This window comes from Sinocyclocheilus anshuiensis, unplaced genomic scaffold, assembly GCF_001515605.1.
Source record: "Sinocyclocheilus anshuiensis isolate Anshui unplaced genomic scaffold, SAMN03320099.WGS_v1.1 scaffold1082, whole genome shotgun sequence".
NCBI lineage: Eukaryota > Metazoa > Chordata > Actinopteri > Cypriniformes > Cyprinidae > Sinocyclocheilus > Sinocyclocheilus anshuiensis.
This window is the reverse complement of record NW_015542379.1, coordinates 1,902,599-1,957,446: the sequence shown is the minus strand read 5'-3', so window position 1 is coordinate 1,957,446 and position 54,848 is coordinate 1,902,599. Positions and strand designations below refer to the sequence as shown.

The 54,848-nt window shown below is 38.2% G+C and overlaps 1 protein-coding gene across 4 annotated transcripts; it reads right to left on the bottom strand.

The window, feature by feature from the left end:
• Window positions 1–7,850: 7,850 nt before the first annotated feature.
• Window positions 7,851–35,769, bottom strand: LOC107692485 (protein c-ets-1-B). 4 transcript variants are annotated; one of them, XM_016491558.1, is made up of 8 exons: window positions 35,240–35,769; window positions 23,055–23,174; window positions 22,195–22,395; window positions 20,443–20,520; window positions 18,687–18,932; window positions 16,099–16,359; window positions 11,136–11,254; window positions 7,851–10,007 (listed from the first exon to the last, which is right to left on the bottom strand). In XM_016491558.1, exons 1-8 carry the CDS (start codon window positions 35,295–35,297, stop codon window positions 9,792–9,794), a joined length of 1,299 nt encoding a protein of 432 aa, XP_016347044.1. In that variant the 5' UTR covers window positions 35,298–35,769; the 3' UTR covers window positions 7,851–9,791. The 4 variants fall into 4 exon arrangements, with proteins under 4 accessions (XP_016347044.1, XP_016347045.1, XP_016347043.1 ...); XM_016491559.1 differs by lacking the exon at window positions 35,240–35,769 and adding an exon at window positions 33,478–33,953 and having other exon boundaries at window positions 20,443–20,517; XM_016491557.1 differs by lacking the exon at window positions 35,240–35,769 and adding an exon at window positions 33,478–33,951.
• Window positions 35,770–54,848: the final 19,079 nt, after the last annotated feature.

Below are 54,848 nucleotides of genomic sequence, written 5' to 3'. Positions count from 1 at the left end.
CTATCTATCTATCTATCTGTCTGTCTGTCTGTCTGTCTGTCTGTCTGTCTGTCTGTCTGTCCGTCTGCCCGTCTGCCTGTCTATCATCCATCCATCCATCCATCCATCCATCTATCTATCTGTCTATCTGTCTATCTGTCTAATAATTAGACAATGGAGTGCATACTGTATAGATCATATTTTATGTAATATTATAGATAATTTAATGGCATTAAAATAAACTTTGTTTTCTTAAATCAATTTGTTTAACTTATAGAATAAGTAATAAAATCGATAGGTTCCATCTATTCCTTTAAATATATCATAATATATTATTGTTGAGAATATATAGAAATTAATTATTTTATTATGAATATTAAATTATGTAATAATTATATAATATTTGAATTTATTATAAAAGTATTATTTATTTATTTTTTATATAATTTAATTAAATATTTTTAATTATACCATGGACTGTCTGAATACTGGATTCTGATTGGCTGGCAGGTATGCATTAAAACCAGTCAGTTTAAAAAAAAAAAAGTCAGTTTGATCACCGTTCTATATTAATGGCTGCTTTAATTGAACAAACTTGTCAACACTTTTATTAATACAATAGCCAAGATACTAGATCACTACATTATATTTCTCAAAACGAAAAACTGGAAAAAATGGTTCCACTTTCTTTGTCCAATAATAATTTTCATTTATATGTCCTGTTTAATATGGCTTTGTCATTTATTTCGTTGTAATCTTCATACTGTTGAATCATTCATAAAGCCACTAAAACGTTTACATAGAGTTTCCCACCAAAAAGCTTTTTCCCACAGTATGTACCATATTCCTCCCCTCTCGGATGGAGCAAGTGTTTGAATCACTCCAGGCCAAGTGTTACGTTTATCCAGATGCGTTTTCTATAAAACCTCATATAGGGATGAGAATCTCTGTTCGAGTCAGGGCAGGACCGGAGTCCATTAGGAGAATCCCAAGAACCGTTCTCCAGCGGGGGCCCTTGAAAAGTGGGCTGCGGGGGGGCGTCTCTGGAGAAACTGTGATTGGAAGCAGATGTTGGCCCGAGAAAGCCATAGAGGAGGTGGGGAGGTTTCGGAAAATTCTCAGGCCTCAGTCTTCACTTTCTGGGCCCTGCCTCCGTCAACCAATCGCAGGACATAAGCGGCCCAGTTGAAGGGTGTCAGGAGCATCCCGATTGGCCGAGAGGCCGACCGTGGGCGCAGGGAGCAGATGTCCTGGGAAAGGCATGCTAACTCCCAAACGAAGCCCAGTAAACGAGAAGTGAAAACATTTGATCCAGAGCAGAGTTTGCATTCAGCCAGCTGCGCTTACATACGCACATGCACGCAGCGCACTTGTGCAAACATGTGCCTGGAATCGCACACTGCAGTTTATAAATCTACATGATGACGACTGCATAAGCACATTTTTCTTGTAAATACCAAATATTACATTATTGATGTAGATTTTGCAGGCGCAGCAAGAGACCGGCACTTGCCTTTTTATAACAATACGAGCATAATAAATGCAGTGCATCGCGAGCGCTGATATGCATCAAGCTTTTAGCGCTGGAGTGTCAGGTATTGAATGCGATGGAGATCTTCCGCTGACCCTCCATCTACCCTTTTTGGCTCTGGCCCAACAAACACTCTCACTTCTCATTGTACCTGTCTAGCAGTTTATAAAGCGTCATGCCTTCTGAAACAAAAATCAATCAGCATTCCTGATGAAAAGTCCACATTACCATCTGAAGACGTCTCCATTTACCGTCTCGAATGCCAGGTCCCCAGCTTTTGGCCCTTCATGAATACAGCGCGCCCCGGCGAGGATGCTCTCATCTGGGCAGGGGTCCGTGTGAGTCAGTAGCACATGACAGGAGACCCGGACAACGACAAGTGTAATAAAAATGCAAATCGCAGGCAAAGCTTGGGCGACCCGAGCCCCGACCCCCCTACACCCACATAATACACTTCCCACCTGTGGCTAAATCTGGGTCAGGACGTCTTCACTCAGACTGAGAAACACGAGAGAGAGAAAATCAAAGTGTCTGCGAGACGCTGAATGACTGAAATGAGATTTAGAGGCTCTTTGTTGTTTCCTCTTTAATCATATTTAAAAATAAATACAAATTGGTCTCACAATAGTACAAAATCATTTATTTACTGTGAACATAAATGAGTAGATTAACCCATTATTGTCTGAGAGTTTTTTGTTTTTGTTTTCTACCAGAAAATAAATGGAATAATTTGTAATAAATAAATATAGAATAATTTAGAAATATTTGCATTTGATTAAAATGGAAATGCAAATTGGCCTGACAACAGTATATCTAATATATGTATTGTGAAAGTAAATGAGTAGATTCATCCATTAATGCCCCGATGTTTGTTTCTTTCATCCATCCATCCATCCATAAATTATTACCAGAGATGTCTTAGTTATAATAATTTGTACTTTGTTAATAATGTGTAATAAATAAATACATAAATAAGCACAAAAAACAGTAAATATTAGGGTGTTTTTCACATCAGTTTAAATAAATAAATAAAGTAACACCCTCAATTAATGAAATTACATTCATAAGGTATTTATTATTTCCCATTTAAATATATTTACAGTAAATATAAATACCAATGGGACTCTATAACTAATATATTTATTGTGAACATAAATGAGTGGATTAACCCATTAATGTCCAAGGTCATTTATTTATTTATTTTAATTGATCTATTTTCTACCAACGTGTCTTAGTTAAATAATTTTCATATTTGTAACAAATTTTTATTTGCATTTGAACAGAATAGCTAATATGTTTATTGTGATAACTTAATAGATCAACCCATTAATGTGTTTATTTTTAAGAGATGTCATAATTAGAATAATTTTCCATTTAAATATTTGATATTAAAACAAACAAACTAACTAAAGCCGCCATGTACAATTCTGAGTAAACAAATATTTCTAGATGAAAAAAAAAAATAAAAAATAGCATTTGGCACATTTACCCAAAGGCTTACAGGCATTTGAACAGAATAGCTAATATGTTTATTGTGATAACTTAATAGATCAACCCATTAATGTGTTTATTTTTAAGAGATGTCATAATTAGAATAATTGTCCATTTAAATATTTGATATTAAAACAAACAAACTAACTAAAGCCGCCATGTACAATTCTGAGTAAACAAATATTTCTAGATGAAAAAATAAATAAAAAATAGCATTTGGCACATTTACCCAAAGGCTTACAGTAAATGAGTTCAAATAAAGATGATCATTTGTAAGCAGATCATGAGTCATCGCTGAAACCATGAGAATAGAGATAGATCAGACACTGATAGTTCAATAGGATCGGTTATGGGCCTGTAATGAAGTCCCCAGACAGTGTTACTGATCCCTGGTAATATTGACCCGAACCAGATTCGACCGTTCAGGACAATGAGCCCAGAATAGAAAATGCTGCTATGAAGAGGACATTGGGGAACCTGGAATGGGCTCGTATTTCACAAGCTCTGGCGTAATGGAACCAGTGAGAGGAGCTTAACATGCGTCATGAGGGCCATCTCTCTCCAGCTCCTCACGAGGATACATGGTGCATTTTGTGAGCTAATTTATCACAATAAGATTGGCTTTTGGAGCACAGATAGCCTCACATCTCCACTGACGGGACCAGGCAGTAGTGACATAAAAATCATGCAGATGTTCAGTCAGAAGTCATTAGATGTGTTTACATGCACTGAAAGATTCAGATTCAGTCGCCATGATCAGAACTGGAGAAACTTATTGTGAAATGGTTACTAGAGCCACTGTGAGTACATCACTTGCTCACCAAGGGATCCTCTGCAGTGAATGGGTGCCGTCAGAATGAGAGTCCAAACAGCTGATAAAAACACAATAATCCACAAGTAATCTACAGTCCATCAATTAATATCTTGTGAAGTGAAAAGCTGCGTGTTTCTAAGAAATGCATCCATCAAGATACGTCCAACCCACGGTTCTGTCCAAAATGCAACTCCATAATCCATAAACTGTTGTCTCTTACATCAAAATCCACCAACATATTTGTTGAGCACTGGTTTGGCTTATGTATTTGTTCCTTGGAGTGGTGCGGATTACTGTGATGTTTTTATCAGCTGTTTGGACTCTCATTCTGACGGCACCCATTCACTGCAGAGCATCCATTGGCGAGCGAGTAATGTAACACATTTTTTTTTTTTTTTCAAATCGGTTCCAATGAACAGATTGGGTGAATTATTCCTTTAATATATTATGTTTCAACCCAAACAAGGCAGCTGAAGAAGATTTTTATTATTACAGTTTTATAATTGCAGATAAAACGGTGTGCTTTTTTATTATTTCTTTCATTTTGATTATTTTTGACCATGCATGCACCTGTTCTAGTTATGTTTCTAGTTATGTGTGCCCACTACTTCGAACTGAAACTTTAAAAATAGTCATTATACTTGCAATTCTGTTTGCTGCTTAGGCTGCAGAAATCCACTCACCTTTATTTCGCATTTTTGGGACATTTCTCTGCTTGTACTCTTATGGTAGGATACAGGAGACAGCTGAGGCCAGCCATAGACTTTAGCATAAATATTTGTGCTCAGACTCCACACACTCCTCCATCTCCTGCATAGGACACTTGAAGCTGTGTGTGTGTGTGTGTGTGTGTGTGTGTGTGTGTGTGTACTAGAGAGAGACAGAGAAATTCTTCAACAGTCTGCAGGCGTAGGACATCACCTAACTTCACCACTTATGACACTTTTGCACTTGCAGAGAGGTTTTTTTTTTCTCTCTTTCTTTCTTTCTTTCTTTCTCTGCCTTTCTTTCGTTTTTTTCACTCAACCGTAATGGAAAATTACCTCAGTCAGATATGAAAATTACCCTTTTGAAATCCCCAACTGTAGGTGCCTTCAAACCCACAGATACACCGTGTTTGTGTAACCTGACAACCATTTTCAGCATTTTTTAACTGCATAGTGCTTCTCCAACACACTCAGAAAAATCTACTTCATGTTATATTTATAATTATTGAAGGTACCTTTCAAAGGCATTATTTTTAAGCAAGATCAGATTCTTTAGGAACAAGTGATGAGATGAAGAGCACTAGTGTGTGTGTGTGTGTGTGTGTGCGTGAAGCATGTGATGACTGTTGCATGCGGATCTAAAGCAGACAAAGGTGAAGGCAAGAGAGGAACCACCTGCAAACGTGAACCTGCTGAATGATGTCTAGAACACACAGGCCTTGAACATTGCGTGCATGTGTGTGGTCAGCAGTGGACATTAGGGTTTTTTTGGAGAATGAAACATTTAAGGCAAGACACTACAGCTGAAATCTTTCATGCACTGGTCAATTGCAGGCTATTTTGCTTCCGTAACGTCTTTCAATATGTTGAAAACTTAAATATGTTGAATCCCATTGTTAAAAACATTGAGCCTTGCTTAAGGTTTTTAGATTTCTGTTCTGAGAATAAATGAACATGAGTGCATATATAATTAGATAATCCCTCATTTGCATATTTACACATACAATTTCAGAACATGTGCAATCCAAAACAATTGTTGCAGTGTACTGCGATTAATCAGATGGGGAAAGTGTGGTGATATCTGTCATCTAACATGTTGACCCAGTTCAGATGTATAGTGTTTTGCCTTTAGCAAGTAATATATTGCTTATCTTTCATTGATCTCACTCAGACCAACATTATTTTGAGCCCCATGATTTAAAAAAAAAAATATATATATATATATATTCATATATAAAATATAGAATATGTATATGAGACCAAGTATTTTGTGCTGCCCAAAAAAAACCCCCAAAAAACATGTAATCGAATTGGACAGAATATCGTGGATGTTTTATGTGTAAATGTCAAAGACAGAAACGGCATCTACACAGAGCATACTGAAATACAATATGTGTCTAAATTGAAAATGCTTCTTGGCAGAATATCAGACCACTGTGACCGACTAACACTATTTATCAACTCAGAACACAGACCTAGTTACCAAAAGACAACAGTGTATGCAACTAGTGCACACAAAATAACATAGAAAAGTCTCTTTTTTTGAACTGTGCTCTGATTTTGCACAACCCACTGACTCTTTCTTTTTACGGAAGCGAGACCCGTATTTTCAGCTAAATTGTGAAATCTATCACTCGTACCTTGTGAATCCCCTGCAAGTTCAAATGCATCAGCGTAGGAACAATTAATGGACAACTTGAGGCACACATCTTTGAAAATTAAGAACATAAAGGGATAAATGTAGAAATTGCATTGCCCATCCTTACCTGCGATGTGTGTAAACACCCGACTCAAATGGCACACCAATAGTTTATATGTGCATATATCCATTTAATATCCATAACCTACTCGCAGATATGAGAAAAATGCTAATTATGTAACAGTTAACATGCATTTCAAAATGTCTTAGTGTTTGGTTTGTCTCTCTTTCTTTTTAGGAAGCAAGAACAACTGAACATCTGTATAAAGCAGTCACATGATGTACTCAAGTGCACTTATTTGATTAGTGACAGAAATATTTTCTTAATTTTGTGTCAAAGTATCTTTGTTTTACGTTGCTCAAAATCCTAAAACTCCCTGTTTATTGTTGCCTTTAAATTAAATTCTCAGGAAAAAAAAAAAAAAAGGTACAAAGCTTCTAAGTAGGGCAGGACTCTAAGGTACAAAAGTGCTAAAATAAGGTACATCTTTGTACCTTATGTACCCCTAAAATATACATATTAATACCTTAAAGCTACATTTTAGTACTTTAAAAGTACATATTAGTAAAGGACCCAGGGATAGCTTTTATACCTTTTATTCTGAGTGTGTCGCCTCATACTTTTGGACATGATTGTATGTGGGGTTTTTTTAATGCTTTGGCAGTATAAACCCATATTTGTATAGTCAAAAAAGAGTCTTTAGATCTTGACAGAAAGGACAGACCGTCCATAAAACGAATAGACGGCCCTTATCATTTGTAATTTATTGTACTGTGAGCTTACACTTATGAATGGACTCAGTGTGCCCGTTTTAGTTCTTACGTCAGGGGTCTTTATTTAGGGTCGTCGCTGCACAACATATTCCCGTCCCCTTCCTCAGAAGACCCTGTGGCGCGTGAAAAGCCCCGGCATACGACGGCCAGAGGTGCAGCACGCCAATCTCAAGTGTGAGAATCAAAGGCAGCAGCCTCTGTCTTTCCATGATGTGACGATGAAAAACTGCAGCTGTGGTATTTATGATGATTAGCAATGAAAGAAATGAGCTGCTCATTTAACCAAGACTCATAATAAACAAAACCACAAATCTGCCGCAAAGCCTGCAGCGCTGCAAGGTGATAACTGTGTGTGTTTGCAACTTCATACCTGTGTTTGTGCGAGTGTTGGGTTGCTATGGGTGTGTCTTCCTTCGTGCTACTTTGATTCGGTGTCATTGGCCAAAGATTAATTTTGAAATAACGAAGACGCACATGAATCATTTTCTCCACATATATTTTAATAACATAACAATTTAAAGTACAATAATAGAAGCTACTGTTTATAAAACTCTCCAGCGGAACATAATGATGGGCCAGCATCAGCCTTATATATACAGAACTGTATAAGCAGACAGATCTTTAAATTCCTTAAATTTGACTTTTTTCTTTCTTTTTTTTATTTCATTTCATATAAAAGAAAATTCGCTACATTTTGTCCTGCGCTACCTTATTTTAATTGTTTTATTTATTTATTTTTTCCCCCACGAAAGCACCAGCTGTCTGCATCTCATATTTCAAAGTTTATAAAATATAAATTATTGAAAAAATATCAAAATGTTTGTGAACTAAATACATTAAAATTCTCGTTTTAACAAAACAAATACAGAAATATAAAACATACAAAATAAGGCAAAATTGTGGGGAAATAAAAACAACACTCGTCAATATGAACATGCATGTATCTGTCAAAAGTTAATTTTCACACAAAATGCATCACTTTTACAATCAGGACAAAGACTGCATCATGATTTGGACCTTGTCAAATAAAAATACAAAATAAAAGTCATGTAACATGCCGTTGGCTTTCGGGTTGTGGTTTCGGTTTTTTTAACACTATAAACTGGGTGATGTAGCACGTCTGTTGTTGTTGTTCACGGCAGGACGGTTGCGACTGAAACCAGCTCATCTCTGAATTAAAGACATATTCTGAGCTCTCATGAATGTGTTCCCAGTTTATTGTTAAATCTAGCCGTTTTATGAAATGTTATCTGTAAAAATAGACAATTCCGAAGCTACACCAATCAGGATGGGTAGCGTTCTGCCACTGTAAACAATACGGTTTGTTTTCTTAGAAGAACGTTCTTTACTTTGGCTTTTCCCACAAGGTCTTGTGTACGAGACCCTTCCCACACAGTGAAACGCTGGGCTGAAGAACACACAAATTGAATCTGACCTCCATTCAGTCTACTCATTCAATGCAAAATACTGCATTTATCTGAGCCATTGTGAAACTTACTCCCATGTTGGATCTTGTGACGTTTGTTGGCCAGTCGTAGCACACGCCATCATCTTTAAAGCTGCCTAAGTCTCAGCATGATCTGGTCTTCCTCCTATCTTAACCTTACATTAACCATTAACAGTAATACTTTCGCAAACCATCTCGAACTTGAACGCAGCCCAACAGATCCTTGGTTTCTGCTGCGATATCCATCTCACGTTCTTTGCCAATCCAGATGCATGCTGAAGCGTGCACTTTTTTCAACATGGCTAACTTGGCCACGTCTTTCTCAAAGTTAAAAGGCCTCGCTTTATGGCTTTTGGTTCAGTCTAAACCGTTTGAGGCCCGGTTGAGTGACATTTCAGTTTCAGTCAACCTTGAGAAAACACAGCATGTTCATAAAGACGGTGTGCTATATTAAGGCAAAACTTTATGAAAAACCATTCACGTACAAACAAACCGAGACAAGAAGCGTCTGATGTCTTTTGTCTTAATACAAGTGATAAAACGACACCTCGTTTTCACCACAAGCGTGTCACCGTTGAGAAGCCAACGGCCGCTTTCATTTGCGTCTCTCACTCACACTCTCAGTTTGACTGAGTTACGTCTCTTTCAACTGAAAAGGGCGAGACTCTGGTATCTATTTTGATCTGGTGATCAAAAACTGCGTTTTCAGCTATGGACATTGAGGTAAGAGCAAGCCGTAACCAACCGTGATCTTGAAAGAAGCGGAGAGACTATCTAAGCACAGTTTGACTTCAATAAACCTTCATATGAAAACGTACAAAACGGCGCAATCTCTGTCCGGACAGCATCGCAATACGACAAATTAATACTGACACATATAGAAACTATCAAAAAAATAAAACACTTTTTGTTATTTTGGTCCGGCTGAGAACTCTTCCTCGTGGTTGGGTATGCGAGGAGACAGAAACTCAATCGTTAATATTTCTGCGATATTCCTCTTGTCTCTAATTTTGGCAACGTGTTTAATAACTGGAGCGTTCAGTCCAAGACATGTCCGTCTCATTGTCCTCTGTTCCTTCCCAGTGTTTGTGCTACTGGGTCGACCTGGACTTCGAGTTTTCGCTTCCTGCAGAGCTATAAACAATACAGACGCGCAAAGTCTACGGATTCTAAACTTTGGTGAACGTTTTGACGCTTCCTCTTTTTTTTGTCCCGTGTGAGCTCGAAACAAGGCTGGACCACGACTAAGTGTTAAGATGGAATGTGATTGGACCCAAAAATGGACGCCCCGTTTTCTTTCCAGGGTCTGTGAGGGACTTTTTTTTTTTATTATTTCCAAAGTCCGAAGTTTACTCATCCGTGTCGGGCTTCACGTCTAGCATGGTGTGCAGCTCTTCGGGAGTGTATCCCAGCAGGCTTTTCAAGTCACACACAAAGCGGTAGACGTAGCGCTTGCCGGACGTCTTGTGGATGATGTTTTTGTCGTAGTAGTAGCGCAAACCGCGACTCAACTTCTCGTAGTTCATCTTGGGCTTGTTTTTCCTCTTGCCCCATCTGCGTGCCACCTAGAAGTCAGAGAGACACAGGTCGGGATCATGAACACACACAATGTATAGCGATTGTATCAGATGCTACTAGAGAAAGACCGATCGCTGGTTTTCAGCTGATAAATGGCACCGTGTGGTTGATGTGTGAAGAACAGCAGCCAGCTACACACTCATTATTTAACATTTGCATTTACCCAACTAGTATACATATACATGTAACTCATATACAATACATATAACTCTTTTTTTTTTTTTCTAATGATTGTTTTAAATATACTTTTTAATAAATATTGGTAATATGGGCATTAAAAAAAATTTTATTGTCTGTTATTGTCATGGTATCAATTGTAAAAAATAAAAATAAATATTAAATATAAATGTAAAAAAACATATTGGTCAATCTGTTATACCACATGATTTCCAAATTGTGCCATGATATTTTAGTAAGTCCATGTTTTTCAAAGATATATTCAGTTATTACTATAGTGCCAGTGTTATTACAGTATCATTGAAATATTATCGTTTGTATTAATATTTTAAATTTAATTACATTTTTATATTTTCAGTATTTATTTGAATGTAAGTTTTTTTAGAAATGTTTTTGTCATTTTATACAATTAAAACAATGTCTATATAGTTTTTATTTCTTTTTTATTTCAGTTTTAGTTATATTAGCGCATAAAGTAAACTAAGTGAAAATGAGAAATGTTGGCTCAGTTTATTTAATCATTTATTTAATAATTTATATAAATAAAACAAGTTTATTTATTTATGTTTCTATTTTATTCAAGTTAATGTTTTATTTTAAGCAACTATTTGTAATGGTTTCAGTTAACAAAATAAATAAATAAATAAATAAATACAATTTCTCTCAGATAAAGAGTTTTGTTGTTGTTGTTGTGTTTGTGTGTTTTTATTTATTTTTATTTTATTTTATTTTTTATTTTATTTTAATTATTATATTATTTAATTTTTAATTTAATTTAATTTAATTAAAAAATATATTTTATTTTGTATTTTATTATTATTATTATTATTTTTATTTTTTTTTTATTTTTTTTTATTTGAGTACTTTCCCCCCCCCCTTTTTTGGAGTCTAACCCTCCCCAACTACACCGGCAGTATGTTTACTGTATAATCGCTCACCTCATCAGGGTCAGAAAGCTTGAACTCCCAGCCGTCTCCAGTCCAGCTGATGAAGGACTGGCAGGATTTGTCTGTCAAGAGCTCCAACAGAAACTGCCAGAGTTGGATGGGTCCGCTGCCTGAACAGAGACACAACACCACCACTTAATACAGTCCCACGGAGGATGTTCACAACGAAATCTCAATACCACATACATGAATCACATATCAAAGTAGCATGTTATTACCATTCTAGATTTTTCAGTTCTAGATTTCCTACTGTAATAGTGCATTAAGTTAGCATTTGTATCCCGGTCCAAACTGAGTTTCACATGCCATTAGCTTTATGTCACTCTGCATGAAAACAGAGATGGCTGAGACACAATGGAGTATTGACTGGCTACTGCTCAGACTGCATGTCCTACTTGAGCTTTGGACTCTTTATGTGAATTCCAAAGCACTGACATCATTTGGATTTTGCCCCAAGGCTAAATATCTGGCGGATAAATGTGTTTGATCACGCAGGCCATGATGTATATGTCTGCATGTCGCCCGGGTGTATCTGAAAGCACACATGTGTGTGTTGTCGACATGTGTGTGAACGGCTGTGTGGGTGTGAGAGAGAGAAGCCCTTGGCGGACATCTGCAAACCGAGAGGCTTTACTCACAGGCTCCAACATCGTATTCGCCCCTAACCGTGCCGGGGTCAACTTTAAAGACTTTAGCCTTTCTGCACGGTGACATATTTAAGGAGACATTTGAAATATTGCAAACATGCATCTTAATGCATTTGATTGTGAGAAGCGATTTAAGGACTAGCGCGAAGGGTTTATGCGGTCGTGTTGACCTACAGCGCGAGATCTATCCTGCAAGGGCTTCACAGCGTGTAGGCAGCAGCAGAGCAGCTCGTGCACCCGTCTAGATAAGCTTTGCTTTTTCTTCATCTTGTGGTTTGTGTGCATTAAAATGAACCGTCATTTCATATCACACCTGCTGCAAAACAAGAGCGAAGAGAAGAGAGACTCTCAGTTCCCTGCAGAAGTCCTGCTACTCTAGGGATGCACAATATATAGGTACCATATTGATTATCAATTGGCAATACTAAAGATTTTTTCATTTATCAGTGGGCTATCAATATTGGATAATTAATTGTGCATGCTCATTTCCTCTATTTTTACATTTAGATCATTTCAAAGCAAAATTTATATAAATCAATCAAATCAAATTGAAAAAAATAAATAAATAATAATTCTGTATATTTTAATGTTGTGATGCCTAAATTCAAGATTTTATTATTAATTTATTTAAACAAAGTAGTATGTAGAAATTGAATCTTATTAATGTCTGATTATCAGCAATAAAATAAAATATATTTTAAATATGTATTTGAGTATTTAAAGTATGCTTTAAGTATTTAAAATTATTTTATTTTTCATTTATTTAAACAGTAGTATAGAATTTTAATCACTTTCATTTTTCGGTCATCAGGATAAAATAAAATAAAATAAAATAAAATAATAAAATAAAATAATACAAAATAAAATGAGTGCAAATCGGGCAGAATTTTTATATTGGTGCTACCCTAATTTCTATGCTTTCAGGGCTTATTTTAGATTAGCGCATTATTCAGTAGACACATTATGTAACATTATGTCACATAATTACTTGAAGCATAGACTGTATGCTACATTTATTCAGTTACCTAATCTGCATTATTCCTTTGGTGCACTGGACGGGAAAGCAACGCACATGCAAAATACATGGCGATAACAGCAGGCACAATTCATTCTTAGTGAATTCCCCACTGCGTGTTACATCCAGCTAAAAATATCCTTGCCGATAATGCAATAAAACACTAATGCAATTCTGAAACAGATTATCTCATCAACAATTCAACAGTTCATTCTAACTCTCTCTCTCTCTGTCTGTCTGCCTCTCCTTGTCTCCATCTAAACATATGAATCACTAAAATCACTCAATCAATGTAGTAATCTGTTTATGTAGGTAAATGCATTAAAACACATTCCATAAGCTCGGCTACTGTAACACACCCTCATTACACTCAAACAGGCCGGGAACGCCTGAACCAAACCCTCAGACTGACAGACAAATCCACCGCCGACTTTCAGCAAAGTTTTAAAAGTACATTAAGGCCACTTTGCTTGAAGTGAGTGCATGATTACAAGGTGAGGATTTCTGAAAACTTGGATTGCTAACATTGAGCTTAAAAGGATAGTTCACCCTAAAATCAATATGTTTGTGTGAATTCGAATTAATACTCGCCCTCATGTCATTCCAGATCTGTATGATTTTTTTTTTCCATGAAACACAAAAGAAGATGTTTAGCAGAATGTTCACGCTGCACTTTTTCCACACAATGAAAGTAAATGGTGACCAATATCCAAAATACATAAAAGTAAATGTAACATTTATTAACATTAGTTAACATGAACTAACAATGAAAAATACTTGATTAATCTTAGTTCATGTTAATTTTGACATCTAATACATTATTAAAATGTAAAGGTTGTTATTAAATGGACCTGAACTAACAACGGACAGTTGTATTTGTATTAACTAACATTAACAAAGATTAATAAATGGTAGAAATATTGTAAATATTGCTCATTGTTAGTTAATACAGTACTACTGTAAAGTGCTAACAAAGTAGTTGTCAGTAATGCCAAATGTAATTGGTAATCAGACAAAGTTATCATAAGGTTTCAGAAGAATTGGACTGACATACACTGTCATATTAACTATTTTTATGCCACTTTTCTGGTGCTTTTTTGTCTTGACCACCCAGTCACTATTCACTTACACTAAAAACAAAAAACAAAACAGCATGGACATTCTTCTAAACGTCCTTTTGTGGTCTAAGAGTACGAGTTTTATTTTTCTGGGTGAACTGTCCCTTTAATGTGTGCGTGCGTCTTTATAAGGAAGCCGCCCTGTAAAGTTCCAAATCAGCCATCGCTGAAGAAAGTGTGTTGAGGTGCTGTGGTTGTGCTGCTCTCCTCACAGATCTGATGGATTCGTACGTGCGTATGTGATTAATGATGACAAACACGAAACCTCAGAGCTCTGCGAGCAAATAGATCTTTTTTGTCACTTGCTGGCTTTATCTACCTCAGCTCTGAACTCTGACGGTTGTTGTGTTGACACTGCGGTGACACTCGTAAAAACAGGTAGTTCTGTCCATTATAGAAATATGTTCTGCAGTATTCCTCATGCATGTGCACATATACAAAAACAAAGGCATTTTACCATCTCTTACGGGAAATATGACTATTACGTCTCGATTTTTGGGCTCGGATCTAGTGTGGAGAATTCCAGATGACATCCAACTCAGGTACAGGCAAAACGGTGCTTTATATGTTCAAAGAAACCTTAGCTTCCCAAAATAGAAATACACATAGTGAGTGCGGCCGGTGTAGGGAAGTGTTTTTCTGTTGCGTTTTCAGATATATGAGCAGGTAGGTTTGAGACGTATGGCACAAGGTTAAAAAAGGCCCTCGGAGATGGGCCGATAAAGGAGCTCTCAGCTTAAGTGCACAGGGCTGCTATCACTTTGTGCTGCACCCTCTGTTGCCAAGACGACCTGGGAAATGGGTTGAGATGTGGGCCGCAGATAAGGAGTACAAGATGAAAACAGCAGAGAAAGAAACGGAGAGCAGGAGGCAGTGATAGAAGTGGCGAGAACGAGACGGGGAGGGAGGGAACGTGTGTTTTGATGTGAAGAGGCCGGGGTGTGGCGTGTTTGCTGGTGCACGAGCCGCTCACAAAAACACTGCCATGACTTTCTTACAGTCGTGTAACAAATGTGGCTCTGCGGTTACCAAGGGCACCAATGCATTCAAAACTGGTGCACGACTCGTCTTCACCAATGAGACGAGACGTCTCCATTAGCAGGACTCATGCACAAACGTGTGAATCCAAATGCTTGCCGATTCCTTTTTTTTTTTCATCATCATCATAGATATTTCATTTGTCACAGTAGGTTTATGATATGGCATATGATATCATATATATGGAAAAACATCATATGATATGATGTTATTTGATATATGAAGTAACATCATATGCTTTTTGATATATGGAATATATCATATGGTATGCAATATGACACATAAATATGATTTATGATGTAAGGAATAACATATCATTTGCTTTTTGATATGATATGGTATGGTATATATATATTAACATGGTTTTTAATATGATATGGTGTACAGTATATGCTGTAGTATGCAATATGATATATAATATAATCTATTATATCATAAATTGAATAACATGTTTTTTATTGCTATGGTGTACAGAATATGATATGGTATGTGATTTATGATATCATATATGGAATAGCATGACATGCCTTTTTGATGCTTTTTGCATGATATGGTATTTAATATGACGTATAATATGATTCATGATATGTGCTATAATAACATCACATGGTTGTTGATATGATATATACAGTATATGATATGTTGTGTTATATGTGTGATATACAATATCATATGATTTCTGATATATAGAATAAGGCTTTTTTTATATGATATAGTATGTGATATCATAAATAATAGAAGATATGGTATTTGATATCATATTTACATGGAATTTCACGGTACTTCCAAGAACACCATGGTAATAATATGGTATCCAAAAAAAAAGTATCAAGGTATTTTTTCAGTCATACTTCAAAGAATACCATGCCAGTACCATGGTACATGTTCAAAAAACATTGTATTACCATGCAACATAATAACATTGTACCATGCTCAACATCTTTTTTAATAGTATAAAAGTACTAACGTCCGTAAAGTTATTGTTGCTGATCTTGTGTCTGACTGTGAAACTAGGCTATGTCTCAAGGCGCTGGCTTTCTGTCTTGTGCTTATTTGAATTCTGACTCATTTGGGTTTATTGCATTAGTAGGTTGTGTACACGAGCGGTGAATGATTGAATGCAGGTTAATGCTGACCTGTGTAGCCAGCGAGTGCAGCCGCCGGGATGACCGGTTTGTCCTTGCTGAGTTCCGAGCGCTCTCGTACGTAGTCTTTGAAGGTACCCTTTGGTTTGTGTCCATGCAGTGCGGTGGGATAGTCCTCCGAGTCGAAGCTGTCGTAGGAGGGAACTCTCTGTAGGCTGTTGAATGACGACTGACTACTCCAGGACTGTGTCAGTCTGTCGCAGCTCTCGAAACTGTCAATGCTCTCAAACGAATCTTGACCTCCCAGCTTACCTGCGATGAAGATTTCACTGTTATTAAACATCATCCACAGTCAATTGTCATTCCACATATTCAAACAGACAGTGTTTTGATCGAATGCATGTTGTATGGAAAAGAGGAGCATGGACATTCTTCTAAATATCTAAATAAAAATAAAAAATAAAAGCGTATAACAGTAGTATGGTGACTTTTAAAACCAACAGGCTTTTCCTTTAAAGATCAGCATCCTCATTTATAAAGACATGCAAAAAATGTTCCATTATAGTTAACTAAAACTAAATCAAAATTAAAAATGCTAAATGAAATAAAATAGATGTAAGTTGATGTAATAAAAGAACTAAACCTGAAAAAAAAAAATAATAAAATCCATATAGAGACAAAAACACAACTAAATTAAAATGTAAAATATAATAATATAAACACTGAACTGTTCCTAAATATGAATGTACAACAATTTCTGAAATGTAAAAAAAAAAAAATATATATATATATTTTCAGGAAGTGTATAATTATTGAATTAATGTAAGTGACATATTTATTACAAAGCAGTTGCCTGTTTGCAATATAATAATATTAATACATATTATCTTTATATCGTAATAAACAATGCTGGATTATTTTAATTTATGAATGCATATAAGTATATAAGAATGCAAAATGTTTGCACACTTACTTTTGAGTTGGTGTACACATAAGAACATTTTCACGTACATTTTTACTTTATAAATCCTGATTTGTTCCTCACTTGTTACATAGCATAAACTTCATGGAATTTAGGATCAAATGTGACCCTGGAGCACAAAACCAGTCATAAGGGTCAATTTTTAGAAATTGAGATTTACACACCATCTGAAAGCTGAATAAATAAGCTTTCCATTGATGTATGGTTTGTTAGGATAATAGGACAATATTTGGCCGAGATACAACTATTTGAAAATCTGGAATCTGAGGGTGCAACAAATAATCAAACTATTGAAAAAAATCACCTTTAAAGTTGTCCAAATGAAGTTCTTAGCAATGCATATTACTAATAAAAAATTAAGTTGTAATATATTTACAGTAGGAAATTTACAAAATATCTTCATGGAACATGATCTTTACTTAATATCCTAATGATTTTTGGCATTAAAGAAAAATCAATAATTTTGACCCATACAATGTATTGTTGGCTATTGCTACAAATATACCCCAGCGACTTAAGACTGCTTTTGTGCTCCAGGGTCACAAATCAGATTGTACGTGTCTTTTATAATGAGGCCCCTGGCCTTTATTTCTACCCATGAACCCAATGTCTTTGGTTACAGAAGGTGCAAAGTTTGGCAGCTACACCAGCCAGAGAAGTTCACAAGCAGTCCACACCACACGGTGTTTCTCTTACACGATTTCCATGTGGAAATATTTGGGTTTTCTCTAATTGGACGAAAATCAAAACAAACTGCTTCTCTATTTTTGGCCAAGCTGGAGATAAAAGGCCTGGTCTCGATCGAATGCCAATTACAGAATGAAAGATAATACAGAGCTGGGACTGATCCTGAAATCCTCAATTGAAAAATTGACGCCACATGCGAGTTTGGTGGCACCACAAATACTTTCCCATGCAGGAGAAACACAGCGCCGCTGCCGAAGCTGGGATTTACTCCACAGTGCGTACCTAGAGGGCGAAAACCCAAATCTCTGAGTTGTTCAAAAATATACAAGCGACTTTAACAAATCTCAACGTCCAATCCAAATTGCGATCATTTGTTCAGCTGCACAATGGTTAGACAGGCGGGCTGTTTTTATTCGACGAGCGGGAGTGAAACCAGACGTACGTGAGGTAAAGTTACTTCATGAGAAACCGGAACGCTCTTTTCACGCTTTACACCTCTCGCTCCTTACGAGAACCTAAGGTTCACAAAAACACCTCGTACCCCAGTAACGTAACCTCACGCAGATGCCTTCACACAAAAGACAGCTACCAGCGCTCTGTGGCTTCAAACATCTCTCACTTTGAAGCAAACAGCTTTGTTTTTCTCTCCTTTTTCCCCACCGCAGTTGAGAGCATCTCGAGATGGTGTAAGATAGAACCACAAACAAACCCAACGGTCTACTTCATTCCCTGGCAATGTGTTCATAACTGCAGTAATGCGAGATGAGAGCGGCGTTTTGGAGACCACACACTGCTGATCACTGTGGGGGCGATGGGGATCAATTTAAGCCTCGATGGGAGATGGTAAACACGCATCTAAGACGAGAGGAATTAGCTTTCGCCTCCCGAACGTTTATGCCGTATTAATCTAGACCTCGCATGAACGCGGTTTCATTTGCATCGAAACACGTGACCTTTGGCCCATACTCACCTCTGCTAATGCGACCCACACACATGTTGTCGGGTGACACAACTTCTTGTTTGACTGAGAAGTAGTTTCCCTGCAGTGGATTGAGAGGCGTGTCTCGCAGTATAACGTTGGGATACTCGCTCTCGTATTTGAGCGACAGCAGGTCTTCTGAGCTGATTGGGTGGAGGGTCTGGTAGGACTCGGTGATGAAGCTCGGCTCGGAGTATTCTGACGGAGGGACACACTGAGGATGTTCAATGCCATAGTCTGGAGGAAAGAACGACAAAGAGAAGACAATTTGAAAAAGAATAGTATTTGCATAGACCTTTTCCATAAAATGACATCGTGACCAAAGACTGTCGGCACCAGGGCTATTATTATAATTATCTAAAAATAAAAAAAAATAAAAAAATGCATTAAGCCCCGTTCACACCAAGGACGATGACTATAAAGATAACGATAAAGATATAGCTCTTAAAATCGTTTTCAATATTATAGAATAGCAGAATCCACACCACAACTATAACGACAAAGGCACAGAGAAACGATATCGTTGGAATCACTTTCAGAACGATTTTTGACAGCTGATGAACGATAAAAAACCGTTGACAGCCAATCAGAATCCATCCTGCTATAACGAGTTTGAGAATTTAAAGCAGCAGAGGAGCGTGCGTTTACAGATGATATCGTTCGCTGGTGTGGATGCTAATTTCGTTATCTTTATAGTTATCGTTCTTGGTGTGAACGGGGCTTTACTTGTAATTAAATAAATATTATCTGAAATAAAAAAAAAACATTTTTATTTCAGCTAAATGCCAAAACAACATTTTATTTTATTTTTTATTTGAAGCACTAAATAACTAAAAATAAAACTTAATAAAAACTATAAAGACATAAAAATAAAAAAAACTATAATATATAGAAAATATATAGAAAATCAACACAAACTATAATAGTATATCAGTGATACTGAAAAAAAACTGGTCTGCACTACAAAATGATGTGATTATGTTTGGTCATTAGTAATTAATTAAGGCTTTGATTAATTAATCTGCACTAATCTACACTACAGTCACCATGTTTAATTTGAGATCTGCAGTGGAGGAAAAGATTATCAGTGAATAATGACTTAAATTTAGTGATGCGTGATGTATCAGTTACAATATCGGTACACAATATCGGCTAAAATTTGAGATTGTTTATTGTATCGGTCAATATTAGATTTTGAATTGTGTTTATTTCATGATTTACATTTGGAGTACTTCTGCAATCATCTAATTCTTACTTAAAATTCATATTGATACTAGTACTTAACAAAAATAAAATAAATATCCATTTTTCATACTGTATACTATAATGTTGTGATGCTTAAATTCACTTGTAGCATTGAAAACAACTGATTTTTATTTTTTTGAGCTATTTAGGCAAAATAATTAACATCAGCGACATGATTGTTAATAACAAGAAAATAATCAGTTTTAATATCACTGCAATACATTTCAAAGACATGTATCACTTTGAATGAACTCAAACAACTTTCATGGTGCTTTTCTAGTACTAAGCTTGACAGCAACAACTCTCTTTGTATTAATAAAGTGAGAATTGAATGACATAAGTGTAAGTTAATACAGAGATTTGATGAATTAACTTTTCCTTTAAGACAGGTGTTAAGGATTTCTTTAACTGCCTTCACTTACAGACAACATCGAGTAGAGTCATGACTGAAGTGCTGAACGTGTAGTGATGACGTGCACTGAAAGAAAGGACAGATACTCACTGAAGAAGTAGTCGGAGGGGTAGCGGGATTCCTGGAAACTGGAGGTCAGACCGTTGACAGGGAAATGCTTCAGGTCTTCTGTGTGAAGAAAATGACACACATCACTGAACCCATGCACACTTTCAAAGCTCAGCTTGTTATGTAGCAGATTAGATTGTGCGAGGTAGTGCTTCAGAAACTGCTTTGATATGCATGTCTGAGTGGAATTTACTTTACAGGCTTTCAAAATGTGAAACCTCATACATGCTTCCAGCATTTAACATGACAAAATCACAGCACACGCTATAAAATCTAGATGATAAAATCTGCTAAAGATGATTTACTGTACTGTATCTTACTCGTTTGTAAAAGTCACTTTATAAATAACATTACAGCTCGAAATTCTAATGGGATGATCTGTATTCATACTCGCACCTGTGACTACAATACATCTGTCAAATTCTATATTAATGTGTGAGGTTTCTAAGTTAAAGTATTTATCGCAAAGCAGCTGCTCATTCGGACAAATAATAATAATAATAATAATAATAAATAATAATAATAATAATAATAATAATAATAGCGCATTTTGTGATTTTCTATTTATAATCACATTTTAATAAACATATACTGACACCTATGACTGTCAAGATTCAAATGTGTCAAGTTTTTAATTTAGATTAATGAACTGTAGTGGGCATAACTAACTAAATCAAATTAAAATAAATGAATTAAAATATATTAATACTGCAATTATTCAGATAATTAATCAAAATAATACATTAAAATAATTGAATAAATATGAATATAATATTTATTAATATTCAGATTACTGTCATTAAAAAATATATAATATTTTACTGAAGACAGGGTTTTTACCATTAACTAAAACATTTAAAAAATTGAAGTAAAATAAATATGAACTGAAATAAAATATTTAAAAAAAAATTATTTTAGCTAGCTGTCAACGCAACATTTCTCATTTTTTGTTTAAGTACTTAAAGGGGTCATATGATGCGATTTCAAGTTTTCCTTTCTCTTTGGAGTGTTACAAGCTGATTGTGCATAGATAAGATCCCTGAAGTTGCAAAGACTAAAGTCTCAAAACCAGAGATATTCTTTCACATCACAGTAGAGTCAGCTGTCTTAACCGCGGCTTGTGTACTGCATCATTACTGTGTCTGTTCCCCTTTCGGGCTTTAACTGATGGTAAAACTAATGACATTATTTACTGTCTTTACATTTATTTTGAAAGATGAAGCTCGCGATTATGTTAAGGGGCGTTACATTTCCGACGAGTGCTTGCGGTGTTCGGCCAATCACAATATACTAGGTCAGCTGGCCAATCAGAGCAGACTGCGCTTGTCGGAAGGAGGGACTTTGTAGAAAACTAAGCGTTTGAGAGAGGCGGGGCATAGAGGACCTACAATAATGTACAGTATTTGAAAAATAATGTGTTTTTTGAACATTAAAACATGTCAACATATTCTGTTACATCAAATACACAAAATAATGATCTTTAAAATAGCATCATATGACCCGTTTAAATAACTAAAACTAACCCTAAAACTTAAAAATACAGATATATTCACAAAATAATAATAATAAAAAATAAAAAATAATAACAAAAACACAACAAAATTACAAAAAATAAAATTCTCTAATAAATTAAAATGAAAACAAAAAAATATATATATATAACTGTATCTCAATGATAGTACAATAACAGTGGTTGATGATCGGTGTCTTTCATGAGGCTGTGAGGATGTCTACCTTTCTGCAGCATCTCTAAATGCTCCCAGAGGATGTCGCCCACGAAGTCTGGTGCCAGATCCAGGAATCGCTCTTTGCCCAGTGCGCAGAGATTGGCCCCGTCCATGCTGAATTTATGAAAGTCCACATTCTTCAGACTGAACTCATTTACTGTCCAGGTCAACCATTCTCTAACATGGGCCTCTGTCCACTGACGGGGGTCTAGAGAAGAGAAAGGGACAGATGCAATTAATTTATTACATATATTGTACAGATTGCATCATATTAAAGAAAGAAACAGTATGTTTCTGTTTCATGATCAACTACAAAAATGTTTACGCAAGCATGCTATGCCCATAAACTATCAAGACACTAATATTGTGTAGTTGTAGTGCTGATGCATGCAATACTTTAGTCGCAGGTCCAGTGGCTCATGTGAAATTATCAGCTGATTTCGTTACAAATGTGATGCCATGATGAGAGGAACTGAAACAGCTGTAATTTTAGCCTACAGACCTAGACACCAACTCTCTCTCTCTATCTCTTTCGGCTGTGCACATGCTCCACAACTGCCATTTCCAGACAGACGCAGACCCGACACAGACTTCAGCCTCCCCAGACACAGCAAGTAAAGCCATCCTGCGGTCTGACATAGTTTGGGAAGCATAATTCATAACCTCTGCTGCTTCAGAGTGCCATGTGCCTATCTAGCAAGATCTCTTTTTAGGCAATCTGATTGTGGTCATTTCAAAAGCAGCCTAGTGCTACAGAATACTGAGCCAGGAACTTTCCCTTAAAGAGAGAGAGAGAGCTACAGAAATATGGATATAGGATTTACTCTAGAGAGTTGTTAGAGAGATGGAAGTGCTTTAGAGTTGGACCTTTTGGGATGGAGAGCCGCTGTTGCTCCCTGGTGAAGCCGCTGAATGTGGCCAAAAGAGCCTGTGACATCATTTCTTTACTTCCTGGAGTCAATAACGGAACATCCGCACACTCCAGATCTGTTGGACCAAACACAGACAAATATGTCATCACATAATCTGAGATTAACTGCAGATATACTATATTTCACAAAAACTATCTGACGGGCAAAAACAACTCAATTAGGGACAGACAAACAAACAAACAGAACAAATATGTAAAATAATTAAAAAAATAAGTAAAACAGAATCATTTCAAAATAATAATAAATTAATAATTAATAATAATAAATTATACTACATTTCACTAAAATAAAGTAACACTAAATCAATTATAATAAATTATATATATTTTTATTCTTATTTTATTTACTTGAAGTAAAATAAAACAAGTAACAAAATAAAGGGAAAAAAATAAAGCATACTCCATTGTTATAAGATATACAATATTTTACAAAATAAAATAATAAAATCAAGTCACATCAAATGAAAATAAATAAAAATATGACAATTGTACCTAATTTAATTATTTTACTTGTTTTTACTTAAAGTAAAATAAAGTCAAGCTAAATCAAAGAAAGCACACTGCATTACTTCACAAAATATACATTTTATAAAAATAACATAAAATAAAAATAAGTAAAATACTTCAAATTAAATTAGTAAAATTAAATAAATCAAGCCAAATTAATTAAAACAGATATTACATTTCACAAAATAAACTTAAAAAAAAAAAAAAAAAAATCTACATTCCAACTCAAAATCCAACAACAACAAATAAATATATACTACATTCACAAACATTACATAAAATTCCAGATTTCAGAGTTTAATTTCCACAAAACTACTCTCCTGACCAAAAGCAAGTCAATCAGTGTGAAGAACTACATCATCATATACAGCGAGAAAACCAGCAGCATCAGCGTCACACACTTAAACGTAGTTAGGCCTACACACATCGACCACCTCCAACCTGACCTCCTAGACTGCTGCTCAGAGCCAAGGACAGTGTGCAAACACATTGAGTGTGTGTCACAGGTCAGATTCTACACCGATGACCACCTTCCCACAATCCCTTCCGCCCAGCAAGCTGTCCCATTTCCGCCTCCAGCCACAGACAGATGGGCCTCTGTTGGCAGGGGTCAATAGTTAGGGGTCAGAGGTCGTGGCAGAGGGGTGATGATGTCACAGCAGGCTGCGGGGCGTCAAACAGGCAGCTCAGTGTTGGAAAGCTCGCCCTCTCTGCTCGTGGGCACCCGGCAGGACACAGAGAGGGCTTTGATGATTTAAACAGTGCCCGATGACTTCCACTGATCCAATTAGGACTGCCAGGGTGGCGGTTCGAGAGAAAAGAGGGGCTAGGAAAAAAATAATAATAAACCTGAGGGTTTGAAGAATGTCACAAAGCCGAGTGAAGAATTTGCGGAAGGGACAGTAATGCGATCAAGGTGAGGGGTGGTTATTCTATTACTGGTTGGCCGTCAAAAAACGCCCGCCTGTGACTCAAGCACAATAAATTTGTCCGGGAGTTAAATGCACAGTCCAGACTCCAGACTTTTTTTCGCCGTCTGTGACTGCTTTTCTACTGACACCCAGATGTTCTGGCATCTCTGTGCGGTTTTGAAACTGCCAGCCCTGGGCGTCGTATGGGTTCACGCTCGCTGTTGTCGATCCACATCACGACATAACCCAGCCAGGAATGCACAACAGCTGTCCCTCCTAACCTCCTTCTCCCGATCTGCAACCCCGCTTGACTCAAACAGGGAAGGACTTGCGGTGATGCATTATGCGGAGCGTCTAAATGGAGAAGAACAATGCAGTGCTCTCGTGTGATTCGATTAGAGCGAGCTGCTGCAGGCTCCATTTACAGTGTTTAATTGCGCATTAGAGAGGCCATTCTACCAGCTGGACGTCAGCGGCTTCATTCAATGCAGAAGAGGCCCATTTTCACATTATGTGATACAAGGCCAGAACTGGCAAGAAAGACTCCGGAAGACCCTGGTAAAGTACAAATGTTCCTTGTTTTTCTTCATAAAGAAAGCATATTTGTTTGAACAAAATATAACACACAAATTGCAGTGAGGTTTTTGCATTAGTGACAAATGCAAAGTGCTTTCTGAACAAGAAAATTAGCAACCTGGTGATTTGAAATGCTTGCATATTTAGATAAAATTAAAATCCAAATAACAGCTCAATCTGTGCATTCAGGGTTCAGAGGATGCTCTGAAAATCAAATCAGGAAAAACACACACTGAGTTTATCTTTCTGTTAATGTCTAACGTATCTGTACGGTTCACTTGCATTATGTTGCATGCTCACTTGGAGAAAACCACATATCTGCAAAGACACCTGAAGCGAAAGGATAGTGTGCCGTTTTCAAAGAAAAACTTTACATCAACTGATTTAATCTGTATGCTGTTACTACCGAAAGAGCTGGAAGATGCATTCTGTGAATGCAAACGTTAACATTATCATTGGCCAATCACAGTCATCAAATAGTATAACAAACTTAATCAAACACGCTCTGCCTACTCTAATATTCCACTGGAATCCAATTCATTTAAGAGAATCGGTCCATTCTCATGGTTCTTATAAATAAATGATTCACTGATCAAATATACAATTAATTTGATCAAATAAACGATTCACCGATTCATTTTAACCTCTGTGTCTTCTTTGTTGAAGACAAATATTTAGTTTAATGTTCATCACAATATGTTTACTTAAAGCTTTTATGTGTAATGCATTATCAAGGGTTATTAAAGGGTATAATGCATTATAATTATTCATAATGTGCGTTGTAATACATTATATCTTGTCGTAAATAATTATAACCGAATTTAAAATGCATAGCGTAACAATGAACTGATAAGTGCTATAATGTATTAACTGTGGTTACAATTATTCATGAGACTGTACAATGCATTATAAGGTGCATTACAAGGCATGATTAATGCATTAAAACTACTTTTATAATGCACTATACATAAAGGCTTTAAGTATTAATTTCAAGAGTTACACTCTCATAATGTTCCCTGAAATTTAGAAACTTTTTTAGCAACCTTTTTTTTTTTTTTTTTAAAGTGTAGCTTTAAACGGTGGTTAAACTTCAAATCAGCTTCGCACAGTTGATCACATAGGCTAGACGTTCCAACATTATGTTATTCTGTGACGCAAATGAATCATTAGCTCAGCATGTGAAGTTCAATGAATGAAATGAACATTGTATTAATTCCCATAGAGAGTAACTATACATCGCTAATAGCCGTAGATATGAATCCTTGATAATTCTGTCTACTGAACCGCATAAGGCCCAAAAGATCTTGGGTCTCAGCCATACAGTCCCACATGGAAAACCTTCATATCGTACAGGAACAGTGCAGGTGTGTATTGGGTGGTGTGTATGAGTGTCTGAGCTCTCTGCATTAGTCAGGGGGCTGTGAAATTGTGATTATGGTCATGAGGCCCTGGTGGTCTCATGGAGTCGGGTGTGGTGGGGAGGGGTCGGATGATTCACTTATCTGTAATGTGAGAGCATCCAAGACAACATGAATGGAGTCCCCGAAGGGATGACATCACTGCTGGCATGACCACAGGTCTCCACCCATCCAGTCCATTCAGTGTTTTCCATAGTATGTTCAGTGATTTAATGACATGCACACATCTAGCCAGGGCCGATCTACAGCCTTACAGATAACACATTGATGATAGTGTTAATGGACCTTTCTAAGATTAGACACACTTCAAAGAACTGTGTGTCTGCATTTATGTGTGTGAGGGGTCTGTCTTAAATGCGTGAGAGACAGCGAGTGGGTGTGTAATAAAAGCCAAATAGCTCATTTGAGTCCCTCAGTAGTCTGAGTGGATGGTATTTGAGCTTCTGAATGCTTTTTTGTGCTTGGTGCATTTGTGTCTGTATGTCAAATTAGCATATCTTACCCCACATGCATTTCCCTTTTTCACTTTCTTTCTGTTTCAATTCGGAGTTGCATATGGCATCAAATTCCAGTCTGAAAATAAAGTTATTTGAGGATATGGAGCTCAGTACAAATGACAACAACAAAAAATCCTCAAACCCGCAAAAAGTTGTGGGTCGCAGCAGGGTGTCAGGGTGGCCCATAAAACACCTTCAGTTCTTTATCTCTTGCCCTATCTTTCTCAGAGTATGTGACAGCGAGACTGTTAAACCTGGCCCGCATGAAGGAGGGCCATTCACGCAGCAGGTCCACGCTGAACAAGGCACGGTCAAGGGTGGGGGATCCAGTGAGAGAAGTGCTTGTTCTGCCCACTGTTTAGATTTCCATCTGAAAGCATGCAGACCGGGCCGGGCCGAGACAGGAATAGCAGCGGCCCACGATTGAGCTCCCAAAGGCAGCGCAGAGTCCGTCCACCCTTCCCGGGTCACGCATCGGGGGCTTTCCTGCCCTGGAACACTGCGGCTATTCTTAGAGACCCAGCCAGTGGGTGCTCCGGGTTCACTAGATGGTCTCACACACATCGCCATCAGTGTGTCACACTAAGAATTCAAATCACAATTACTGACAGGACGACTATAAAATTGGGCATTCTTTGGCAAGTTCTTGCTCATACAGTTGTGCATTTAATTGTTCAATCTGGTAGAGTTGAAATGGCAGCACTATTGTACCTAGATCTGAAATGTTTGTACTACCACAACCTAGGTCTGATCAATTGCTTTTTTGTCTGCACTCAAGCCCACAATTGTCATGCTATGCATTACAGAGATACGTATAGTGATGCTACTATGCATACTGCAAAGTAAAGCGGAGGCGGTTTGCAGCATGCAAATTGTGAGAGCATAACTGCATTGCAGGAGTGAACACCTCTAAAAGACCACGAGTGCACTTGGATCAGTGAATCATACTGTTTAGGTTTCTGAACAAACAAATGATGATCTTGACAAACAGTTTACTCTTTCAGCGACATTCTTCCTAGAAACCTCCAATAACCTTCTCTTAGTGTACCTGAAATTGCAGCACTTCAAGAGGGGGAAAAAAAGACATGTTTCCAGCACTGGATATAAATACGTCCAAAAGCATTTCTGATCAAAGCGAATTTATACATGAGTAGTCGGTCATGCCTGAGCTAAGTTTATGAGCAAGCAGCTTTCAGTATCAGGGAAATGAAGGAAGGAAAGTTCTGCATGCAATTAGCAAGCTAATGGCCAATGGTTTCTGCTATTGTGGAACCAGCCGATGGCCAACAGATGCATTCTCTGTAAATGAATTCCCCACAGACCGCATTGTTTTTATGTATCGTGCCACACATTCCTGCCTTGTTTTACAATCGCTAATGTGGATGGGATTTTTGTGTGAGTTTGTTCTGTATTTGTGACCTAAAAACCAGCGTGCCTTTGAGTTCAGTTCTAAATGGACCAATTACACAATTAACTGTACGCAGAGAAAAGTACCACAGATGTAGCAATGAAAAGAGTTCACGAGCCCAAAATAGATGAATGGATGGCTGGAAGAGAAGATGCAACTGTTCTGAAATCCACATTGTACCGCAGAGCATAACGGTGTGCTAACGCATCATCAAAGTGACTAAAGTGATACATCATTTCAGTAAAATCCTCTATGGTGACAAATGTCAACATCAAATGTGTCAGAAAGCAGAAGCAGAGAGGCATGCCAAAATAAGTCTCTGCAGTTCTCAACTGTGTAAGGAATAGTTTAAAATGTTTTAAACACGTTCCATTTGAACACTAACACAAGCTAAAAAAAAAAGTAAGACTAACCATGGTTTTATGAGAAAGGGGCGAGTTGTCAAATCCCACCATGCTCAACTGGTGTAAGTGAACAATGTCAAAGACTAGCCCTCATTACGTCCACCTCTTGGATCTAATCCAGACACCTACACAGAAAGCCTTTAACTGCTCTCGTCCCTAAATCGCCCGAGCAGAGCCTCTCTGTCAGAAATATGTAGATAGCGGGGAGAAGGTTGAACGAGAAAGAGTCCCAGCTGTGTCGGCTCTTGTGACTGCCAAGGATCATGTGCCTTCTATTCAGCTGTACATCAAGTGGCACTCACAAACCGAGAGAGACGGTAAAGCTAGCTACAGCCAAACACCTGGACCTCAGAGAAAGCTTAAGATGTCACATGTAACTGGAGTGGTAGCCAGGAGCGTTCCGTCAATGTGCCTCTAAGGTAGGAACTGTGTTCAAAGAGGTGAGACAAAAGTAGTATAATTACAAAACCAGCTCCGACTACTGAGCCCTAAAACAGGTGACTTGGTGAAAGCGCATACACCGATGGGAGAATGGAATCTGGGAACAGGTCTTCCTCTACCTCCCTGAGTTGTGAGACACGTAGCCAGAACCAGTCGGGATGCAGCTCTGATCTCAAAAGCAGATCTGACGCCACCCTCTCCGTGTCTCTCTGTTGTACTCGGTAGACATCTGCAAAACAGCCACAGTGGAAAAACAAGAGTGGCATAGAAAGACAGGCACCGGTTCGGCTGGCTTACTCACCTCAAGGGCCTCCCACCACCCAGGAGGCGGTCTAGAGCCCACCAGAGAGCCTCGGAGGGACTGGGTAGGGCTAATGTCTTATGGGAGGAGGGGTGGGTGCTGGAGTCAGCACGGCAGGGGCTGTGACTCAGTAATTAGCCTGTAGCACGCGGCAGGGATGAGAAGACAGCACTAGGAAGACGCCACATCAGGGGCCAGGGAGACAAGGCGAGAGCCCATGTGGCCCGCAGACGGTAGAAAGACAAACGCAGGGAAAAAAAAAGACAGACATGGAACACAGGGGAGAAAATGGGTGCTGTAAAATGCTGGGAAAAATACACCATGGTTGTCATTTCTTCCCTGCTCTGGGACATGCTGTGTCTTTTGCTTTTGTTTTGGTCTTTTGAAGTTCAGAGAAGCAGGGCCAGAGATAACTATTGGGAAGACTTCAAACTGCAACACAGTGAAGTGGGTCAGAACGGCTTTCACAAGTATGCTACAGCGAAAACGGCGCTGACGTATGGTTCAGTCATTCTGACGCATGTAACGATTCGGAAAACGTTTGTTTGTGCCATTAGCTTGTGCCAATAACTTGAAGGAATAAAGGCTAGGACCTCCCTTCACCCTTTGATGACTACACTTTAAAGGGAACAATAAAAACGTGTGTTCACCAGAAAGAATTTTTGACAGGGGAGTCATGTAGCCAGTGCACATTTTGTGAAGGTGGAGTCATTCACAACAGTAGGCAAGACACTCTGATCTAACTGGGTTTCATCGTAGCCTCAAGGCCTGAGTCTGGTGAATCAATTTTGAGTGTCAAATATGAATCCAGTCACTTATAAACGCTCACATTTGTAAATTATTTTTTAAGTGACTCGTACACTGTTCAGAAAACTATAAAACCTCAGAGACCCACATCAGACTAACTTTGATTGCCAGGGTTCATATTTGTACAGTTGTCAGGTAAGCAAGGCATGCTTAGGCCTGGTGAAAGCGTGAAGAGTCTGACATTACAGAAACCTATCTGTTATGTAACTCGGGAATCCAGGCCATTTTCAGATACACCCTTGAAGATGACTTCCTGCTTGAATTATCATCTCTTCACACTTGTATACTTCTGCACTAGTGCTCAGTGTGTGGTATCTAAAGCACGGGTGTACAAGCGGGGCCTAGCAGGGGATCGGGATGAGAGAGAGTGCAGTGTCTTAATCAGATAAACGTGGGCAATGGGCAGCCCACCCAATCCTCAGACATTCCTGTCACTCACTGAACCCTGAGACGGACACAGAGTGAGAAAGAAGGAGAAAGTGAAGACCAGATATCCTCATCAAGGGTTATTTCTCTAGGCCGAAATGAGTGGGAGGTGACCCCTGGCTGTCTCTCATGTTGTTGCTGACTCATTTCACTGTGCTAAGTAGTCTTTGGGCAAAGATGAAAGGAGTGACCCCGTTGTCAAGCATTTTGACTACGCCCCTTTCAAAGCAATGCTCTCAGAAGATGCTGAAGACTTCTGGCACAGCAAAACTGGCTGGGTAGGAGCAGCATTAGCCATTTTGGTAGCAGATGTTACATGGGTTTATCTTTGACCATAAGGCCGTTCTAACATTCAAACTTGTGAATGACATGTGGGCTCCTTAGCAGGTCGTGCGGTCAAGCTTTTCCACGGATCTGTGTGTTCTTGGAAATTGTTTTGTGCTAACTCCATACACAATCTTATTTTAGCAATTCCATTAATGAATGCAAGTGTGTTTATCGAGGTTGTCCTGTTCTTGTGTAGGTCCCATTGTCTCTTCATGCACTACATGTATCCGGGGTAAATCAGATAATCTTGACTGAACTCTAAACAACTTTTGTGTGATTCTTGATTGAATTCAACCATTCATCACTTTTGTATAAACAGAGTCAAAAAACAAATTGGGGGCAGGGGAAGGCGGCCTGTTTTTGCACTAGTCGTTGTCTTCAAGACACAGCTCGCTTGTCTTGATTTAAGACCCAATACAAACTGGGATCAGGTGCTTAATCTCTACGGCCTCTCCGCATTAACGATTGTTCAAAAAATTATAAAAGTTGCGATCAGAGACCCACATCAGACTAGCCTTGATTACCCAGATCCGTGATTGCACAGCTGTCAGGTAAGCAAGGCATGCTTAGGCCTGGTGAAAGCGTGAAGAGTCTGACATTACAGAAACCTATCTGTTATGTAACTCGGGAATCCAGGCCATTTTCAGATACACCCTTGAAGATGACTTCCTGCTTGAATTATCATCTCTTCACACTTGTATACTTCTGCACTAGTGCTCAGTGTGTGGTATCTAAAGCACGGGTGTACAAGCGGGGCCTAGCAGGGGATCGGGATGAGAGAGAGTGCAGTGTCTTAATCAGATAAACGTGGGCAATGGGCAGCCCACCCAATCCTCAGACATTCCTGTCATTCACTGAACCCTGAGACGGACACAGAGTGAGAAAGAAGGAGAAAGTGAAGACCAGATATCCTCATCAAGGGTTATTTCTCTAGGCCGAAATGAGTGGGAGGTGACCCCTGGCTGTCTCTCATGTTGTTGCTGACTCATTTCACTGTGCTAAGTAGTCTTTGGGCAAAGATGAAAGGAGTGACCCCGTTGTCAAGCATTTTGACTACGCCCCTTTCAAAGCAATGCTCTCAGAAGATGCTGAAGACTTCTGGCACAGCAAAACTGGCTGGGTAGGAGCAGCATTAGCCATTTTGGTAGCAGATGTTACATGGGTTTATCTTTGACCATAAGGCCGTTCTAACATTCAAACTTGTGAATGACGTGGGCTCCTTAGCAGGTCGTGCGGTCAAGCTTTTCCACGGATCTGTGTGTTCTTGGAAATTGTTTTGTGCTAACTCCATACACAATCTTATTTTAGCAATTCCATTAATGAATGCAAGTGTGTTTATCGAGGTTGTCCTGTTCTTGTGTAGGTCCCATTGTCTCTTCATGCACTACATGTATCCGGGGTAAATCAGATAATCTTGACTGAACTCTAAACAACTTTTGTGTGATTCTTGATTGAATTCAACCATTCATCACTTTTGTATAAACAGAGTCAAAAAGCAAATTGGGGGCGGGGAAGGCGGCTTGTTTTTGCACTAGTCGTTGTCTTCAAGACACAGCTCGCTTGTCTTGATTTAAGACCCAATACAAACTGGGATCAGGTGCTTAATCTCTACGGCCTCTCCGCATTAACGACGCATGCATGCTAGAAACTATAATTTGTGCCAGTCTGCCAGAGCTTTACACTCCTACAAGCACTTTGCACTGAACATGGGACCCAAATGGTGCACATATCCATTCTTCCAGAAGACTAAAGTAGCAGACCAGCAGTAAACAGGTCTTACGTGGATTGTACAGTCTTTGCCAGTGCACTCCATTCACCCTGGCCTGAACATTCACGATTGACTGAACTCAAGGGAGCTCGTCTTGAGAAATTGTTTTTCAAGATAGCACGATATTTTGGCAACCTCCACTGCAAGTATCAGCACTTTTTTTTAACAGCGCACAACTGTTTTTCCATGTGAGGAGAAAGCTTGTGCATGTATGTTGGAGAGTGTCTGCGAGTGGTCATGTGCCAGTGCATTTGTAAATGTAAACTCTGCGACTGTTTGTGAAAAGAGAGCAGGCCCTTCTGCATGCGAGAATATGCAAGCGTGGTAATGATTCATATCACATCTTGCACATCACGCTGGAGTCATTATGTTTTAGCTTTTGTCCTGACATGCTTGCAAAGGTGAATGCCTTTTTCCATGATGTATGAACAGCTGGTGGTGTGTGTGTGTGTGTGTGTGTGTGTGTGTTTGAGAGGTTGGGAGTCAGAATTCTGCGTGTTAAACCACCAGTTGTGGTCGAAGCCAGTCAGCATTTTATCGTAGGGAAACTAGCGGCCACTGAACTCACCCTGCCCTTCCGAGCCAAAGAAGAGGGTCATATTCTTAAAGAGTCCACCGGGCCGAGGCATGTGCTAACATCCCACTTGCTTGCTCGTCACTTTATTCCAGTCCTCGGGAGTACAGAGGGGGAGTGTGAGACTGCTGACTGCTTAACCAGCATGGCATCTTTCCTCCCGCTCTCCCTCCCTTCGCCCTGGTCAGGCATGCGGCCTCTCCTGAGACGGGCTGGGTCAGCGGTGGAGGTTAATGGATGTGGTATGAATGGACAGTGAAGCAGCATCATGACAAACTTCATTCAGTTGACACTGACCACTCTTTAGCCAAAAGGGAAATTCCCTGCCATGGCATGCATGCGTGAGATTGCACAAGCACACTCACATCAAAACACAAAGAAAGAAAGAAAGAAAGATGAAACTTTAATCACGCAGTAACAAGGAGGCCCATAATATCTGCATAAAAGGAAAGAAAGCCCAGGGCTCAGCCAATGACCAAATAATTAACTTACACTAAATGCACGAGCACATTAGATGACGCAATGTTCTGAAAGTCAGCTTGACACGAAAATAATCACTCTTGTAGTTAAAATGCAAGTCTGCTGGTCATGCATGAAATGAAACACGACTAGGTAAAGCGGTAAAGTGTGTCATGTCATGAGAGGCCATGTGTGGCAGTCAACATCAGTCTGGTGTCAGACTCTTCATGTACAGTATTTGCTAAATTATTACATTGCTCTCATTCTTGCACTGTAGCAATAAAAGAGTCCAGTTTTGCACATAACATCAGTATAGCTGTTCAAATGATTGAAAAGACAACAATATGGTCGGAATATACTAATGCAACATCACAGTATGTAACCCATTTAATCCTGCCGGAGAGTTTACAGAGTTGTAATCAATAAATGAAACTGAGGACTGACTACATTTCATAAGAACATTTTTACATGACTGGTGGACGTAGTCACATGACCAGAGCTGTTTAATTCCAATCTGAAAGCTCCATAAAAGAAAGCATGTAAAAGATGTCATAATACACACACTGTTTAACAAATCCGATTCCTATAATGTATTATTGCTGTCTCATGATCAGAATACATGCAAACGTGTCTGTGGTCATATCTGTGGCCATTGGGACAAAAAAAAAAAAAAAGATTCAATCTCAATATGTATCTGGGTGATTAACATAATAAAAATGGAAGAAAATAGGGGGGAAACAAATGCAATAAAAAGTAAAATATATGTATTAGAGTATTAATTGATATCCTTTTCCCACAACTGCCTGATAATACAACATTATCTTAGTCTATTGTATGCAACGTTCTGTTGGGTCTTATTGAACAGCTAAGCAGTTTTCCTCACTGGTTACAATTGTGACCACATATCAAACATATTTACTAACTTGGCTGAAATTAGGCTAGGAGTAAACTACGTGTGCTCACTTAGCTGTGTAAAAACCATTAGGCTATAATTAATATATTAGGCTACATAATAAAGACTTTTTGTATAGGCTACCATTTGAATCAACGGCTGGCACATCTGGAGCGCCGCGTGCAGGCTGTTATACCTGTCTATCACTCGCTGATCAAAAACATTTGATGTTGCAACGAGTTTCGGAAAATTTCTGCCTGACATCAAATCATGACTGTATGTTACATGATCTCGATTGCAATGCATAGACATTATCTCGGTATATGCAAAAAAGTTACTCATAACTGACTGACAAGTGACGAATACGCAAAACAATAAGGATGAGAAAACGATTAGAACACTTACCGTCTACTTTTTCAGATTTTATTATAGTTAACGGCTTAATATCGACAGCTGCCGTCATTGTCACGCATTCAATGCACAAAGTCAGTTTAGATGTTTTTAGTCCCAAATGTGTCCTCCAAAGTCCGTCTGTGTGCCTGGAGTTTCTTAGAAATTACACCGGTTTTCCCTTAACAAGATCCGATCTCTGAAGTATGGAAGCGTCTCTTTCCCTCCCTCTCTCTTTCTCCGTTCTATCTCAATCACTCTTTCATTGCCTCCCTCTGTTAGTTGCCCCGATCCAGGGCGGTTCTGTGTGCGGCACGGAAGAAGCTGATCCGCGTAAAGGGGCGGTGTTACACGCTGATTCAATTCAATTACACTCCGCTCTGCTGTCTCTCCGTGGACGCGACGCACGCGACGCCAGAGCTCTGGACGCGTTGAAGCTGCACGTCATTTCAAAACGTCCACCAAACCAGCTGTGAGCTCAGTGCTAACAGTTCAGCTACAGTAAAATGGACGATAAACTATGTATTCTCTCTCTTTTTTTTTCTTCTTTTTTTATAGCGGAAATCCATTGGTATAAAAATTACTTATATATATAACAGATAGCTTTTATACTGTATATGTATGTAAAGCTTAAGGTTTCCTCTATCGGTAAGATTCCACTTAATGATTTTGCTTTAAAAAGTGTTTATTTATTTACTTACTATATATAACAGATAGCTTTTATAAAGGCTTCCTCTGTTGGAAAGATACTTAATGATTTTGCTTATTAAAATATAATTTTAATGAAAAAAGTAATTATTTATTTGTTTATATTTGTTTATTTTTAATATTTTAATTATTATTATTATGTATTTATTTCTTTATTTGTGAAGATAGTGATCATAAAAGTTGTAATAAAAGCAGTAGATAATAGAAACTGAAGGTGCATCGCAACACGTCATCACTTTGGAACAGACGCCCCAGTGTAGAGCGTTTTATTGATTGTCAGAATGTAGAAAATTGTGAATTCCTCTGGCTCTTCAGTCTCAGTCTACCCTTTTCCTTGCACTGCATCTTTGAGAGCCAGATGCAAAGTTACCAGTCATTCCAATCGGAACACACCTTCTTGTTTTCTATTGGCTGTGCACAAGACTTCGGTACATGGTTTCCCACGATTGTGAGTCCTATGTAAATACAGTTATGCCACCACTGAAAAATCAGTGTAAACACTTTTCAAATGTGGCTTTTGCATCCCCACCCCTTCTTTTTGCACTGAAGTGATCAGTGAAAGTTTGCACTCCACCAATGAGACGGAGCATTGCATTTTAGCATACGGTCACCAGGGATCACGAAGCTGTAATTACATCTGACCTGGAAACGAGTTTGGTAATTTCTTGGGCACAATCGCAGCTTGAATAGTTATGGGAACTTCCCATTTGTTAATTTCACTTACTGTTAGGGGCTTACTCAACACAGAGAAGCTAATGTTGACAAAGAGAGCAGTTTCACAAAGAACACATCTGTGCGAATAGTCTTGAGCAATTTCTTTAGACCCCCAAAAAAAAACACATGAGTAAAAATGTTGCCTAACTGCACTGATGCAATCTACTGCTGAAAGTGTCATATCACCATAATAGCTCACAAACACCCATGTGCTCGCATGTGCTGTTCTTTGGCGATTTCAAAAGCTAAGACATGCTGACCTCCAAATGATGAATGCGACACACCTCACTCTCTCAAGGAAAAGCTGCCAAGGGCAAGAAAACTATTCAGTCTATTTAAAAACACAGATAAACAGTGTAATCTGCGCTGGCTCGTGTTTTAGTATCCCATTCGTCATTGTGAATGGCTGATGCTACGCTCAGTTGAACTCTCACCGGAGCGGCAGAATCTCACCAGCAACAGAAGAGGATAAAAAGACACGTCTCTCATCTGGCTAATAGTCTGCAAATTATCTGAAAGTAACGAGTGCTCTCATAACTTCGAACCAGCCCTCATAAACACCTCAGCGTATTTCCTGCCCACCTTGACTATCAGTAAAAACCCAGTTTAGGATTTTACAGAGGATCCTCTCGCCACACCGGCAGCGCTGGATCTGAATCCTAGCCAACTTTCAGACACCTCCAATTAAACAAAAATATTCCACTTTATTTGCATTAAAACAGCACTCTAACCTGCACAAACGCATATCTGGTTGGTTTCGACTCATGTTGTGAACGGTTCAGATTGGATTTTTAAATTGAAGCACCCAATTTATGGATTTGAGCAAAGATTGACTCTTTTTGAAGCTATTGCATCAAGTCTCATTGATGATTTTTTTTTTTTTATGTTTTTGAAAGAAATCCCTTATGCTCGCCAACACTATTAAAAACGAAGGTTCTTAATCAGCATCGATGGTTCCGTAAAGAACCTTTCCATTACACAAAAGGTTCTTTAAAATGGAAAAAGGTTCTTCAGATTTTTCACATGTTCTTCACACTAAGAAAAAAATGGTTTTCAACTTGAATATATATATTTAAAATGTAATTTATTCCTGTGATCAAAGCTGAATTTTCAGCATCGTTACTCCAGTCTTCAGTGTCACATGATCCTTCAGAAATCATTCTAATATGCTGATTTGCTTCCCAATTATCATCAATTATTATTGGTGCTAAAAAAATTTATTGTATAAAAAAATGTATATCTGGTTGATTTTAATGTTGTGAACTATTCAAATTAAATGTTATAAATTGTATCACCCAACTTATGTATTTTATTATGTATTTATTTTTATTGTATCACGTCTGATGGGATGCCATGGCTCTGTTTTTTTTATCTAAGACACATACTGGTCAAAAGTTTGGAATAATTGAGATTTTTTAAAGTTTTCGAAAGAAGTCTCTTCTGCTCACCAAGGTTGCATTTACTTGATTAAAAATACACAGTAATATTGTTCAGTATTATTACAATTCATAGTAGCTGTATTCTATGTGAATAGGCCTAAATGTTAAAATGTGATTTATTTCTTGTGATCAATGCTGGATTTTCAGCATCATTACTCCAGTCTTCAGTGTCACATGATTCGTCAGAAATCATTGTAATATGCTGATTTGCCGCTCAATTATAATTAGCGTTTAAAAACACATTCCACTATATTTGCATTAAAAAAGCTCAAACGTCAACGAACATATATCTGGTTGTTTCGACTCATGTTGTGAGCAGCTGAAATTCAATTTCATAAATCGAATCACCCTGCTTACGGATTTGAGCAAACATTGACTCGTGTCTGAAAGGAGGTGAATGGAGGCGGAGGGATGAGGGCCTGTGACTGCGTTAACTTAATTAGTTGCCATGGTAACAGATTGTCTCGGCAATTTTCATGCACTGATCAGCTGGCTTCCTAAGTGGAGCCCAACGGTTTTGACAACTGTGGGAACGGCTGCCTAGAACATTTAGCTACGTCACGGCGGATTCGTGCGTTTCCGTAAAAACTAATCCTGACCTCCCGGATTTTCCACAAAGAGCTTCGGCGATGGAAAGCTGAGGTGAGAAATGTGACCAGCCCAGGTCTCTGCGTTCAGAATAACCCTATTAGCCGGGTCAATACTAGGCTGCGAGTACGGCAGCACACATCTGCGAGCGGTGCTGAGAGGCCGGGAAGCCAGCGTTATTGATTAGCTATGGATTTTTAAACAGGGATTCTTCAGAGTGTCCATTAAGCTGTCTGGATAGTGTTTCATCCGACAGATATGAGCGATTATGGAAATGGCTGAGCCTTTATGGGGCTTCTGTGGTCGCAGGAACCCGTCAATGAGAGCTGGAAGGGGGAAGGGATCTTAATGGAAGGAGGAGATCTCTCACTTCTCCCCCTTCTGTCAGTCAGTCTCTCACTCATTCACTCGTTCGCTCGACCCTCTCTCACTGCTCCGCTTTGTTTTAAGTCTTAATGAGCTCCTTGTATGTACTTTTAAAAGGACAGACCAGGCTCCCTTGCGCCCAGAGGCGGCCATTAAGACTAATGGGGTTGCTGACTAATATCAGAGCCAGAGGTTGCTGAGTGGCCCTTTTTCTCCTTTTAAGAAAGGACGCCTACGTTCGGCCTGCAGACTGTCACGGCTTTGTTGCTTTCTTGCCAGTTTCATAATCTGTTTCGACTCTGTTGTACGATTTTCACAAAATACGAAGCAGCACAACTGTTTTCAACATTGATAATAATCAGAAATGTTTCTTGAGCAACAAATCAGCATATTAGAATGATCATGTGACACTGAAGACTGGAGTAACGATGCTGAAAATACAGCTTTGATCACAGAAATAAATGACATTTTAACATATATTCACATAGAAATCAGCTATTTGAAATTGTAGTAATATTTCACAATATTACTGATTTTACTGCATTTTTAATCAAATGAATGCAGCCTTGGTGAGCAGAAGGGCATTTCAAAATCTTAATTATCCTAACTTTGTGTATCTTTTTTTCTTTTTTTTTTTAAATCAGATCCATGAAGGTTTTGGTTGGATTATGACCAACTGGCCAACAGCCAAACACCTCATTCAGTGTATATTCATTGTGGATTCATTTTCTGATGCTTCTTTAGTCTTGTTGGCCGCTGTATTATAGGATGGAAAATTGTTGTGTACAAACCGGCGAAGTCTGGGATAAGTACCCAAATACCAGCTAACTGTAGGGTAACAGGATTTCTCAGAAACCTGCTCAAGGTAGCCAACACTTCTGGAATTATACGAAATTCTGCATGAACACGGGGGAGTCTTGGTCTTGATTCATAAAATCAAAATTCATTCATTCTCCAACTTGGATCGCAAGCATCATCAGAAGTTGTTGACTCCCCAAAACAAGCAGTGTCCAGGATACAGTGAAGGAAAAACATGTCTCTCGCTCTCTGGCCCGTCACACTTACTGGAAGCATGTGCTTTGCCTCAGAACTGTTCATAGTTGTATGGGAATTTACCCTGAGGAGGGGAATCAGGCTGTGTTAAGGAGTTCATTATGCTGCAGTCAGACACTGGAGGAAGACCCCGGCGCAGACACTGCTTCTCCGATCGCCGCCACTGTGCTGTTGTCATGGTTTCGGTGGTTATGAGGTATCAGATCAGGCTGGGGAAGAGCTGAGCAGAGCAACATCTGTATAATAGCTACCGTCAAGAATCAAGCCACGGGTGCTAACAAGATGAGTTTATGCTGGACATCAAACAGCATTTATACTGGGAATGGCCAAAAATATTATGAGTAATTCATATTGATCACAGTCTTGTTTGTGTAGTGCAAAATTAAAAACAAAACAACAACAAAAAATATATATATTTTTTTACATTTTTTTTTTTAAATAATGAACACTTTTCACAAAAACAAACCTGTGTGTGTGTGTGTGTGTGTTTGGTCAATTAATGAGGACCCTGGACAGCAGATGGGGGTTTACCGATGGCGTCCCAAACAGGCGGGGAGGGGGACTGCTTGAACAAAGGCTAAGCTCTTTCTTATCAATTAGCACTGCTAAAAAGCACATCTCTCTCCTCCATTAGCTCCACCACGTGTCTGCTATTCACCCCATTGTGTGGCAAATTTAATTACATCCCTCCATTTCTCCCTTTCTCCTCCTCCCCTCTCTTGGCGTCTTTGCCCCCAGTCGTTCTGTCTTTACACACACACACACACACACACACATAATGAGAAATGTACAGGAATGCTACAATACGTGGGCCGTGTGCATTCAGTATCCTGTCTTTTTTTAATCACCCACATTATTCCAAATCTGTATGACTTTCATGTTTCTGTGCAATACAAAATGAGAACTTAGGCAGAATGTCCGAGCTGCTCTTTTCCAGGCGAATAAAATGGATGGTGATTTAGCCACAAATTTAAGAGTGAGACACTCTCAAATCTTATGAATCAGTTAGAAATGCCTCACACAAGATTCACACAAGCCTTTATGAAAAATATGTGCACTTAAGCATACTTAAAAAAAAAAAAAGTACTTACAGAAATAATAAACTTTAAAACAAATATGCTTCGGTGCAAAATACACTTAATTGCTTGTCATTTACAATTAAATGAAAATACATTATAGTTTAAATGAATATTAAATGCAATTAGTTGAACTTAAGGGTGTTTCATGACCCACTTATAATTAAACATTTTGTCTTTTAAATATGGTTAAAGGTAGAGCTGAATGTACTGGCAAACATTTATGCTAAACAAAATTGTGCTTCAATTCCTGTTATTATTTATAACAGGATGTATAACTGTTACTCATAAAAACTCATAAAAATAAGGGTACGTGTCTTTAAAACGTGAGAAAAATTATTTAAACATGATAATGCATTTTCAAGTGTCTCTCATTAAGTCACTTAAGTATAATTTAATGTCATTAATATTATATTACAAGTATTTTATATATATATATATATATATATACTTTTAAGATTTGAAGTACACAAGTACACAGTCAATACAATTAAGTGCACTTCATACAGCACTCAAGGTGTACTGACCACTTTTCTGATACTTGTATGGTGCTTTTTGTTTTTTAAAAATAAATAAATCCTTATCCCATTTCTATCCACTTAACAAAACTCCAGTTTTGATTTTAAAGGGATAGTTCACCCAAAAATGAAAATTCTGTCATTAATTCCTCATCCTCATGTGAAAAAGATAGTAAAGACATTGATAAATTAATAGAATAAATCATTCAATGAAGTGGTTATTTTTGTTTTCTTTGCACACAAAAACTCGCAGCTTCATAACATTACTGATGTCACATTAACTATTATAATGATGTCCTTACTAACTTTGTAGGCCATAAAACATTTCAGTTGCGTTGCTGTCTATGCAGGGTCAGAGTGCTCTCAGATTTCATCAAAAATGTCTTAATCTGAATCCTTAATCTGAATATGAGCGAAGGTCTTATGCTGCGTTCAAGTCCTCCTGGGACGTTCGTACTTACGAGTTGACAAGTCGTAATTACGACGTCAGGTGCGTTCAAGTCAGTTTAGTCGGCACAAGATGGCGGTGTACCTTCTTTTAATAAATTACAAGAAAATACAACAGGTCTGTTAACTCTGCTTATAGAAAATGAAGAGCAAACAATTCGCATCAGGTGTGTTTTGCGTTTTTAATATTTTTAAAAAGAAATTTCATGTGCGTTCAACTCGTAAATACGATCTATCCGACATGACTTGAACGCACCATTACAGGTTTGGAACAACATGAGGGTGAGTAAATAATGACTGAATTTTCATTTTTGGGTGAACTGTCCCTTTAAGATCTTTTACGTTCTACAGATGGAACATACAGGACAAAATGTTCATGTTTGGGTGAACTATCCCTTTAATTATGCAAATTCAGAATGTTCAGCTTGTGTAATTGTTGCCTATACATTTGATTTTGTAACATTGTAACATGGATCTTCTTTTTTGCGAAATCTGTAATGAAGAAATAAAATGATCTGGAGGGGAACTGAAGTTAGTTTCGACACTTGACCTTGCAAAGTGGAGCTGTAGTCCTAAACTTTCACTCATGCGCACTTACAGCTAAAAATGCTCTCTCTCTCTCTCTCGTTTTGTTTTACAGTTGGGGGAAGTGTGTGCAGGGCTGATTAGCATCACTGTTTCCTCCTTTCCCATAACCCCCAGACCCCCGCCAGTCGTCTGTTTATTTTAATCCAGAAAAAATGGGCCTTGGCCCGCGAGGACGTGCCCCTCATCGCTTCAAACAGACACACACACACACACACACACACACACACACACACACATACATCTATATACAAAGATACAGACTTAGCACACACACACACACACTGGAAGGTGCTTCCACACAACGTCATACACATTTCTCAATATCAGCTCTGCAGTTTCTCCTCAATTCAACTGTCCAGTTGTCAAATCACGTAAAATGTAAGCCAGCAGTGCCAGAGCTGCATAACACAGCTGTCACTGTGTGTGTGTGTGTGTGTGAGAGAGAGAGATGTGGGAGTTTACAGTGTGATTTTAATGGATGGAGCTGTGAGAACGTGTATTTGTATGTGTGCACATTTGTGTCATTGGACTTTCTGTATGTGTGTAATTTGAGCAATGAAGTCTTGTAAATAAGAGAAGTTGAGAAATGTATAAGTATTTGCATTGCTTTGACTGTTCTCTGTAGATCCCAAAAAGTTATATTTTTGGCAACTGAAAAGGCCATTTCATTAAAAAAAAAAGTGAAATTAATAAGCCTCAGGCTGAAGGAAGTGCCTCTGCACCTCACTCCTGATTTCTCTAGACACGGGACAGGAGAGGAGTTAGTAAATAAATGGGAAAACAAAGTAACTTGTGTTACTTATTTGAAAAAGTAACTCAGATATTCTCCTGTAAATGTAAAAGTAATGTTACTTTACTAGTTACTTGAAAAAAAGTAATCTGATTACATAAGTCACTTACTTGTAATGTGTTACCCCCAACGCTGGCTATTATTCAAACTACTTCTCAGTCATTACCTTCAGTGAGTATGACAACAATAGGAAAACAAATCCAAAGCCCAGGCAATTTAGACAATTTAGACAAATCCTGGCCATATAGGAAAAAGAGGATGCATGGTCACCCTATTATAAAACAAACACTTCTGAATAAAACAGAAGAATTCGGTACAAAGCTATAGTTTGTGAATTTAACATTCCTCATTCTTTTTATTTATTTTTTTTCAGTTACATTTTGCATTTTTTAGTTACATTTCTGCTCAGCATACTAGGTCAGCGTAATTGTAATTAATTAGTAAAATAGCATTTATGTGCTTTGGTATGTTGTAAAGAATGTTCGGTTTCTTGCACAGACTGACTGTTTCTCTTCATAAGACCTCACTATATTGATTTTGTGTTGTCTGTCTGGCTTCCAGTGTCATCCGCTTCCAGCTATACCGTCATGGCCTAATGGTTAGAGAGTCAAACTCGTAACCCATAGGTTGTGGGTTCGAGTCTCGTACCGGCAGGGATTGTAGGTGTGGGGTGTGAATGTACAGCGCTCTCTCCCACCTTCAATACCACGACTGAGGTGCCCTTGAGCAAGGCACCGAACCCCCAACTGCTCCCCGGGTGCTGCAGCATAAATGGCTGCCCACTGCTCCGGGTGTGTGTTCACGGTGTGTGTGTGTTCACTGCTGTGTATGTGCACTTAGGATGGGTTAAACGCAGAGCACTAATTCCTAGTATGGGTAACCGTACTTGGTCACTCGTCACTATTTTTAGCTGTACAAAACAGCGCAAACCGGTGTAATCAAAATACTCTTAAAGTGACGGTAGGTGTGAACTTGCATTTTATGAATCATCAAGGACCACGGTTTCAGCTAAAAAATACTGTTCTAAAAATATTCTGTATTGTTCTACTGAAGAAAAAAGTCATCTACATCTTGGATGCACTGAGGGTGAGTAAATTAACAGCAAATGTACATGTTGGGGTAAAGTATCCCTTTAAAGTGGCCTTTTATTTCAGACATTACCAAAAAATAAATAAATAAAACTTAAGATTCAAAGTACACTACAAATGCAGATTCAATAAACGGTTCTTTTTCAAAAGGCCTATACTCAGTTTAAAGCATTTTATCATTGTTAAATCTCTAGACTTCTCTAGAATTGTATGTAGAAAATTCCTCCTTATAGCATAATGGTTGCATGGTTTATCTTTGGAAACACACCGTGTGATAAGCAGCATTCACATCTGGACTGTAGAGAGCTAGAGTCTGCTCTATTTGTTACATGACTGCATGCATACTAAATAGAAAAGTATAGTCTACTAGTGCACGTTCTCTGTGAAATAGTACAGAAAAAGAATTACTTCTTGATGGACTTGAGGAGCAACAGTGTGTGACACGTTGCAGAAAACTGACACAAGCTTTCCCTCTCCACATCCCATATGTGTCGAACGCAAAAGCCGTTTACAGCGTGTCTCTGGTTTAACTGCCTGCACCTGCGCCTGCAGCCTACAGATGCAGGACTCGTACAGCTCCGCTGAAGCTGTCTGAAAACATGTGGGCGTCTGCGTGTGTCTGTGTGCGTTATGGTGTGTCGCGCGGCACGTTTCACGGCACACCTGGAAGCCAAAGGCCGGCCTGTTGTTCTAATAGTTGTGGAATAAATTCCACCTTCATTTGCAGCAATGATGCACTGGTTCGTTAAACATCATAAGCTTTCGCACGTGATTGGATAGTATTAAAAAAGGACTGGGGAATAAATGACGTCTGGAAAGCCAAATCATGTAGTCAAAAGAATTTTAGTCAGTTTAGTTACATCAGGAACTAAATTTGGTCACATCTTTCCAAAAGATTTTGCTGCCGTGAAAAGGACGGAAAAACAGACGTAATCCCGAAACGAAAAACAGAGTCTGTCAGCTCTGAGGCAACGCTTAACATCATAAAGTCATGCACCAAATTAGTAATAAGCGTGCATGACCACAGTGCAGCGTGAGCGGGCGGTTCCCATTCGTTCTCTATGGGAGCTAATCAGCAAATTATGTGAGGGATTGTGGGATTGACAGTGGAGCGTAAAGCGAGTGAGAACGTCAAAAAGTTGAGAAATGCTCAACTTCAGGCCAATTATGGGTGCAAATCACAGATATTGGCTGAATTTAATTCAGCTTTTAAATGCGGTTTAGTATGGCAGAGTGTACAACATGTTTTAAAATCTTTTTAAAATTCTGATAAATTGGGAGACTGTTTGTTTCCAGACACTAAATGACATGTTATTTCGAAATGAATTCAAATGTATCAGTTTAAATTTATTTTAAATGCTGTTGCATTAACTTTTTTGACCCAAGTAGAACTTGAGTGCCTCTTTATGTAGTGTCATAATTACTTCTGTTGTCTTTGTTAAATATAGTTAAAGTTACTGATGAATGTACTGCCACGCATTTGTGATACACTAAAATATACTTTAATGTCAAGCTTTTGACATGGCAAATGACAAACTGATGGCCAATTTTCATTAAAGATGAAAGTGTCCCAATTTACCTGAAATTGGAATTAAAAGTTGGAATTAATTCAGGTAGATTGTGGCACTTTTGCCATTGAGATGACTGGGAACAATGTCCCAATTAACCTGAATTCTTCCCAACTTAATATGGAAATAATAACGTCAAAAAAATATACATGTGTTAACTGAATTCAGTGTTATCAGACAATAACTGCTTGAAAAAATTGACTGCCAAAAAATGGAAATTTATTAGTCTGAGTTTATATTAAATGCAATTAGATTAACCTGTTTTGACCCACTGAAGTAGGACTTCATATGTAATTTCATAATTACTTCTGTTGACTTTGAAATATGGTTAAAGTTACTGTCAAATGTACTGATAAGCCTTTATGGTACACTACAATATACTTTAAAGGTGACATATCATGCAAATCTGACTTTTCCAAGTTTTAAGTGTCATAATCAGGTCCCCGGTGCATCTACCAACCAAGGAAACATGAAAAAGATTAACCCAGTAACTTTGTTTTGGGAAGCCTTTTTCTGCAAGCGTCTGAGAAAACGAGCGCGTCTCAGCCTCAGAGGAGACAAGAGAGCAGTGGATTTATTGATTTATTGACTGTATATTGCTGCTGCCACACAGATCTAAAATAAACATGCGATTTATTTCCCAGCTGTTAACTTTTACAGACATAACCGACTGTTTTTTGTAACGCATGTGTGTTTTTAACGTAAATTTGTGTGTGAATGAGAACTTAGTTTAGTACTCGCATGCTGTGACAGCCGCTTTCTGTCCGTGTGCTTCGGATGTGTGCTCTCAGAAAACCGTATATCAGAAGTTTAAACTAATATGGTTTAATGATAAACATGATAATCAGAACCAAAACAGATGTTTTTAGCAGGTATGAGCTGTAATGGTGCAGCTCTATTCTGGAAAAGGGGGCGGGGAGCAGCAGCTCATTTGCATTTAAAGAGACAAGCCTGAAAAACAGCATGTTTCTGCTTCCACTCAAAATAGGCATTTACAAAATGATATAATAAATTATCTGTGGAGTATTTTGAACTGAAACTTCACAGACACATTCTGGGGACGCCAGAGATGAGAATATGTCTCATTTAATATCCTTTCTATTGAAACGTGTATGCCGTATATTTAAATGTATGCCACAAATGTGACAAATTGACGCGTTTCAAAATTTGTGTGATTCCAACTGCTCTTATGCATGTGCTTGATGACTTCAGTTCAAAGTATAAGGTAAAAAGTCACACTAACTGCTCCAGACTAGATCTTCTGGGTGACAGGAGGGCGGCCTGTTTCATTCTGACTAACAGCTGTAGCAGTCCAACGGTTCTTGCACGAGGTGGCTTGGATGACAGTTCAAGAGTGTGTTTTGAGGTTACCGTCTCACACAGGCGAGCTCGTTCGCTTTAGATTTGACTAAACCGTGCCTCACCCATTACTAAAGAAACGATCTCTGGATTCTGCCGGCCTCCAAAAGCTCTCTAAACATGTCGTATTAAATAAAACGCCAAACATCAGAGCGTTCACAGCGCTCACATGCATCACCTCCGAGGAAAAAGTTCAAGAGGTCGTTTTTTTCCAGTTGACGTTGTTTATGATGGTGAAACGTGCTCAGGCCAAGCTGGAGGCTTTCAGTGAGTGGCTCCAGCAACAAACATCAGCAAATCCCATCAAACCCAACCCGGCCCGATCCCCCAGGGGCCATGAGGCTTGGGAAAAGGACGGCCGCTGCTGAGCCCTCGTGCCCTCGTACCCTTGTGGCCTTGTGTCCCGTTTGGGGAGGTGTCAAGCGATAGTTGGTGCCACTGCTGGATCCATCCCAACACACACATGCATGTACAGATGGCACATGTCGCCGCTTTTTCTGGCGTTTTGAAAAGCAGGGAGGCTGATGTCAAACACTGGGAGGAATGTTCTCATTCTGAATAAACATTTAAAAAAAATGTCCTGGACAAAAAAATCCAGAGCATGCAGTCACCTCCTCCATCCAACGTCACACACACAAATAAACACACACACACTCACACATGCACTGAGTGTGGCAGAGAAAACATTGTTCTCTGGGGGACGACGGGGACATTGACCCCCAAAGAGATGCTTTTACCAGATGCCTTGCAGTTTCCTCCTCCTCAAATCTGAAGTGTGTGTGTTTGCGCACATGCACGTTTCACAGTCACAGTCACACACACACACACACACACAGATCTGTTTTACGCCAAACTGGCCTCAACTTCACATTGTGTCAAGAGTGTATTGACCTCATTCTGAGTCATGTGTTTTTTCTTTACTCTACAACTGCTCGCAACCCGTTTTACATCTCTCAAATAAGACATTTCAGAGTGAAACTTTTTTTTTATTATTAAATATTTTTTTTTTAATGAGATAAAGTGTTGGATGGAATGATTTTAGCGATCAGGAACTGATTGGACAGTGAAAAGTGTGCATTACATGCCAGGATGAAGGGGAGGGGTTAAAAAAGTAAGAGGGATGTGTGATGTCAGCCGAAAAGGAAAGTAATTTAATTTTCATTTTAATTTTAGTATTTAATTTTCATTTTAAGCAAAGCAACTAAATAAGACATATAATTATTATATAATTACATATAATTATATAGAAATTACATGAACCTATGAATTGTGCAGAACAAAATTTGATAAAATTGAAAAAAGTTTGGTTCCAAAACGCGATAAACGCCATTTTTTTTTAAATTGAGTTCCTGCCAAAATCAGTATTGTATCTGGTCGGTATTGAAAGGTCAATTTTTAATTTGACACAAAATGCGATATGTCATGTTTTCTCCCTTTTTTTTCCAAACCGTGACAAACGCCAGTCTCCTTCTCTGCAGAATGCGATCTATCCACTCAACCAATCACAGCGCACCATTTCACGCAGAGACAACTAAATGAATGTAACATGGCAAAGATGAATGCACTTTTGGAAGTTGAATGTAAGGGGAATGTCATCTTGGAATTTCTGTGGTCTAATGTGATGTTGTTCATGTACTGTATGTTCATGATGAAATTTTATTTTATTGTTGTAATTAATTTACAGCATTAACAAGATGACCCTTTGAATTATTTTTGGGTGCGATGACTGATTGAATGTATTTTTAGTCCAGTGCCTGTATATAAGATTAGTATTGACCAAGTTCAGAGGCTGTCAATATGTGGATTAACCATGTTGTGTATTTTCAACAGTTTCAATATGAAAAATAACTTTTATTGTTATGAAGGGAATGGGCCATTAGGGGGCAATACTAACTGTTCCTTTAAATATCGGCCACCTCACTTCCTCTCTGAGCACATGGCAATGGTGGAAGCCATTTAAAGGAGAGTTGAGGCCATAGACAGCAGTGCTGGCAATGACTGGTTTATTTGTTATATGGACTATGTGCCTGCATCAAGTGTAAGTTGCCACTTTGTATTTCACATGAGGAGATATATTGTTTGTGCTAGATGAATTGTTTGTACAGATTGTTGGTTGAGGAATGGGCCATTAGGGGGCGATACTAACTGTTCCTTTAAATATCGGCCACCTCACTTCCTCTCTGAGCACATGGCAATGGTGGAAGCCATTTAAAGGAACAGTTAGTATCGCCCCCTAATGGCCCATTCCCTTCATAACATTTATATTGATTCAATGGATTTATTGCATTTTGAAAAAAAATAAAAAAAAATAAATAAAAAAACGTGTCATGTATTTATTGCATTTTGGGAAAAAAATAATACAATTTTATAATAAATCTTTGAAAATCAAAATCTGGATTTGATTTTTTAATGTTATTATAACCTAAAGATGCAAGATATATGAAAGTTTGAAACAGAAAATAGTGACACACAGAGCATCTTCTGTCTTACCGCTGGGGCTGAGCTCTGCTCCGTTGGGCACCTCCTGCAGGGTGATATGCTGGCCGTACAGGGGTCTGGGTGGAGCTGGGGTTAGTTTAGGGGTCTGTGTGGAGCTGGGTTTTGTGGGTGACACACAGCAGGAGGCTGCATGTGAGGAACCACAGTCACTGCCATCCCACCACTCGACCTCTACAGAAACACACACAACACAAACTACTGAAGCTAGAGCTGAGATTCTGCTGTTACTTGGGAAAGCCACAGAGATGATTGGATGATTTGCAGTGCACTGTAAACGCAGAATAGTGATAGAAATGTATATCTAAACCTTTTTTGTGTCAAAGGTCTTTTGTCGTTCAAGGGGTTTCATTCATGACCGCTTACCAAAGATTTTTACATATGAAATTCCCTGTGTGGCCCGAGGCAGCTCGAGTTTCTGTTGAAGCAAAGCGCTTGAGAAGCAATTTTATTCTTTTGATCTCGGTGGGACTCTGACGTCAGGCCAGGAGAAGGGAGAAGTCAGACAGTCAAAAAGAAAAAAAAGAAAGAAAATGAGAGAGACACTAGCAGAGAACTTTGCTCAGTCAACTGGTTCCTTAACAGGGTCATAACACCAGTTTTTTTATTTTCATGAAGATCACTTATAATGTTAGTAAAGGCTAGCACCAAAATAGTCATATTTTAGTTTTTCACAGAACTTGAACTTTTTTTTTTTTTTTTTTTTGTGTCAGCTCTGCCTTTGGGATATGCAAAAAAACAAACAAATCAAACATTTTGTTTGTTTTGCTAGTATGTCAAGCTCTTTTGTCTCAGAGAAAAGATACATTTCACAACTTAAGAACTTAAGACATATGCTCAAAACAAAACAAATGGATGATTATTTATAGGGTACAGTGTTTACATTAAAATATCAATCAGTATTGTGGAATCAGAGGTCATAGGTTGAATATGTTTTGCAGAAAGAAAACTGATCCAGGATCAACTCTGACCTTTTAATACCCTCAAAAATAAGATCCGGTAAACACACAGAAGCATTAGCCACTCAATCTCCCAAATCCTTCTCTGCGATCTGCGTCTAAGAGGCCAACAGATCCACAAACAGCTCTTCATCTGCGGGATGTTTTCAGAGAACAGCTTCTGAGGCTCATTCTGAGGGAAAATACCTCTTACAAAACAATTTGTGACAGATAAAGGTCCATTGAAATAGCCTTTGGCCAAAAGCACATGCCATCACATGTAATTGTGTAGAAGATGTGTGCATACAGTAAATAGGCATTGTCCTCGGTATGTTGACAGTCTCGGTTAACTTCTTGAAAAGAATGTTTAAGATTGATGAAACAATGCTGTTTTTGTGACCAGAGCGTAACGGGCCTTCAGTTTGGAGGAGATTGTTGTGCACTCTTGTATTAGAAACCTGATATGAAATCTCCAGCTGCACGCTTGACTCAAAAATCATGTCCCATTTTCAATGGGGTTTTGACTGATGTCGTGATGTTCACTGTTGGGTGCAGGAACAGGTTAACTGGTATCAGCATATCTAAAGCATCTCTGTGGTGAATAAATCAGCATTAATGCAGGGCGAGCGCATGCGTCTGCTCTAGATTATCTGAAATGTTATCTGTCTGCAAAAAAAGAGAGCTTCTTTCCATTTCGAAAAAGCTGCAAGCTTTCTTTGATATGACTTATCAAGACTAAAGTGTTGAGCATGGCTGGTTGTGGTGCAAATAATTATTTGACGTGTGGCTGCCACAGGTGCCACGGCTGGAGTTCATTTAGAGCAGCTCTCGTGCTTTTCGAAGATAATGTAACTGTAAAGTTAAAGTGACAACGTGAGTCCAGCCTTTTTTTTTTCAGTCAAAACAAAAAGCTCATGTTTTACTAACATACATTATGTTATAGCATAACAAACATTATAACTTACACATAATACGTAAATCCAAAATCTACACTTTCTAATTTCCATATGGTAAAATATTTAAAGCTGTACTCAAAACAGAGATTATTTGAGTATGTTTTGCAATACTATTTTACACTTTCTACTTCAAAATGGTATATTTAATTCAATGTGTTACTTGCCGTTTTGTTGTAATTATTTGTGAAATGTAATGTCCGAGTGAAAATTGCTTCTAATTGAATCCCACACCAAATTTAGTGCATGCACAATAATTGGACACTGGAGTTTTAAAAGCTTCAAAATGACACAAAAGCAACATAACCAGTGTTGTGAACTGAATCAACAAATTCAAACAAATAAATAAATAAACAAACAAACAAATAAATGAATTAATGAATACATACATAAATAAATAAATAAATAAATAATGTGTTACTTGCCGTTTTGTTGTAATTATTTGTGAAATGTAATGTCCGAGTGAAAATTGCTTCTAATTGAATCCCACACCAAATTTAGTGCATGCACAATAATTGGACACTGGAGTTTTAAAAGCTTCAAAATGACACAAAAGCAACATAACCAGTGTTGTGAACTGAATCAACAAATTCAAACAAATAAACAAATAAGTAAATAAATAAATAAACAAACAAACAAATAAATGAATTAATGAATACATAAATAAATAAATAAATAAATAAATAAATAAAAAATAAATAAATACATACATACATACATACATACATACATACATACATACATACAAATAAATAAATAAAGTTTTGGAATATTTGTTTATAATATATTATATTTTATAAACACACCTACATTACATGTAATGTAAAAATGTTTTATTTGAAAAGTAACTATGTAAATTACAGTTTCAGTATTTACTGCCTTACATTGACATGACAAAAAAGCTCTAAAATCACATAAGATATAACGTTACACAAACAATGTTAACACATATGGTTAAGGTCTTGTGGCTATATTATTTGAACAGTGAGTGTTTTAATGCTTACAAAGTGCCCCATTAGTGTTAAAAGCTTAAAAATGACACAACAGCACATTTAAAGTATCACAAAAAATCATAAAAATAGTATATATGACTTGTTGCACTATATTGCAAATCTTCTAAAGCCAACAATCCAAAATTCAAGACATAACCGTAAATAATCTCGTGCTTTTAAACGCAGTGACTGGATCATTAATTGAGTTGAACTCAACTGTTAATGAATCATTTCGACTAAAAGAAAAATTCAAAGAGTGATTCGTTCAGCTACTTTTCATTAACTATGTCAAGATTTTCCATGAATAACCACAAAGATTTCAATCAGTTCCTCGCACAAAACTAACAAATAGCTCAGAGGATTTGGAATATAGTGCACAAGTCATATGCACCACTTTTGTGATGCTTTTTTGGTCATTTTGGAGCTTGACAGACGCAGTTCACATTCACATCAAATAAGTCTAGTTCATAGTTCATTTTCACGTGAACTATTCCTAAACCTGCACATATAAGAGACACTCTGTATTTAACACTGTGCCCCTGCAGACTCAAAGAAAGAGAAAGTGTGTCCACTATTATATTCCCTAAGTGTGAACAGACAGGTTGTGAACTGAGATTGCTGTGGCGACAGAAGCCGCTGTATCTGAGCTACTGTCTGTCTCCAGGGCTGTTCTTCATGAAGGGAGGCGTCCGCAGCCTGACCGACTGCCCATCTGATAAACCTGCTGCTGAGTTAAGACTGTGGTTATCAGCCGAGACCTGGCAGCAGCTTTACAGAGCTGAGCTCATTGGAGGATCGTGCTTAGGCTGTCTGAACGTCCCTCGCTGGAGTCATGGGGAGCGGAGACGAGAAGTCGAGAGCGGAGAGAGATTTAGATGATGGTTGAGGGAGAGACGGAGGAAGTAGGGAGGACGGCTAGGATTTATGGGGTACAGGAGGGTCCCGACACGTACAAAGGGCAATGCCACCCCTGAACCCACTGACATGGTTAAATCAGGGAGCTGGGATATCTGATGATGAGTGGGAAATTAGTTGCACAACATCAGTATGCACAAAGAAAATTGAATGATTCCGGATCAGATTTCTCATAATGATTCAGATTGCTTAACAGTTCCATTACATCTGCTTTGAAAATGTTCAAAGCATAAATGCACAGAAAAAAAAAAGAAGAGACATGCAACTTCATTGCCAAATGCATAATTAATTATTGTAAAAATTGTTAACTAAGTTGCTTTGAAAGCATGCATCTGCCAAATGCATGAAATGTACTGAAACAAACAAAAACATGGTGATATTTCATTTGTTTAATTTTTATAAAATAATGTTGATAATGCATGGAAAAATTGTAATAAGAATTAGCTCATAAAAGTCATTAATTCACAAATTGGCTGAGACTGATTGCATTGTATATGTTTTGATTTATTTAAAGGAACTGACTCTAAATAATAATTTTTTTGGTAACTAGACTACCTGGTTGCATTTTGTTTTTTAGATTCACTAAGAAGAATGGACATATAAACGTCATTCATTCTGTAATCACTACATTGGTTACAAGTGGATTTTTATAGAATGCTCTTATGTAACCCTTTAAGAAAAATGAAGCGTGTCCTGTCAACAGATACTTAAGCAGAAACAATAACACCAGGCAATCTTGTTCTTTTAGTCTGTAGTGCTAATGACACAGACAATATCTGCCTGTCTTCCTCAGTTCACTCGTCTTCGTGAGCGAGCGAGGGGTGGAGGGGATGTTCAGGGGAGAGATGAGATCAGAGAATGCCTTTTCTTCTTCAGCGCATGCAAATGAATGAACCGGGAGGGAAGCCCCCTCCGCATAGCCTTTGACCGTAGTGGGAGACAAGCTTCTCGATTTCAAAAGCCACGAGGCCACCTGAGCAGATTAGCAGAACGGTGAGTCCCTGCATGAGGAGGCCGGGTCGGGTGCG

Excerpts from the sequence above, each read along its gene's own strand:
- LOC107692485 (XM_016491557.1), bottom strand. The coding sequence starts at position 33,538 with ATGCCTCGGCCCGGTGGACTCTTTAAGAATATGACCCTCTTCTTTGGC. Across the intron at positions 20,521-22,194 it reads TTTAGAGATGCTGCAGAAAG|AAGACCTGAAGCATTTCCCT; the intron begins GTAGACATCCTC and ends TTCTTCACACAG. Across the intron at positions 18,933-20,442 it reads CCCCTCCGACTACTTCTTCA|ACTATGGCATTGAACATCCT; the intron begins GTGAGTATCTGT and ends TCTTTCCTCCAG.